Source organism: Mesoplodon bidens (assembly GCF_964165515.1).
Source record: "Mesoplodon bidens genome assembly, chromosome: 2".
In the NCBI taxonomy this organism is placed as follows: Eukaryota; Metazoa; Chordata; class Mammalia; order Artiodactyla; family Ziphiidae; genus Mesoplodon; species Mesoplodon bidens.
In genome coordinates, this window is record NC_138177.1 from 109896573 (window position 1) to 109968661 (window position 72089).

The window sequence follows — 72089 nt, forward strand, 5'->3', positions numbered from 1 at the left end:
CTGCCAGGTTTAAAAAAGAAAATGCACATAAACTGCTTAATAATGTTAGCAATTTTTTCCAAAGGGATGTAAAATCTCAATAATGCTTAAGACTATGAGTGCCACTGTTCATATTTGTTCATTAGAATCCTTCAGAGAGTCTGAACATAAGTGGATCCTTTCCCTCTGAGGTCTAGGTCAGTTAGGTCTGTCAGTCCAGGTAGAGGGATTTCTAAAGGAATCTCTCTCAAGTTTTCATCCAGTCTTTTCTAGAAAATTCAGAAGAGTTTTGTTCTCTAAAATTAAACAAACAACAAACTCATTGTCTACCTGCCAATAGATTGTGTGTGTCATTTAAGTTAACTAATAATTTGGGGTTTGTCATTAGTTACTATTAAAACACGAGCAACTTTGCCTTGTTTAGACCATCTTAGGATGCAAGAGCTTGAAGGACTTTGGAGATCAGTTGGTTTAATCCTTTCATTTTACAGATAAGGAATCTGTGGGCTTTCGAGGTTAAGTGAATAATTTGCCTGAGGACATAACCACAAATCTAATTTCTACTGGAATTGCTATCTAAACGCTCTCAGAAAGAATGGCTTATGATGAACTATTCTAAAACCACAATTGTTTTATTAGTCTCCTGCAACATGTAATTGGTTTATATCTAAACACCCTACTGGAAGGCAAATTCATTTAGTTTCCAAGGGTTAAATTATGAAACAAATTTCTCTTGAGGCACTAATCAGAAAGTTCCATGGAATTAAATTAGACATTTTATAAGTGCATGATTGAAACTGTTTCATAACCACAACATGCAATTGGTAGCAAATGCTTTGAAAACTTTCAGGTCAAAATGATCACGGAGTTTAAATGTCTCATTTCTCCAGATATAAGCATACACTGGATTGTTTTCTGAGGAAAATCTTGACCCTTTCTCCAAGTGCTCCTTTTTGCAGAGATGAGTCACTTTCTCTACAGATTTCAACTGGTTAATTTTTGGTAAAACTAATTTCAACTCATTTTTTATGTGATTGGTTAAAGTATAGGGATTTGTACTCCACATTCTCATCAGAGAACTTAACTTCTAACCTTCAGCTGCCAACCTCTTATGAAAAGCTTGATAATGAGAAATATATATGGAACTTTGCCTGAAGGGTATGTAGTTCATTCATTACTTTAGAAATACAGATAGTGGTGGTGATGATGATGATGATGATGATGATGGTGGTGGTGGTGACAATAATAACAATAATGATAGAAACTAGATGTGCATTTTCTGATCTTGCTGTCCAAAGGGGGCAATGTTTCTTAGGGCAAACACACGTAACAGCACCAAGTCTGAATCACTAAAGATCGTTTATAGAAATCAGAATGCTGTTAGCAGCTACGAGTGTTGCTGAAACTCAGCTTTAGGTGTGCTAAGAGTTAGGGGACACAAAGTCCCTGTCCTTGAGCTCAGCTAGGTTAGCAAGTAATTGCAATTCAAGGCAATAAATGCCACAGTTGAGTTACATTTATATATGTGAATAATTAATTCTGCCTGAGGGAATCCAGAATATCTTCGTACCAGAGGGAGCTTTTGAACTTACTCTTAATAAGTGAGGGTCTTCAGGTAGAGCTGAGTAAACTATATACCAAAGGCAAACAAGTATCAAAGCATATGGTTGCTGGGGTTATCTATCATACCTTGTTTCATACGATTTCACTAGAACATGGGACTAGGCAGAAACATGTACCCTCAACCCTAGGGCATCAGGCTTGCAGAAGAGTTGCTGAGAGTATTGGAGCCCATCTTCCTTCACCTCATAATTATTCATTTGTTTTGTTCTCACAAACCTAAAGATTCCTGTATAGCCTTCCTTCCTTACATCCCCTCTTTTAAGTTCTCTTACTACTCACTTTTTATTGGCTGAGTAGTTGAGTTATAATCAACAAACTAGATGCTAATTTCAGTGTATCTGGTTCATCCAAATTTGAAAATGGGTTGGTCCCTGGGGAGCTGTCTGCTATGATTACTGGAGATGTTACCTCTGGGACATCTATCTTTTGGAAATATTGCTGAGCAACTTTTAGAATTCAGATACTTCTCTAAATAAATATACTTCATTATCAGTGAATCAACTGTGTGTTCTCTCATCCTGGAGATGCTATTGAGACTTAACTGGTTATCATTACCTTTACTGAGCTGAGCCCTCCGTGTCAGGTTCTCACAAGTGGAAGCCAAGACATCCAAAGCACAAAGATCAGCTGTAGGTCAAAGGTGGGGTTTCAGTCAGAAGGGGAAGTTTGGCATGGCTGACATGTCCAGCTCACCATTTTAGAATAACATGATTACCATTTTAGAATAATATGATTACCACTTTGATACACTGCCATAAGAGCATAGCAGTTGAAATGTTCCATTAGCTACCTGTCTGGGAGTTTTATCTGGTTAGGTTACTTATGTGGAAAAAATGAGACACCCTTTAAAAACTAGATTTTGTAGGTAGGATGTTCAGGCAATGTCCATTTATTGTGACACCTTTCAAGGAAGATTCTATTTGGCAATGGCAGTGATATTTACTCCACTGAGGTAGATAATAGCAACTGCTCTAACATACTTAGGTGGAAATTCTATTAAGTTATTATCTACTAGGTGCCAGGAACTTTGCCCATAATATGATTAATTCTTTCAACACTACAAGGTAGGTTTATATTATTCTCATTTCTGCAGATGGGCAAACAGGCTCAAAGAGACTGACTGACACAAAACTAGGTAACCAAGTGGGAGAGCCAATGTTCTGCCTAATCTCCAAAGTTTCTACTTTCCCTATTATGTCCATGCTCCCTAAATGCAGCAATAAGCCTGCATCAAAATTATCACAAGATTCCAGTCTGTTTAGGATTGTTCTCCTACCATTTTGGTAAAAGTCAGAAAAGTCAGTGCTTCCAGGAGACTGAATAAAAGCAAGTGGAAAGCCAGTATGACAATCATTCCCAAAGTATCACAAAATACATAATAGAAGGTAAAACAGTAAATGATGTCATGTCAGAATAATTTAAGACTGATCTTGGTTTTAATTTTGCAGGGTCTTTTTATCTTCCTTTTACCCTTTATTTTTAAACTGAAGGTTCTAAGAACATTCAGTTGGAAGTCCTCCAAAAAGAAATAGTATACTTTCTTATACTGACGATAAAGTGTAAGCCGATAAGTTTTCTAAGGGGCAAAGTGGCAGTGACACAAGCTTTTATAAACTGGCATACTCTACACTAGCAATTCTACTTCCAAATATTCACCTTAAGGAAATATTAAGAACACATAAAAGATTTAACAACACAATGTTCTTTAAAGCAGTTTATTAGCGAAAAATTGGAAACAACCTGAAAACAGTAGTTTAATAAAATGTGGCACATAAGATGAAATACCATGCAGCCATTAAAAAAAGGTATAGAAACATATTTGACATGGCAGGATAGTCATGGTATTGTCAAGTGAAAAAGTTACAAAACAGTATGTACAACTTGATCCCATTTAAAAAAAATCTATAAAAGCACAGACGAATCTGGAAGTCTATGCACCTAAGTAACAGTAGCTCTCCCTGGATGGTGGAATTATAGGTGATTTTTATCTTTAAACTATATATTCTTTTTTTCCCTTTTTTTTTTACCAATGCATCTATGACTTGTAGTATTAAAAAAAGGCATTAACAATTCTTAAAAAGTCTCCTGGAAGTAGGGAGAGCGGAGTTAGCAACCTGAGCACCGGGGTGTACACGTTAGTCTGATATAACTTTAATGGTTTGTCAGGGCGCTTTGATGTCAAATTGTGACTGTGCTGAGTGGAAATGTGGGTGGTGGTAGTGCTTACCCTTCTTCAGACTAAGGGATCCATCCCTAGAAACCCTCCACAGCAACCAAGTACTGGCATTCCAAGCAATATTTCCCTTTTTTACACTAAGCATACCTTATACCTTCACACCCACTTGTAATACAGCCCAGCAAGGTTCCTCTACACTCGAGAGCAGTGTTGTTGGTATACAGAAGGCAGGGAGAATTTTCAAGCGATGTCAGATAGCACATCTGAAGGTAAAAGGGACGATTTCTTTATTCTATTGAAGTGGGTCTCAAACTTGAGAGTGTAACAATCACCTAAATGGCTTGTAAAAACAGAATGCTGGGCCCTACCCCCAGAGTCTGATTCAGTAGAGCTTGGATAAGACTTAAGAAATGCATTTTTTCTTTCTTTGACAAATACTGAGTACATACTATATGCTAGGTCTCCTGCTAAGAGGTGGGAATTTAACTGTGATCAAAGGAATTAATAGTCTCAGTCTCAGGGAGCCTACACTCTAGAGTGACAGATACATACTAAACAAATAAATTATTAAAAGTAACTACATACTTACGATTAGTGCTAGAACACAGTAAAGAAGATCAGAATTCAGTTTTTGTCTTGAAATATTTAAAAAAATGTTACATGGAAGAACTAAGACTAGTTTTATAGCCCCTTGAAGACAACAAATAAGTACAAAAAAAAAAAGGTACTTGGAGATACGAATTAACTTTTTTTTTTTTTTTTTTTGTGGTGTGTGGGCCTCTTACTGTTATGGCATCTCCCGTTGCGGAGCACAGGCTCCGGACGCCCAGGCTCAGCGGCCATGGCTCACGGGCCCAGCCGCTCTGCGGCATGTGGGATCTTCCTGGACCAGGGCACTAACCCGCGTCCCGTGCATCGGCAGGTGGACTCTCAACCACTGCGCCACCAGGGAAGCCCCGAATTAACATTTTTAACAAGTTCCTAGGTGATGCTGACATTGCCTGTCTTGGGGGTCCCACACTGAGAACCACTGCCCTGCTGAGCAGACTTTCTCGTTAGGATAATGTGGGAGAAAGGGCAGTTGTGCTGTGGACAACCACCAGACAGACCCCCATTTGAGTCTCACCATGAGGTAAGAGCCACTTAATCATCCGGAGAAGGGGTTGAGACAAAGCTGGCTGTACGTCAAATTGCAAAGTCCCCTATCTATTATTATGGCTTCTCACCCAGAATTGAAGTGCCACATACTAGGGCAACATATTTCAAACTTTCAGGTGTTTGGGAGCTAGGGAAGATATTTTTAAGGAATACTGTCAACAAAGCATGAAAGTAAGCCAGGCCTCTCTGGGTAGACAAAAATGCTGATTTTTGTCCTGTGATCCTTCATCTTCTGCATGTCCTCCCAACACCAACTCCTCCATTCTCATTCTGTTCCTTTGTTCTGGTGAGGATAACAGCAGACTATGAGGATGGACCCTAGCCCACTAGTGACCCTGGACTCAGGTTTCTTATTTCTTAAATTTCTCAGAGTGAGGCTCATTCCCATTTCTGGGACCTAGTCTCCTACAAGATGAATTTTTCTGATTAGCACCATAAAAAACAATTTAATGCAATGATCTTTTAGGTTAATTACCTTCAGGACAAATACAGAAACAATCCAATCACTTTTTTTCTGTTTGTAAAAGGAGCCTACAATTATTTCCAAGTTTACTATTTCATTCATAAATGCCTCCTTCACATTACTATCCCTTTAGATTAAGCTCAGGGGCACAGAGATTATTTAAATAATTCTGAATTGCACCATTAATTAATAGGCTTCCCAAGCTCTTCTTCCATGCCTAATAACCTATGGGCCTTTACCTGAGTAAAAATTAAACCTGTGACTTTATAAAATAAGCCCAAACCGAAATAAAACAAACCAAAAACCCCCAACCAACCAATCAAACAAAACCCCATTAAAATAAAAAATAATAAACCTAAGAATGAGCCCACATATTGTGGCAAATTTGTGGTGGACAAAGGCACAAAATAACCTTTGAACCCTCACATTACTGAAGGCTACTGTACATTATTGGGTTACTATAATCAACATTCATTTGATGGAAAGCAGAAAGTTCTGATAAAAATGTACACTGACTATGGTGAGATTAAACCTAGATCTGGGTCTGATTTAAAGAGGGTGGAGGATAGAACTGATAAGGAGTAGAACTGAGAATTGCAAAAGAAGATGTCTGTCTGGTACATAGTCATAAACAAGGCCAACTGTCTGGATAGGTCAGGAAGCTACAGGGGCTAACAAGGGGAAACATATTCACAGCATGTTTCTACTGTGCCAAGCCTTTCCCTAAAAATTATCTAACATACAAGATAGTTAGAAACCTATAGTTACAGATTTTATAGTTATTTTATAACTGCTTTTAAAACTATTTTTTGCTATAAAATCCTCACAATAACCTTAAGGTGGCATAATTATTATCCCCATTTTGCTAACAAGGAAATGGCAGTTTATATGACATCTGAGTCGAAGCTCAAAGAGCACAGTATGTGAGGAAGACTGGATTTGAATCCAGGACAATTTCACTCCAGTACCCATACTCTTTCCCTTTTACTACTCTACTTCTCATAAACCTAATTTATAGTTGCTATTAAAGTTGACCTGATTTTTTTGTATGATCTTTTAAAGCCTAAATCTTGATTTATATAACATAATAGATGGTACTCTAGGCTGGCCACAGAGCTTCATTTCTGGGGGAAAAAGCTTCACTCAAGTGGTTCTAAGCTAACTAACCAGCTTGAGAAGCTTTGGGGGTTAACAGTATGGCAATTCACAGTGTGAGAACCAAAGCATCTTGTATAACTATAAAACTGCAGAGGAATTTGTCTCACAGCACAGAAATGTAACAACTACTGTTAAAATTTGAACTGTAAATTAAATTATCAATATGTTTACCAAGCTCTTATTAGGAACTCTTAAACACCATTTAAAAATATCCTTTTGTGCTAAGTGTTCCTTTTTTAAAGTACCAGAATAATATCATTTTGACACATTAACACTTCTTGAAGAAATTAACTACACCTTTACACTTCATGCATAAGCCAGACTGAACTGCTTTTAGCTTTAAGAATGTGCTACATTCTTTTAGCTCCAGGCCCGTCACAACTTCTTCCTCTGCCTAGAACACTTCCTCTCCAAACCATCTCCCACTCCCCAAATCTGAATTAGGTGACTCCCAAAACTCTGAAACATACTAACCCTATATTTCTTCTATCATGACACCGATTCTGTTATATGACCATTGCTTAGTTATTTTTCTGTATCCTCCACCAGTCTTTAAGATCTGTAGGGGGAAGAACTGTGTGCATCTTGTTCAGGGTGGTATTCCCAGTTGATCAGCATAGTGCCTGGCCCCCAACAAATGTTTGACGAAAGAATGAATGAATGAAAATGATAGCAGAAGTCCTGACATGGAAATAATCTGCTGATTCATAGCAGTGGTCTAAACAGCAATTTTCTGATTCCAGGTATATCACTAATCATTTCATTAGTATGTGTTTCATAACTAGAGAGCCTGATCAAGATAACCTAAGTTCATTAGTAAATTTTCAACATTTGTAGGCTCAAAGTAACCAAAAGTGTATTCTGTTTGCATACAATTTACTCTATAATGAACACAGTTGTGCTAATCCATTTTTATAAGGATTTGTTGCTCAATAAGAACAAATTCTCTTTACTGCAGTATCTTCTTAACAGATCCAATTCTGATCATGGATTAAACAGTACCAATTGAACAATCTTAAAAACATTATTTAGTGAATTGAATTTGTCCTAGATGTTTTAGAACCTTAAATGCAAATGTACTAGAGAAATATGGTAATACTTCTCAAGGACTAGTTACTCTTAAAAGAAACCATTCAGTAGTGTTTAATAAAACAAAAAACCCTCAAAATAACTCACTGAACTAGAATATTGTAATCATTCCATGTCTGCTGGAAAACAAGGTAAACATGGTATAACTACATTTCTGTTTATGAAAACATTCAGAAACATTATATTTTTTACAAAAGAGGTTTACATCCTAGAGCTCTTTTTAAACCAACAGTTAAAAACAAATTTTAACTTTATTCTTTGGCTATTAATTATACCTAATAAATGAGTCAAGTATCAATTCACAATAAATTTATTTTATGTAAAAGAAAAAGCTTGCCATTAATGAAAAATTCAGTAGAAAACAGTTATGCTTTAAGTTGGGGCTCAAAAGTAGAAGCTACTTATTAGTGAAACCTCAGTAGAAAGAGAATTTTGTAAGAAAACATTCTTGGCATGAAAGCTTTAACATAAATTCTGTAATGAAATATTTACCATGCAATTTTATTGGCAGAAAGGCCAGTTTCTGATGGCTAGTATTTTCTTTTCAGTCTCTTAAGACATTAACATGAAAGATACTTAAACCTGCTTTATTAAGAGTTAATTGTATATAAATACGGTGTATCTTTTCATAGTCCACCTATTTAATTGAGCAGTTCTAAGTAGGTAATTGGCACCCTGCCCTTCTGGTTTCCCCTTTCCCCCATTAGCCAGTCTGAATCCATTCCAACGACACTGAAAACAGTGATTACCTACAAAATAAAACATTTCCAGTTGTTAACTATGTTAAGAAATAAACACACAGAAAACTAATCAGACTTAATTTGTTTAAAGTATAAATTATTCACTATCAAAGAATTTAAACATTATTATCAATTTGGTGAAAGACAAAGGATTTTATTAGAGACAGTTTTAGAAATCTAGTTATTTAGCAGTTAAAAGCTTTAAATATTTCTGTGATGTTCTATTTTGTTAAAAAATAGTAGTTAAAAAATTATAAAATGTTAATATAACCAGCTGCAATCTATGAAAGCATTCATAATAAACTATTTCCAAATAAGTAATGAGGAATTTGCATTTTGTTATACTGGAAGGTAAGTCAATCTATGATATAGTTTTCCTTTTATACCCACATTACTCACCTCATCTGCCAGAAGTGATAATTCAGTACTGTTTGCAGCATCATAATCATACAGAACCCTGGCCTTCCTGCTGCCACTGCACTCCTTAAGGTCAGTGAGGTTGGAAGGAGAGGTGATTACTAGGCCACTTGTTGAAGTCAAGGCAGAAGAACCAATCACATTTGATGAAGCAGATGGTACAGGTGCCACAGAAGTCTGGTTGTTGTTACAATGATAAATGGATGGAAAACTGTTGAAAAGAAAATGGCCAATTATCTATTTGCAAGTGACCAAAGTTCCTGTATACCACCACTTGGGGGCAGTGTTTACCTTCTATCAACCTTCACTTTGGCTAAAGATTTGAGGATGCTAATATTTTAATGACAAAGTACGCTATCCAGCTCACCCCTCTAGGGTCAATTACACTAGACAAAATGCAGGTTGTTTTTAAATATAAAATCCTTGAAAGCTTGTTTCAAAGCCATCTTTACAAGTATAAACTTTAAAAAGTTTTAAAAAAACACAATGGTTTTCTTTTTCCAGAAAAATGAGTTTGTTATTTCCAACAACCTTCTATAAGTATGTTCCATTAATCTTTTCCTCCCTTTATGAATTGTTAGATAAAAATACCAATGAAAGACTTACTTAAATGTTAGATACTACTACAAGAGTGAAGTTTTCTCAAGTTAATTCTTTGAGAAATATTTGAGTAATTGAACTCTTTTTCATAAAATTGATCCAATCACATTTTCCTGTTCATTCAAGTATTTATTGAGTATCTGCATGTCCAACATCATTACCACAAGCTGAGATATAAACAGGAAACAATGCCATTCCTTTATGGACATGTAGACAAGTGAGGGGATGGACATTCAAATAATATGTTATGATATGACTGATAATTAACATAATGAAGACTCAATGGGAGAATATGGCAAATGTCACAAGTTCATTTTGTCTTCTATTTTTTAGGGGAAAAATAAAAGTTTTATTAGGAATTAGTGAAATCCCTGTGATCAATGTGCTTATAAATAGTTTAAAGATAATTTTCAATTTATTGTAAGCCTACTGTTTCTCCAATAATACTCAATGGAAAACAGCGTAAGATGGCTGGCCTATAATCATTCTAATCCAACCACTTCTAAGGTTGAAAAAATTCCTATGAAAATTCATATTTAAGTTTAAATAAATCCATTAGTTAAAATATAAAATGCTTCATCTGGTAGGGTAGGTGAAATTAATCCCTTCATAAAACAGTTTTCTTCTTTATGACTCCTGTGCCATCTGGAAATCAGTCAGCCAGCAGCAAAATTCCCTTTATCCTTAACCTCTTCTCTAACCCTTCCATTCACCTCCTGATGCTTGTGTTTACTCCCGCACTCCCTTTATTACTGAACCTAGAGGTGGATGCTGAAGGAGTTGCACGTTCCTCATTACCATTCCTATACTCCTCTCCCTAACCAATCCTACCTAATCTTTGAATTTCATGTTATTCAACTATATACTACCTACCATCTCTTGTTGCAATCATCTACAGGCGTCTCATTCTTTTCCCTTTATTTCTGGATTTTAGCTCCTGGCTCACTAACAGTGGATCTTAATTCTCGGTGGTTCTAATATCCATGTAGACAATTATTTGAACACTTTGGCCTGTCAGATCTGTGAGCTCTTCTCTTCCAGTGATTCTGTGACTGACCCTAGTTCAGCCACTCACTCCCAATGCCTCATCTAGACCTTATCAATTCCAAAAACTATAACCTTTACAATAATCAATTTCCAACATCCCATTCTCTGACCATCATCTTGTTTCCCCTAGTACTCTCATTTCAACAAGCTATCCTGGACCTATAGTCCTCCACAGACCTACCACGTATCATCCTACCAACATGCTCTTCGTGTCCAAGGTAAATTATTATAATCACCTCCTTGCATATGCCTTCATATCCTATGCCCTTTACTTCATACTACTCGTTTGGTGAAACTCTAATTATCTACTCAGTATCCATGCATGTACTATGACAGTAAAAAACTACAAAACCATGTTGTCTGGTCTCACACTCAATGAATGAGTAGGAACCTAAAGTGGGTCCACAATGCTGCCTGGCAACTACATTACATTTCTTTAGTCTACCCACCTTTTTTTAAAAAATTAATTAATTTATTAATTAATTTAGGCTGCGTTGGGTCTTTGTTGCTGCGTGCGGGCTTTCTCTGGTTGTGGTGAGTGGGGGCTACTCTTCGTTGCGGTGTGCGGGCTTCTCGTTGCGGTGGCTTCTCTTGTTGCAGAGCACGGGCTCTAGGCGCACAGGCTTCAATAGTTGCAGCACGTGGGCTCAATAGTTGTGGCTCGCGGGCTCTAGAGCACAGGCTCAGTAGTTGTGGCGCACGGGCTTAGTTGCTCCGTGGCATGTGGGATCTTCCCGGACGAGGGCTTGAACCCGTGTCCCCTGCATTGGCAGGCGGATTCTTAACCACTGCGCCACCAGGGAAGCCCTAGTCTACCCACTTTTAACATTCTGCTGATGACTATTTCATACCCTTTCATCCATCCTCAAAATTCCAGCATTTCTCCCCTAACCTTTATAATCAGCTGATAAGTTGCTTCCTTTTTTAACTGAGAGGAGAAAAAAACAATCGGGAAACTTCCATGCTTTGATCATCTCTACTCCTACTACAGATGAGCTATCTATGCTCTTAAGCTTAATTTTTTTAAGGTTTATTTTTCCACCTGTGTACAAAATCTCCTCTCAAGGATATCACACTACCAATTCTTCCCTTTCTTTCTAATATTATATTTTCTCCATTTACTGTGTCATTCTTATCAGATTACAATCCTGCTCTTATTTCTCCTATCTTAAAAAAAAAAACCCAAAATGTGCTAGACTCCACTTTTTCCTCTGGTTAGTGCTTCATTTCTGTTTCTCTTTACACTAGAACTCCTTGAAAGACTTATCTCAACTTACTGTCACAGCTCCTCTCCTTCCATTCCCTTACATTAACAAACAAGCTTTTGCTCCTACTGTTCCACTAAAACTACTCATCAAGGTCAGCAATGTTCAAAATCCAATGGTCCACTAACAGTTCTCTCTCTTTTTTTTTTTTTGGTGGTACGCGGGCCTCTCACTGTTGTGGCCTCTCCCGTTGCGGAGCACAGGCTCCAGATGCGCAGGCTCAGTGGCCATGGCTCACGGGCCCAGCTGCTCCGCGGCATGTGGGATCTTCCCGGACCGGGGCAAGAACCCGTGTCCCCTGCATCGGCAGGCAGACTCTCAACCACTGCGCCACCAGGGAAGCCCCTCCCCTCACTTTTTACAGCTTATTCCAAGGCCACAATTTGTTTACATGTTACCTCAGTGCTCATTCCTTACCATCCTCCTTAGCTGGTTCCTCAACTCTTTGTTGGAGTACTTCAGGGCTCAGCCCTTGGTTCTCTGTTTTTCTCTACCTGTACTTAACTCCCTTGGTAATTTCATCTAGTCTCACAGATTTGAATATCCTTGATATTGCTGACAACTCTCTAATTTATACCTCTAATTCACCTTCCACCCCCAATTTCCAGACTTGTATATCCTAAAATTGGAATTTTCCACTCAGACGTTTCATATCTCAAACTTAACATGTCTAACTAAAACTGGGCTCCTGATACACCTCACATGCCTTCCCCACCCCAACCTGCTCCTCCTGGGGCATTCCCCATTTTAATAAACCAAAACTCCATTCTTTCAGTTGCTCAGGCCAAACATTTGCAGTAATTCTTGACACCTCTAAGCCTCATATACAGAAAGTTCGTCAGCAAACCCTGCTGGCTTTACCTTTAAAACACACCCAGGGTTTGAGCACTTCTACTACATCTATCACAATCACCCCGGTCCAAGCCACTGTCACCTCCTGACTGGATTATTGACCAAGTTACTGCAATAGGCTCCGAACAGGTCTGTCAGCTTATACTCATGACCTCTAACATCTATCCTCAACAGAGCAGCAGGAACGATCTTGTTAAAGGTTAAAATCAAACCATGTCATTCCTCAGATCAAAATCCTCCAGACTTCCTCATCTCTGAGTACAGCCCGAAGTCCAAAGAGTGGCTTCCAAAGCCCTACATATCTTAGCTCCCTGTTTCCTTGATTAATCTCCAGCTAAGCTCTCCTTGTTGCTGCCTGAACATACAGCTATGTTCCTGCTTTAGAGTTTTTGTACTTCCCCTCTGGAGCATCTCTAAGATGCCTGCATGCTTTGTTTCCTCACATCTTTCCAATCTGTCTTCCCTGACTACTGTAAACCTCTACTCTAACCAAGGTACTTCCCTGCTGTATTTTTCTCCATAGCATTTATCACCTTCTAATAGACTATGTAATTCATAGACATTGCTTTTCTATTTGCTTCTACCCCTAAATAGAATGCAGGATCCATGAAGGCAGGGATATGGTCTATTTTGTTTACATTGTATCCTTGATGCCTAGAATAGGGCATTTGTAAAAATTAAAAGCAAATGTTTCTCTGATGGGTAAAAGGGTTCTAATGATAAAAAGAAATAATTTCTAATTCAAGTTTCACTCTAAAGTTAAGAACACATTTCCTAGCATCCTTTCCTCAGTGAACTCGGCAGTGATTAAATATATACATTTCTGAAGAGAAAAAAAAAGATAAGCTCTCTCTCCCTACATATGTGTGTGTACACACATACGATTTTTAAAGTCTTTAACCATGGACTTTACTTTCAAATTTACTAGTATAATTAGCTTTTGTTTAGCCACTGAGGTCTACCTATGTCAACTTTGGGAAATTAATGGTAAAAAGGAAAACAACAAAACACCAGATGAAACAAAAAAACCCTGAAAGGCCATCTTCACCTTCTAAGAACTTTTACTGATAACTTTAAAAAACTCTAGACTTCCTGCCACTGTAGCTCAATATGTTAAACTTTCCAATTATTTAAAAATAAAACACATTTACTAATCTTATAACTAGCTCTTCTGTTTCCTTATCTGTATGTGGATAATAGTAATACCTACCTCAGCACATCAATGACTAGATTTTGTGTGAATGGTTGAGTTCCAAGCATTTGTATGGCCTTAAGCAGAATGCAAGAATGAATGGTTTCAACAGCAACCCCTCTGCTGCACTGTGAGAGTATCAGGACAAAGTGAACAGGAAGTACTAAGGCTTCCTGGGCTTAAAATACTTGTAATGATGTGGGGATAGAGTAGTGTTCTGATTTCAGATATTAATACCAGTAACAAAACTTCAAATATATAGAAGTGTAAATACTTCTGTAAATCCTATTAGAATAACCAGTGGTATTAGACTACAACTCATTTTTAAGATCTAAAATTGGTTTTGTGGATGTGCCTAATTTTGTTCTAGGTCTAGTTTTGAAGGATTAATATGCAGAAAGGAAGACCAAAGTGATGGGTTTTTTTTCTCCTTATTCCTTGAAATAACTTCTCTTGATATTCCTCCTTCATATATTATATATCACTCCCCTGCTTTAATGGTTCCTCACTATGTAAATTCCAAACTCCTTATCATTACTTATTTTAAAGGGCATTCATGACATGACCTGGCTTCATTATTCTAGCCACATCTACTATCCCATTTTAAATTTGAACACTATGATCCAACCAGAATGAACTACTGTCAGTTTCCTGAACTTGCCACACTCTTTTTCCTCTGGCCCTTTCATATACATATTCCTCCTCTGCCTGGAATATTTGTCCCTGCCCCTTTCTTCATCTAGATTATTCCTACTAAAATAATTTCATCTGTGAATCTTTGCTAGACTCACCTGAGTCACAGTTAGATGTCCCTTACAGTAATCTGAACTTCTCTTTCCACTTATCACATGGCCTGTCCACCTATGGCCTGTACTTCTACCTAGACTTTAAGTGTTCGTTGTGAGAGCAGAGACCATGTTTGTCCTGTACATCTTTTATTTTCAGTGTCACCTTACAACGTTAACTCCATAAAGGTAAGCAATTTTGCCTGTTCTGTTTGCTGATATAATCCCAGAGTATAGAACAGTGCTTGGATACGACAGGTATTCAATAAATTTTTGAGAACGAATGATTGAGCTGTGTTGCTTAACATATGTGCTGTAAAGTATATTACCACACTCAAAGTAATAACATCAAGGGGCTTGAGGTCTTACAGAATATTCTAAAATCTTTTTAACAGTGAACAAGTAATGAGTAAGTACAAATTAGTTTACCTCTAAGGGCAACTAAGTGTCAATATAACTATATCTTCCTCAACCACCTGCAAAGGTATTCAAGAGAAAAGTGAACTTCAAATGCTTTTAAGCTTTCTTTACACAGCACTAAAAAGGTATTCACTTAAATTATCTTCTCATCCCTCTTAACATTTTTCTGTGCCAGAAGAGCTCAAAATGTCTTTGTTACCGCAGAAGTGTGATAATCACTTTCCTTAAAAAAAAAAAATCTGATTCTAAGCAATCTAATAAAAGCCTTTAATTCTTCTACTTTTCACCTCTATTACTAGTTCAAATGAAAAAATCTGAATTTCTTCTCTTATCAGGAGTTTCATGTATGAAAAGGAAATTGCCACCTTCCCAGTTGCTTTTGGAGGTCTAACATGTACTGGTAACATTGTGCGTAGTAAGTCATCTGGGCTTCTACAAAGTCATTCAGACAGCGGAGGTGATGGGCCTGGAAAGGAAAGTTACAGTCACTTCTTAGCTCTATAATCTACTTAAAGTGGCACACGCTAAGGGAAGACAGAGCACGACACTGTACTCAGGGTAAATCATCAGTATCTATCATTTTACTACAATTTACAACAACAAACTGTTTAGCCAAATAAACCCAAAAAACGAAAAACATCAAATGGACTTGACGATGATGGGAGAACTACCTCATCAGGTGATGAGGTGTAAACAAAAATTTAAAATATTTCTTCATGTATCTTGAAAAGTGCTACAATTTAAATATCTTGAAAAATGACTGAAAAGAAAGTTCAGTTTTTCCTCCAAGAATTTCCCTAAGACTATCGAAGTCTTTTGTTCCAAATGAACTTCCAATGAATGAACACTCACATGTGTACTGCTGATTCCCTCTAGCAGAAGTCTGGTAATCTCTGCTTGACGATCAAATTCACTTTGAGTTATTCTTAATTCCTGTTCAGACTTAAATTGGAACACAGTTTTAGCATCTCATTAGAGGACTTAGTCCATTTTATGTACATTCATTTAGACAGTTAAAAAATCCCCCAAACAGAAGCAGCCACATAGCACAGGGAGATCAGCTCAGTGCTTTGTGACCACCTAAGGGGGTGGGATAGGGAGGGTGGGAGGGAGAAGCAAGAGGGAGGAGATATGGGGATATATGTATATGTATAGCTGACTCACTTTGTTATAAAGCAGAAATTAACACACCACTGTAAAGCAATTATACTCCAATAAAGATGTTAAAAAAAAAATCCCCCAAACAAACCCCAAATGATAATCTGGCAATTCCCTGATTCTGCTTTGTATCTAAAGTGGTCCCTGGTTTCCAGAACTTAGCTCTTCTATGTTACTTAATCTAGACAGAACTGACTCCTTACTGGTACTTAACTCAAAAGAATCTATTAAAGCCAAAGCTTAATGACATAATCATAAAAGCCTAGGAAAACTACTATGGGACAGTCAATCTATTTTCTTACATTTTCTAGTATCAATTTTGCTAATTTTTAACATTTTATGAAACCTTAAGATTACCAGTTTACTTGTATAAATTATTTCAAAAAATTCTCAATTATTACTGTAGCTACTTTACTTTGAAGTTATATAGGCTTCAATCTCAAATGAAAAGACTTCAGAGTGAAGCTAGGACTTTAACCTCATGGGTTTAGTTATCAAGCATATACTTGTTTCTCGGGACGTAGTTCTTAGGTTCCCTCAAAGGATTCTTTATCCTACATAAATGTCTTTTTTAGTTTTCTTTCCAAACTTTGCATAGAATATGTCTTAAGCAGAAATATTATCTATAAGATATGCTAGGGTTTTTCTGCAAGTTATGGGTGACCTTTAATCAATGGTGTGCTGGTAAACTGGCTCTCCAGGGGAAAAAAAGCTCTAATGTGCTGAGTTTCAATGGTATAAATACTCTTACCACAGCTGATTTCAAGCTACCAAGGTGAAGTTACTGACCTCAGAGCTAGAAAGAGATGTGAATAGCACACCACTACTAGCTTCAACTATCTGATATAGGTTTAGTGCTGGGACAAAGCAGTTCACAAAAAAAAAAAAAAATCTAAAAATAGTTAAGTACTGGCAAAAAAACATCCTCACAAACCTTTAGTCAGAGTTGCTTGGTAGTGAGGAGGAAAAAATACAATCTCACAGGTCACTCAAAATAGTTAGCTTATCCCCCACTGGGAATTAGTATTGGTGATAATATCACTATAATGCTATTTCCCACTACCTCTCCAGGATAAATTGCTCCCCCACCATCCAAATAATTACAGTATTTCCAAGACTGTAGTAAGTATATAAACAAGGTGTGAACTTTTTCCTTTCACACCCCATCTCCCTCTCCTTCATCCTTTGGTGGCAACAGCTAAACCAGTGAAATAGTCAACAATGAGGAAGCAGCAAAAGAGATAATCAGTTGCTATAATCATTCTCATACCATTGGCAAAAGATATGGCAGAGAGGACTAAGACTTGACCACTAGACTGGATTTATGGAAATAAGCTTGAATTATTCAATAAGTCAAGAGTTAAAATTAAATTTACTTGATCAAAATAAGAATACATGGTGTTTTGATAACAGGGCTGAAGTAATAAGCTTCATCTGGAAGCTAGTATGTAGCAGAAAAAAGTCACAGGGGAATAAAAGAATCAATGTTCTTCCTAAAAAAGTATTAAGGAAAACAAATCACTTCAGTGTTACATTTGCATTATTTACTGTTCTGCTTGGTTGAAAGGTTCTGATTGATAGAAGTAACCACAGCAAACCAAAAATAAACGCACTTCAGAAACAAATGAGGCTAATTCCATATAGGTTTGATTCTGAAAGTACAATTTGATTTAACAGCCTTCAGCAGAAATGGCAGGAAAGTCTACTAAATGGCAATATTTCTGTACAAGGTGTAAGTAAGCTAGGTAGCAGATTAAAAGTGCCTACGAAGCTTGAGACTGAAATGGAAATAATGTTTTAAAGCTAAAAACACTGAATAGCAACTAAGCCCATAAACCACAACTACTGAGCCTGAGCCTAGAGCTCGTGAGCCACAACTACTGAGCCCTCGTGCCACAACTACTGAAGCCCGCGCGTCTAGAGCCCGTGCTCTGCAACGAGAAGCCACCGCAATAAGCCCGTGCAACGCAACGGAGAGTAGCCCCAGCTCGCTGCAACTAGAGAAAGCCCGTGCGCAGCAACAAAGACACAACACAGCCAAAAATAAAAAATAAATAAATAAATTTGCTTCCATGTCCTGGCTATTATAAATAGAGCTGCAGGGGGCTTCCCTGGTGGCGCAGTGGTTGGGAGTCCGCCTGCCGGTGCAGGGGACGTGGGTTCGTGCCCTGGTCCGGGAAGATCCCACATGCCGTGGAGTGGCTGGGCCCGTGAGCCATGGCCGCTGAGCCTGCACGTCCGGAGCCTGTGCTCCACAATGGGAGAGGCCACAACAGTGAGAGGCCCGCGTACCTCAAAAAAAAAAAAAAAAAAAAAAAAAGGAGCTGCAATGAACACTGTGGTACATGACTCTTTGAATCACCAAAAAAATCTACAAACAATAAATGCTGGAGAGGGTGTGGAGAAAAGGGAACCCTCCCCTCTTGCACTGTTGGTGGGAATCTAAATTGATACAGCCACTATGGAGGTTTCTTAAAAAACTAAAAATAGAACTACCATACGACCTAGCAATCCGACTACTGGGCATATACCCATAATTCAAAAAGAGCCATGTACTACAATGTTCATTGTAGCACTATGTACAATATCCAGGACATGGAATCAACCTAAATGTCCATCAACAGGTGAATGGATAAAGATGTGGCACATATAAACAATGGAATATTACTCAGCCATAAAAAGAAACGAAATTGAGTTATTTGTAGTGAGGTGGATGGACCTAGAGACTGTCTTACAGAGTGAAGTAAGTCAGAAAGAGAAAAATACTGTATGCTAACACATATATATATATGGAATCTAAAAAAAAAAAAGGTTCTGAAGAACCTAGGGTCAGGACGGGAATAAAGACGGAGACGTAGAGAATGGACTTGAGGACACGGGTAGGGGAAAGGGTAAGCTGGGACAAAGTGAGAGAGTGGCATGGACATATACACACTACCAAATGTAAAACAGATAGCTAGTGGGAAGCAGCTGCATAGCACAGGGAGATCAGCTTGGTGCTTTGTGACCACCTAGAGGGGTGGGATAGGGAGGGTGGGAGGGAGATGCAAGATGGAGGAGACATGGTGATATATGTATATGTATAGTTGATTCACTTTGTTATAAAGCAGAAACTAACACACCATTGTAAAGCAATTATACTCCAATAAAGATATTAAAAAAATAAATTTATAAAAAAATAAAAACACTGAATAAAAAATATAAAATGATCTCATTAAGGACAAAGGATCAGTCTTCTATGTTTGAGCAAAACTTAATTATTTAACTGTGAAGAAAGCACCATAATACAAAGCCTAGGAAGTCATTCTTCTGTACAATCTAGACCTATATTTAGAAAAGGTAAATGACAGGAAGGAAACAAATCTTGTTTCTTGAACAAGTTTCAGTGTATGTTTGGGATGGCCGCAAACAGTCTAATGTCCCAAACCACCTCTACTTCTGACACATGTAACTGATCATAATAATTAACCTGAGAGGCTGAGGTAACTGAAATTAGGTTCAGCATAATCAATTTGCTCAGGAAGAAAATAATCCATTTTAGAAAGAGAGATAAAAAGGGTTTAAAGAAAGACAATGAATCTAAAGAGTTTTTATTCTGTCCTCCAGAAGATCTCATTCCCCAACATAATTTTACAATTAAGACAGAGTTCTAGGCAAAAGATCTTCTACTGCTTAGAACTACTGTTACTGGGCTAACTGATCTAGAGCATAGCTTGGGTTAGAGAAGCAAGAATAGTTCTTTTAGGATGTAAGCTGGAAAAAGGGCAAGAATGTGTTTTTTTTTTTTTTTTTTTTTTTTTGCGGTACGCGGGCCTCTCACTGTTGTGGCCTCTCCCATTGTGGAGCACAGGCTCCGCACGCGCAGGCTCAGCAGCCATGGCTCATGGGCCTAGCCGCTCCGCGGCATGTGGGATCTTCCCGGACCGGGGCACGAACCCGTGGTCCCCTGTATTGGTAGGCGGATTCTCAACCACTGCGCCACCAGGGAAGCCCCCTGTTGGTTTGTTTTATCAGGACTGGGCAACTTATTTTAAGCCAGAAATTTTGGTCAAGCTTCTGAGGCATTTGCTATGACAATCGTGGTCAGTGTTACCTACTTTTTCTAGGGGCTTAAATCTTAAAATATTCCAGGAATATGCAGTTTTTATTTATTTATTTATTTATTTATTTTTTTGCGGTACGCGGGCCTCTCACTGTTGTGGCCTCTCCCATTGCAGAGCACAGGCTCCGGACGCGCAGGCTCAGCGGCCATGGCTCACGGGCCTAGCCGCTCTGCGGCATGTGGGATCTTCCCGGACCGGGGCACGAACCCGTGGTCCCCTGCATCGGCAGGTGGACTCTCAACCACTGCGCCACCAGGGAAGCCCTGCAGTTTTTAAATTATACATTTCTAAATTATAAAAATGACAAAAGTGAGAATAGAAGAAAAATATATCCAGTAATCCATTTTGATACATTTTAAGCTTCTTTCACATATACAAACATAATAATGTTTCATGAGTTTCTTGCCATTATATCAACTATTTCCCAAATTTGTAGAGATTGCAGAATCAAATCAGAAATTTTTTGGTGTACCTGTATGCTATCCAAAGTGGAAGAGACCCTGGCTTTCTTGATCAACCTATTTTCTCTTCTACGTTACTCTGCCCCCTTTTCACGCTAGACATTCAGGAAGAAATCAGAGGCCAGGGTGTAACCATAACTAAGTTGATGAATGGATTCCACAAAGGGGGGTGAGAGCGTAAGTCAAGAATTTCGCATTGGATTTCCAAGTTATGCTCCACAACTTATGCATGAAACAAGACTGTATAGTCAGCAATCCTACAAAGTCAGAAAATAGGAAGTTGAAGTTTGTAAAACTACTTAATATTCAGGGGCCCAATTAACACCTGCTCTCAAGCCCCAGCACTGTCCTCAACTCAAGGTCAGATTCTGAACATGAGAAGTAAATGAAAAATGCTTCTGAAGACCTCAAATAGCACTTGAAACAAATCTGCACTAAAGTCATAATTTTATTCCTTATTCCTTGCTTTAGGTATTCTCCCAGCCAAGAACAGATTAGAAATGGTAGCACAGGCAGAGAGACTGGCAGTAGCAGTAATATGGACAGCTTCTAAAAGTGACAGTCTGACACTGAGGGAGGAGACAACATACTTCAAAAACAACGGATCCAACTGTTGCACAGTACAATAACGGATATTCATAATAATGACTCTAACTGTAATGAAGTTAAATATATGCTACCCTGTATTTAATTTTTTACAAATATTTTCAACTAAAATGACAGAAATATTAGCTTTGATGCTATAAAGAACAAGCTTCAGTTACCTTGAAAATTCATTTGTGTGACATGATATATATTCACTTCTCTGAAGATATAGGACATTGTGTTAACTATATTTTATATAATTATCATATGAATAAACCAAGTATTATTTAAAAACTGTCTTCTGACAAGGCGTTGTAAGGATTACCACTTAGTATAATAGCTATCTAGTATTTATTAGAGTGTGTGCAAACCACATCTCTGCAGCATTGTTCTGTGGAACTACTACTAGCCAAACAGATCTGAGCTTTCCATAATAACTTTCAGATTTTATAAGATACAGTAACAAAGACTGTGATTGGCCCCACAGTTGTTGCCCAATAAAGATTTACTGAATGAATGACAATTAAATTCTTGTTTCATAATTCTGTAGTTTAATGATTTACTTACTTTTGTCACTTCCTCTGCCCAAATCTAGCCAGCATTAAAAATTAGAGAAAAATATAGAGCATGAAAGTTGGAATTTAACATTTTCTACAACTTACTATAGAAAAATGTAAATATTTTAATTTACATGGCATACTCTCTTTTTCCAGAATCACATTAACAGATTAAACACAGTAATAATTAAATCAGTAGAGCTTAATATACTGTGAAAGTATGCCTTCATATGTATCAATACTATTGATGTTTGACTCTTATACTAATTCTATAACTTAATAACAGTTTTCTAAACTGGGAATATTTAATGCCTCAGTTCTAGTATTCTCATCAGTAAAATGAGAGGTTTAGAGTATATGATTTCTAATTTCTCATTTAGGTCCAAAATTCTGCAATTTTAGTAAGTTATAATAAAGCAAGGATAAATGGACACTAAATGTTGATTTAGCCATGGTGGGGGGCACAATGAACTTGAGATATAATGAACTTAAAATTATCAGAGTTAAATATATCGTACTATAAGTAGATGACCTAAGTAGTAAAACAAATGCCTAATGAATGAAACAAAGTCTTGTTAACTGTTTAGGGTATTTTTACCTAAGGTTAAAAAAAATATGATTTATATGCTAAATTACCAATGACTGAAATAGTTTCACAATTCTCATTTACCTACATACAGATAGGACAATGGAAATAAATGAATGCATTCTCTTGCTATCTAAGGAAAGCTCTAATTTAGCCAGGGCTTCAATAATTATAGCAGTTTAAAAAATGCATTCTACATATTCTGTACAATAATCTTTTCTATTACATGTTTTCTTCCCCTCCTTTCAGTTCAGTGCTAATGAAATAAAAGTAGTCGATTGACTTAACAAATAAAAACTGCCAATTATTTATTACTTATACGGCAGAGTCTATGTTACTTCTATGGCAGTAATACACCCAGGAGTATTATACCAAACACTGTATCTATAAATCTTTATTGGCTAACATTTATGAATTTTGGGACTATGTTCGGATTTCTATCTTGTTAAAAAATTAAAAACACTTAACATCTCAAAAATTTTCTCAAATCAAGCTCAATAATATACAAAGGATATTACAGAATAATTCTCATTCCCAATTCAAAGCTATCACTATTCTGCAATTCTCCTAAGTGAATTAACACTGGACAGGCTTCAATACTACAGAAATACCTAAACTACTGGGGTTTGTCTTGGCCTGGAATTGCAGAAGAAATTAATTCTATGCTGAATTTGGGTGAAAATTAAGGTAAACACTGAAGGTACTGTGAAGCAAAGTAAATCTGTATATCTTATACATTTCTTTAAGCTAAGTAAATTTTGTTAATTTTCTTTGCCAACAGTGAAAATATGAAGTGCCAGCTAAATTAACATCTTTTATTATGTATAAAAGGCACTATATATTTATGTGTAGTATAAATACATGTAAATATTTATGTATTTGTGTATAAATTCAGACTCTAAAATCTTAATTTGGCACAGCTGAATTTGGCAATTAGAACACAATTTCTTTTCTTCAAGTTTCAGTATTTCTTCATCTAGTATTCTCTGTATTTATTGTTAGACTAATGAATGCATGGCTTCAACTACTTTAGATTTTACATGTAGATAATAGCAAGAGAAGGCACTTTATTCAAGATGTAGAAAACACGGTAGGCCAACAAACCTTCAGCCATTTTACATGCAGGAAGTTGAGCATGTAAGAGAAATTTACCATAATGTTATCTCCTTCAAGGTGTGCTGAGTTTAGTTGCTTAAGTGCATAGGTAAGAGACAAAGAACACATTATACCAATGAACACAGTAAAACAAGTTACTTCTGCACACGAAAGAACACACAAACAAGTATTAAGAACCGATAAAATGGTCTTCTACTTAAAAAAAAAATCCAACTACGGAATTTCATATAATGGTACCTGTTCAATTTTTTCAAAAGATTCAATTTTCAAAGATAAAAAACATGGTTGATGCTTGATTTTAGATTAGAATTATTTATGGAAAATGCATCACTTTAAAAACTGCCACAATTTCCTGAATTTTTATTAAATTTTCACCTATGAAAGCCATTCTGCCTACCCACAACTTCCCTATTCAAAGATCATTTCTATTTTATTAATGTATGATGCCTTCAACCATGTTCTCTTTCAATCAGCCTCACAGGTCTTAGCATACCCTGAAGAAGTATATGGAAGGCATGTCAATCCTTGTATTTTTAATAAACTTTAAATTCTAATATATGTACATTTAAGTTAAGGTTATATGATGATGCTATAAATTCACTCAGTTTGCAGATTAAAGACACAGACTGCTGTGGAAATGCTTCAGTGGGCAGAGGGACATACTTGTTATGTTACTTGAAAATGTATTTTCCATCATGTTTGGATACCCAAAAGTAACAGACGTCTAAACCTCTCAATATCAGAGAGCTTTGAAACCAGATTTTTTTCTTCCCATTAACAACACTCTAAAATGATTTTTAAAAACGTTTATATAGACTAAGTTAGGTTAACAAATGTCAGTGCCTTATAACTTAAATGCATAAGTTATATTTGTTTTTGCTTCTCTGATGTAAGTTTTATACTTTTTTCAAAGCTGTACTTTGTTCATTGTAAAATATTCAGGGAGGTTTTCTCTTTTCTGCTCAATTGGTGTATTGTTGAGAAATGTCTTTGATGTTGCTTTACCATTCTTCAACACATTAACTAATAAAACAGATTAGTAAAGTAGCAATATTGAATATAGGCAGAAATATTTTACTGGTATGGCAAAATCACAAAAAAATTCAATCTACTATACCAGATTGTAAATTGAGGGCAGCAGAGATTTTGCACTATTTATATATGAACTCCTTCTCAGCAAAGCACCTTGTACAAAATTAGCATTCAGTAAATCTAGAATTTAAAAACAGGTCACAAGAAACTAGTAAACAAATTTTTTAAAAAGTGCTGACATGCACAGGTCCCAAATCTTACTTACAGAGGAACAACTAGTCACAAAACAATCCGAGGAAAATTACAAAGAAGTGAAATCAAAGAAAGTCTGAGGTTAGAGTAACCTCCTCAGCCACCAACTAGGAGCAGGAAATGTGTCAAAGAAGAAAAAAAAAGGAAAAACAAACTCCTAGTGGTTTCAATTTTTCTGTATTCTTCAAGTAAACGGAAGAGAAATACAGAGAAAGAAAAAAAAATCACAAAATATAGGCATGCCTCAAGTCTTTATGTGATAACAAACTAAGAGGACTTTTCCTTTCCAAAGTATTTCAGACTTACTGCTATAACGTTTGAAGAAAAACAAGTTGGTTATCTAGAGGGAAAGAACACAACTAAAATCAGGAAATGTGAATTTTTGTGTAGACTAATATTTTTAATATTTGGCCACAGTTAAATTTTGTTTTATGCAATATATAAATTCTAGAAAAGCTGTGTACAAACACAATTGCTGAAAAATTCATTTGTATAATCTTTTATTTTTAAATGTAAATTCTCATGGAAAAAATTTTGTCCTCAATAATACACAGCATAGAAAATCTGTCAACATCTTTTCTGGATATATCAAAAGGAAATATCTCTCAAAATATTTCTACTATTATATTTGGTTCCTACACATTTTAATAGCAGTGGTAAAATAATTTAGAATAATCATAGGACCTGGTATACTGTTAAATTTATGAACTCTCTGGCACTTTTCCAAGTAAAAAGTAGACTATCATTATTCTATAATAGTGCTTGTTAAAGAAAGTTTTGTATTCTTATTCCATAATCACTGGGCACATAATAGACATTTCAAATAAAGATATTCTGTTCTAACATTTATTTCCGAATGATCCTTATTTAACATTTTTTCTGATTATGAAATTTGTATCTTAAAAACCAATTCATATTTTACTATATAAGTTTATTGTTAGCAACTTAGAAATTAATATCCTAATTTAGAGTCTCTTGCCATCTATGGTATTCATCTGTAAAGTTCTAATTCTGCAAAAAGCTTGTTTAGGGAAGTTAGGCCATTCTTTATGATGATTTCCTCATAAATTCTGAGGTGAACTAGCCAGTGATTTTGAAATTAATGTCTTGTCAAAGATAGCTCTTCTCCAGCAGTTGCTAATACAGAATCTCCAAAAGGAGAACTGTCTAGAAGAAAATAATTTATTCTGCTCATATAAGGTGTTGGGTAATCTCACAAGACATCACTGTCCAACACCAAGTTACCAGTTTTAAATTTCACTCTAAACCAAGTCTCAACCTTTTCTTTCCCAAAACAAGAGAGCCACAATAGACTTCTACCAGCACTGTGGTAATATGCTCCTAAGGCAATGATCCTTGACGATAGTAGTGGTAGTGAGTTGGGAACAGAAGGCAGTGGGAATGTCACGTCTCTTAACAAAACATACCCCTTAGCTCAAGTTAAGAATGAACTTGTTAGCTTCATCTAATAAATTCAAACTTGTTTATATTGTACTATCTTAAAGGTGCTCCAATTCAAGTCTGATTAATCTCTTCAAACTTTGGAAAAGAGACATAAACTATATAAATATTAGATTAAATCAGAAGCTTATAAATAAAATCTTTAAAGTTATTAAAGTTATATATATATCCTCACATATACATATATATAAAATCATTGAACTACTATATTTAATATATACCCACTTAGTCTTAAAAGACTACTCTGAGATTGATTTTTATAAAAAATATACCAGAACTTATTTATCCAAACAGGTTTCCTCCCCTTCAAAACAGCCACCTGGGACTCCATGTTGCCACTACCTGAATAGTTTTGTAACTATTCTTGATGACAACTCCTTCGGTCAGTTTGAGTCCCATGTGGAAAGGGAGTCACATCTAATTTTTAAGCTACACATAAGCATTCTCAAAATTGATTCATTCTCATCTTAATTACTATCTGTTTTTCTATTTCAAATATAATAAATCTATTTCCAGAAGACTTAATTTCCATCACCACTGAGGTTATTCAAAAAACATGACACAGCTTTAGGAGCTCTTATAATTTTTGTTTTTTAGCAACAAGTGTATCACGAAAATAAGAATATTGCCTCTTGATATGCTACTTTTCACTGATTTGAATGTATTAAGTTCTGAAAAGTTTGTTTAAAAACACAAAAACAATACCCTAAAGTCATATTCTAGTCTTAATGATAGATTACAGCTTGCATGTTATATGAGTGAAACCTTTTACAAGTCTTAAAGTTGTTAACCTAAAATATTGTTCTATTAAAAAAAACACTACTTACTGATGCTCTAGTTTCTGCAGCTTTTGCCTTTTTTAGTCTGGTTTTTGCAGCATCCAAATCCAGTCTCTTATTTTGTAATAGTTTCCTTTCTTTCTATAAATATAGGAAAGAAAAAAAAAGCCTAATGATGCTAAAAATCCAGTAAGAGCATACACATTTAAGGTATTATTCTCCATTAAATACATGAATCATCTGATAAAGATCTATGATTACAAAATTGGCTATAAAGTGATGATTCAGGTATCTGACTCCATTTTCTCACTATTTCCAATTTTAAAATGATAGAGACATTCTAGATATCTGGGAAAGATGGCAGGTGATGGCAGAAACAAAAGAATATTAGTTTTAATATTCTGTGATTTTGCCCCTTCAGGGAACATTTGGCAATATCTTCTTGGTTGTCACAATTGGGGGAGGGATGTTACTAGCATCTACTGGGTAGAAGCCAGAGATGCTGCTACGCATCTTATAATGCAGTATAGCTCCCACAACAAAGAATTATTCAACAGATAACCTAGGAAGTGCCTATGGTGAAGAAGGTAGAGGGCCCAGGGCAAAGCTCCTTGAAACCCTGTGCCACAGCACCAAAAGCAACTCTATTACTCCGAATACAGAATTTCAAGTTTATAGAATGAATAATGAACAAACATTAGTATGATATCTTAGAATTAGTACGATATCTTAGAATTCCTCATGGGAACATCAAGCTTCTTTATAACAGGTAAGTTTATAAGAATTCACTGTTTGCTTTATTAGTTCTTAGAATTCATATATCAAATAACATCCTATTGATAATCTAATATCTTTTCAATCGTATTTCATCTTTGTGGCTTTTCCTTTGTCTCAGGCCAAACACTTTTTATTCACAAATTCATTGTAAACATATTGGGTTTCAATAATATTGTGTAATAAGAAATCTTCAAATTAAGTTTGAAGTAGTATTTACAATAAAGAGCAGTCTTGCAAAAACCTTAGGAAAAAGATATCCACCTAAAACTCCACTCTCCATCACTTAAAAAACAAATTAAACCAAAAAAATAATAGATTAACAGATTAGGTTTGGGAAAGTGATATTTTTTTCTTTATTTCAGCAATAAAACACAGCTGTGTGAAAAGAAGATAATAGACTTCTAGGGATACAAAAAGACAGAAAGGCTAATAGCCAGAAATATAGCTTCCAGTAATTGGGATTCTCTCTCCCAGTTTAAATGAACAGCTATATGGCTATACTGTGGTGATAACTGTGCCGTATTTTAATAATCATTCCAGGAACTTCTCTATAGATTTTAGTGCTGGTAACGAACAAGAATGGATGTAAAGACACCTCAATAACACTACAGGGACACAAAAGTGGAGTCCGTATCATTAATAGTCCTTTATTTTGGTTAGTTTTGTGTTCTGTTGGAATATGCATCTAACTAGATTATTTAATTTTTCTAACTGCTACATCTACAAAGTCATTAAGAGGGCAAATTATTCATTAAAAACTGTAAGTATATACCTAAATTATTTTACTAAAAAAAATGAACATTTTCCAACTCACAGCAATTGTTTTGTAATCTCCTTCTATAAAGTTTCTTAAAGGAGTGAGAAAATTTAAGGCTGATGTTTGAATCAGCTCTCTGTCTGCTGTTCCAATTCGTTTTTGTGTTTCTCCACATTTAATAAGGGCATTACCTGCAAAGGAAAAAAGTTTGGTTTTTTTTTTTTTTTTTTTTACCATTGTCTGGTAATGTCAGAAAATCATGTTAAGATAAATCAGCAATTTGATCTGCCTTAAAGTCAGTTGTTACTTGTTTACTTAAGTAAAAATCAAATAAAATTAACTGTAGTTAAGGTAGTTTTATTTTGAAAGTAAATTTAAGATTATAAATATCAAAATGAAAATGACAAAGATGAACTCCTTATCATATCATAGTTAATTGTACCAACTCTACCAATGGGACAAAAGAGGACAGATACACTAAAAAATACTTATGGTCACAGCTCAAATAGTGTAGATATATTTATAAAAGTATAATTCTTAAAATATTTTAATAAGTAGATCAAGTCAAAATTCTTCTGTCTCTGTATTTATGCACTTACCTCGTGTTTATAAATAAGAGTATATATTTGTATCTTAAGTTAAAAAAAAAAACCTATGCTTTGCAGCACATATACCCTAATATTTAAATAGGACAAATTCAGTAGAAGATAGAGAAAAAAAAGAGAACCACAAGATTGGTTCTACTTCCAGTTCTACCTCTAACAAACTTCAGTTCTGTGGATCTTAATTCCTTCATGCTCAGATAAAATTAGATCTGATTGATAAGGAAGGTAATAATATAATGTAGTTAAGAGCTCAATTTCTGGATACAAATCTATATTTGAATTACTAGCTGTGGATGAACTATGTAACATCTCTAAGACTCAGTTTCCCTGTCTTTACACAGAGATAATAGAATTTACAAGTAGAATATAAGTGAGGATTTACCAATACATATATTGTACAGTGCTTAGCCCAATTCCTGAAATATTCAATTACTAATACTAATTAGTAATTACTAATACTAATCATCTATTACTAATACTATTATCAATTATTAATAAATAGATTCACAAAGCCCAATTCCAATAATCAGGGTACATTCAATGGAATTATTAGAAGTGCAAACAGATTAAGCAGGTTAAAAAGGAAAAAATTTAGAAGCTTTTTGAATGTTCATGCTCCACTAGGTCTTCAGCTTGGTGAAGGAAAGGGCTGGGTTTTCATGTACCTTTATGACCCCAGCATCTGAGTCTGGCACAAGAAGGCAATAACAAATCTGATCGATATATAAAGTTTTTATAAAATTTATATTTAAAATTTGAAGTAAAACTATAGGAATTTTAAGTATTTTCAGACTTCTGAAAGAATTATATTTTGAAGAACACAATGTGATAGTTTCAAAGTTGTACAGCTATAAGCCAGTTAATGGATTAATAGCATTCATGACACAGTACTTAGGTTATTTCCATCTGACATAAGTACTACTAAAACTAAGTTAATTTAGTCCCAGAATTCATGTGGTTTCATTAATCAGGACTATATACGTAGAAAATCACTTAATTTACCTATCATTTCATACCCAAGTAAGGACAAATTTCTTGCAGAAGTCTTAATAAAAAGAATTATTAGCCATGAATAACAGGAAAAAAGCTACAGAAATCTGAAATAGTCTTATGTTCTGAGAAAATTAGATTTGAGGGGTAATGATATATAACTGAGCTTCAGAGTTATACATTAAAAGTCACTACAGCAACTAAAAAAAGCTGGCATAACTGTGAAATGTAATAGAAAATTTAAAGTATATGAGGAAAATAGAAATAAAATGTCATCCATACATCGAGAGATAACCATTGTTAACATTTTTGTGGTACTGACATTACTTGGGTAACGAAAGCACTAGTTCAAATATTTAGTATGTGCCAGGTACTTTATTATAGAAATAAATCCTCAAGAAAGCTTAAAAAAGAAAAATCAACTAGAGGAGACATATATAAACAGAGACTGCAATATATCACAAGAAGTACAACAGAGGTGCTGCAAGATTCAATGGGAATACCTATTTAGACCTAAAAAGATGTGAATTCTCAGAATATATGCTTAAATATATTAAATACTAAGTTACACTGTATATATTTAGTGGTCACTTACATTTGTCACTTCATCCAAAATTTTAAGACAAAAAATTTGAAGTTAAAATTGATTCTACTAATATTAGGTAAATGTTAATGATGTCTCTAAGTAGTAAAAATCTAAGAGTAAAGATATCTCTTAGCGGACCTTTTGCCTTTCACTTACCATAAGCTGTTCCAGGGCCAAACTCAGTCCCTGCATCAATCATATATTGTCCCAAAAGTTCTGGGTTGTTTATACGACTTGGAGCTTTTCTATCCAGTTTCTCATAAACAAATTCTTCTATCCTGGCATCTAGGAAAAAGGTTTAAAATTACCAATGATTTCAAAAAGCTAAGCTATTTGAAAGACTGTTTTGTTCCCCTACTAGACATTTATCACCTTGTAAAATAAACATGAAATTAATATGCTTTCAAGTACATATCTTAATATATAATTTTTCATTTGCATGTTAAGAGTATTACATAACTCTAAGAAACTTATATTTTAAAAATCTGATAAAATATTTTGGAACAAAAGTATTTAACATAAAGGAAAACTATTATGAGTATTTTATAGGATTTTAAGTTCCAGAAAGGGTTGGTATTCCTTTAATATCTAGTGAAGTTGCCTTTGCCCCATTCATATACTGTCTAACTTTTAACTTTGAATTTATGTATACAATTTTAAAATCAGGGATTTCCAACTATAAAAATACAGATATAAGGTACCTAGAAAAACCAAAGAGTCACATACTTCTGTCACTATTATTTTGCTTTAGTTTGCTCATATGCTCAATCTCCCTCTTAGAGGCTAAATATTGGGAGTTTAAGGAATGGAACAATCGGATTTGGAATAGTCTACAGAGATCAGCAATATGATTCCTTGGCTTAATTTTATTTAATTATGTTTAAAGAATATAAATATCTGAGCACTCAAAAGATTTCATCATTAAAAATAAAAATGTCATGAAGAACCTAGGGGTAAGACAGGAATAAAGACACAGACCTACTAGAGAATGGACTTTAGGATATGGGGAGGGGAAAGGGTAAGCTCTGACAAAGTGAGAGAGTGGCATGGACATATATACACTACCAAACATAAAATAGATAGCTAGTGGGAAGCAGCCGCTTAGCACAGGGAGATCAGCTGGGTGCTTTGTGACCACCTAGAGGGGTGGGATAGGGAGGGTGGGAGGGAGGGAGACACAAGGGGGAAGAGATATGGGAACATATGTATATGTATAACTGATTCACTTTGTTATAAAGCAGAAACTAACACACCACTGTAAAGCAATTATACTCCAATAAAGATGTAAAAAAAAAGATTTCATCATTAAAAATAAGTTTAAAATACAAATTAGGAATTAGCATAAATGAAAAGGAAAAAACATCTGTAAGATCTGAATAAACACTTGGTTATCATAATATTTAAGAAATTCACATTTACACTGCTGCCCAACAGTGAGATATTTCAGAGACAAATAAGAAAAAAGTCAAAGTTTCAGACTTCTCAGAAACAATGATTAAACATAAAATTACAATCCAAAAAGAATCTCAGTTAAATAGGTTCCTTCTAAGCACCTCACATAAGTCCTCCACAAGTGGAAGTGTCACGCAGTACACTGGAAATTTCAAAAATAAGCTGAACCAGTAATAGAAACACTTCAGGAGTTGGCAAAAGTGTTAATTTTCATACATAAAACAGGCTGTTGGAACAATACTCGCTTTTGTGGTAGACTCTGGTGCAGCATCAGAAGAGTTTTTAAGCAGGAATTTAAAAACCTTTAAATTAGTTAAAATCAAAATGAGTCAGTTCAAAACATAACCACTGAGAAGATATTAACTAAATTGCAGAACTTCATTTTCTGATGTGAGAGTGATTTTTATCTTTGCCATCTATCTATTTGGTCAAAAGTTTAAAGCTGAATCCCATGTTGATTTCATTCAGTTAAAAAAAAATTGGTATATTTTAAATAAATGTTTCATTTCAATAGGGCATTAAAAGGTCATCATAAAATCTTATCAAAAAATGCAGGCAGGGGCTTCCCTGGTGGCGCAGTGGTTGAGAGTCTGCCTGCCGATGCAGGGGACACGGGTTCGTGCCCCGGTCCGGGAGGATCCCACGTGCTGCGGAGCGGCTGGGCCCGTGGGCCATGGCTGCTGGGCCTGCGCTCCGCGGCGGGAGAGGCCACAGCAGTGAGAGGCCCGCGTACCGCAAAAAAAAAAAAAAAAAAATGCAGGCAATTCTGCTATAATACAATGTATATTTCTGAAAAATCCTAGGTTCTGAAAAATCATGCACTAAAAGTAACATGGCTTACAGGAAAAAGAAGGTTGGGTCTGACTACTCAAAATCTGTGTAACTTTATAATGAGAGCATAAATAAAACACACAAAAAATTCTGTTACTACTTTAGACTTAAAACACTAATGTAAAACTGTATTATATGAGCCATTTTAACTCCCTTCTACCGACATCATTCCCATTTACCAGATGAGTGTGAACTTATTTGCCAATCACAAAAACATGCTGTAGAACAGACTATATTATTTGAGGAACTATGGATAGAGCAAGGAACAAGAGGAAAAACGTCTACTACTTTCTTTTCTCTTTCTTTCTTTTTCTTTTTAGGTACCATGGTATATTATTTAAGTAGCCTTAAATGAATAAGAAATAACACATGGTGTCCAAAGACAACAGGCCTCACTCAAAGTGTAAAAGGACTATTTCAAAAAGTCACCACAATTTAACTAAAATGGCACAGTATTACTAATATTTTGTATAGTGCTTGAGGTTTACGTAATAGCAACGAAGTTTAAAGCTTGGAACTTTAAGTTAGTAACTTAAAGTAGGTTTATGGCATTTCACAACATGGTCACAATAACACTGGGGAAAAGGGGAAGGAAAGCAGGAATTGTTATTGTTGCTTTTGTCCTTCAGTTTTGATCTGTAAAACTCAGGGTGTCAATAGTTCAAGTTCCACTTCTAATTAGCTATGCTACACTGAACAAAATGCTAACTTGTGAGTTTCAATTAAAACAATTATTATGCACCTTATTTGCGATGTTATTGACTTAGGTGATCTGAAAAGCTTTATGGTGTTGTCTGAAAATCAAACGGAATAATTTATGTAAAAATGTAAAACTAAACATAAATAGTTGGTAACTACTTAAGTTTCTATATAATTTTTCCTTAATTACTAGGGACAACTCTCCCCTGGATGAGAAAGGAAGATTAATTTATCTACACAGGCTTTCATAACTCTTAAAATTCAAACTCGCTGCCTGAAATTGAGTTTTCAAGAGGATTCTACAGAGGCCTGAAAAATGTTACTTGTCAATTTGTTAGAGGGTATACAATGAAGTGTTTATCACCCTCTTCTTCACCAAAAGCACACACACAAAATAATTATAGACCCCAAAGCCATAACCAAAAAATGTTTTCCAAGAGCCATTAAAACTTTTTTTAAAAAACATTAAAAAAACTTATTAACAGTACCTTTTAATAAAATTAGTCAATAATGGAGACAAAAGGTAAAAAATTTCTTACTTGGATTTGGCTGCAATAACACTTCAGTTTGTTTCATTATTTTTTCTGTCCATATTTTGGTACATTCAGCTTTGCTAAGGAGGTTCTCTAAGTGAGCATCCAATTCTGTCTTCTCTGCCTGGCCAAGCTTTTCTTCTGTGAACTGTTATTGATTATACAGTTAAAAAAAAAGTTAAATATACCCCAAATACATTTTAGGAATCTGTATTAAAAAGAAAACTCAAATCCAAACAATCCCGGGCATACAAATAATTGTCTGTAAACTGCTGTATATGAATGCTCCTTTTTGCCCCTCTGGTAATTTATCCATACCTCTTTTGTGGCACTTAGGATAATCCTATTCCATAGTTAATACATATACTTAGTTCTGCTGAAATGTATGGTGTGAATGCTATAGAAAATCTAGCATACTGTCCTGTATATAAAGTATATAAATATTTCTTACATTATAAAGGTAGGATAACATAGTGGTAAGGAATAAAAGTTTTGAGCCAGCTGGATCTGAATTCAAATCCTGACTGCACTGCTAACTGTGTGACCTGAGCAAGCTTTTGAATATTTTTTCCTTAGGTATCTTCCATCGCAAAAGAGAGACAATACATATATTACGGTGTTTTAAGAATTAAGTAAGGGTATGTATGTAAATCACTTTGTTCAGTGCCTGATAATTATTAGTTTGAATTTAAAAAGGGCTATTTATGTTTAATGTGGCTTTGTATCATTGGCACTTAAATCACACCTAGTTAGATAGGCTTTTATGGGATGTTCTGGGAAACTATCATTTAAGTTGTTTCTTCAAAATATGTTCCAGTAATTGATTTATGGACTAACTTTTGGAACATATCCTATTCATACTACTGAGGCATCTTTTAAACATCATAAAATGTAGTTAAATATACTCACAACATATCAGTTTTTATTATCCTTAGTGGTTTTTGAGGAAAGGCAGCATTGCCCATACAATAACAAAGAGGTAAAAGTATTTCTGTGTAGATTTTATAGAGACTTCTGGACACTTTTAATTAAATACTAGAAGCAATGACTCAGGCTGTTTATCATGCATAATTTTCCTCTAGAATATGTGGTTTCCCATCATAACACAGGTATGTCACTAGCACTAATTCTATACTCATTAGTCATGACTCATTTCTGGATAACAAAATAGAATGTTCACCTTTAAAATATCTTCTGCAGGGGCTTCCCTGGTGGCGCAGTGGTTAAGAGTCCGCCTGCCGATGCAGGGGACACGGGTTCGTGCCCCGATCCCGGAAGATCCCACATGCCGCGGAGCGGCTGGGCCCGCGAGCCATGGCCGCGGAGCCTGTGTGTCCGGAGCCTGTGCTCCGCAACGGGAGAGGCCACAGCAGTGAGAGGCCCGCGTACAGCAAAAAAAAAAAAAAAAAAAAAAAAAAAATATCTTCTGCAGCTCCATTTTTCTGAATTTTATTATCTGTTTCTTTCAGCATCCTTCTTGGTCTAATACTTTCAATTGATTATCAGTTAGCACTTTTAGCTTTTAGAATGTTTTTCTTAGACTTCTGGTACACCCCCACTAAAGGTTTTATTCAAGGCCTAGAAATAGCTTCAATAGCTTTTGTAAAGCTTTAGGTCTTTTAAAGACTGGCCTGTAGCCAAACCCTGACCCAATGGGTGGAACTGAGAATAGTAGTTCCAAAGCTATTGCCTAAGCCTGTAAACTTGCAGTGTACTGTAACCAAGGATAGGAGAGGCATTGGGAAAAAGATCAAAACTCTGACCCCAAGGTCAGCTGGGTAACTATGCAATCTAATTCTTAAGAGAGAATGCTGATATTCTTTACAGATCCCTGAAGATTCTAAGCTGTAGACCTGCCAAAGGTATACATTAGAATTTTACAGGTTCCAAGTCTACCTCCCTTGGTTAAATAGATTATTTCCCAGATAATGCAACGAGTAGTTCACCCAAGTGAACATCATCTATAAAGGATTATCTACCAGTAGAGAAAAATTCTCCCCTTAGCTCCGTAGTAAGCAAGTATATCTATTTTGTTTGTTCATTCCATTCATTCCTTCAACAAATATTTATTAAGCACCTACATATGTGCTAGGCATTATTCTAAGCACATGGATTTCAGAAGCCAAAAAACAGACGAGGTTTTTGCTCTAAGGAAGCTTACATATTAATGGAGAAGACAGACAAAAAACAAGTAATTTGACAATAAGAATACAAAGATAAAAAGATGGTGGACAGAGGACCAACACAGATGGTCCTATTGTTTCTTGAACCAGTGACTGAATGATTAACTGAGTGAATTTATGGAACCCTTAAGTATGAATGAGATAGTTTGATTATAGAAAGCCTGTTCAGAAAATAGCAGTTCTGTAGGAAGAACCACATGAGCAATTTACTTAAGTACCAGTAATAAATTCTGATATTTACTTGCACTTTCTGAGAGTGAAAAACAGTTGCTGTGCATTTTGTATCATGTACTCAAAAACATCTTGTTACACAGGTAAGAATCATAAATTTAGTGATGAAGAAATTGAGGCTCAGGATGGTTTAAAGTTTTGCCCTAAGATGTCAGTGTTGGGATTCAATCTTGTATCTGTTTGAATCATAGTCTTATTATATACTCTCTTATCCTTCCAGTAAAATACTTGCTGATTTCAAGCAATTAATATTTTCTATCACCATTACCTAAACACACCTTGTGCTTCTCTGTCCCTCTTTCTTTGTTCATAGCACTCTGGTGAGCTGTATCCTATGGCCCACCTCTGCTTCCTACCTGATATTCAATCATCATCAAATTAAGGATAATAACTTCAATCCTATCTAAAATAAACAATAAAAGGGTGGGAGGGGACATAAGAACATTGCTAATGTTATCATATATTTTAGTTGAAATCATAAATTTAAAATTTATTATTTCAATGTGTAATTGTAAAAGATATATTTCCCATGATTTTATCACTATGGGGATTTAAGGATTTTTTCCATTGTTAATCACAAGGTATGATATATTAAGATAATGAACTAGTACAACACTTAATACATAAATTTTCCTCTAAAACATTTTTAAGAATACATCAACTACAGAAAATGATGAGTTATATCAACTAAATTAAGGAGAATTATTAATCAAAGATATTTGTGGAGAATACATACTTTTTCTTCAACTGTATGTGAGATATATATTTAGCATATGACATGGTTCTTGCCCTCAAGGATTTTATGATCTTAACAATATTGCTTACACACAAACATAAAATTATGATATCTTTGTCAGAAGGACAAAAGACTTATTCTTTCTTTAAAAAAAAAAGACCCCTTTCCTGATTGCCAAAAATTTTACCCTAAAAATTTTAGTTTTCAACATCTTTAAGTCCAAAATCATTACTGACTTTGTAGTCAATTAGTGCTGATAGTTGTTCATTATAAACTACATTGATTTTAAGCATTTTTTTTTTTGCGGTACGCGGGCCTCTCACTGTTGTGGCCTCTCCTATTGCGGAGCACAGGCTCCGGATGCGCAGGCTCAGCGGCCATGGCTCACGGGCCCAGCCACTCCGCGGCATGTGGGATCTTCCCGGACCGGGGCACGAACCCGTGTCCCCTGCATCGGCAGGCGGACTCTCAACCACTGCGCCACCAGGGAAGCCCTTAAGCATGTATTTTAATGCATGTATAGCACTACCATTTAATAATTAAAAACTTCTGTGAAAACAAGCTACAATGAATGTCAGAATGCAAAAAAGTCATAGAAATCCAAACCCAATGTTCTCTAAAGTGTCATTTGATGTACTGTTCTTTCATAATATTTCATTAGTAACCCAGTAAAATGACCTGAGAAAAGAAAGGTTAATCCACTCTTTATATATTTTGTCTAAACATTGCTTTAAGAAAAAGATTGTCTTTCAGCCTCTTCAATAAGTGGTGCTGGGAAAACTGGACAGGGACATGTAAAAGTTTGAGATTAGATCATTCCCTAGCACCATACACAAAAATAAGCTCAAAATGGATTAAAGACTTAAATGTAAGGCCAGAAACTATCAAACTCTTAGAGGAAAACATAGGTAGAACACTCTATGACATAAATCACAGCAAGATCCTTTTGGACCCACCTCCTAGAGAAATGGAAATAAAAACAAAGATAAACAAATGGGACCTAATGAAACTTCAAAGCTTTTGCACAGCAAAGGAAACCATAAAGAAGACCAAAAGACAACCCTCAGAATGGGAGAAAATATTTGCAAATGAAGCAACTGACAAAGGATTAATCTCCAAAATTTATAAACAGCTCATGCAGCTCAATAGCAAAAAAACAGACAACCCAATCCAAAAATGGGCAGAAGACTTAAATAGGCATTTCTCCAAAGAAGATATACAGACTGCCAACAAACACATGAAAGAATGCTCAACATCATTAATCATTAGAGAAATGCAAATCAAAACTACAATGAGATATCATCTCACACCAGTCAGAATGGCCATCATCAAGAAATCTAGAAACAATAAATGCTGGAGAGGGTGTGGAGAAAAGGGAACCCTCTTGCACTGCTGGTGGGAATGTGAATTGGTACAGCCACTATGGAGAACGGTATGGAGGTTCCTTAAAAAACTACAAATAGAACTACCATATGACCCAGCAATCCCACTACTGGGCATATACCCTGAGAAAACCATAATTCAAAAAGAGACATGTACCAAAATGTTCATTGCAGCTCTATTCACAATAGCCCGGAGCTGGAAACAACCTAAGTGTCCATCATCGGATGAATGGATAAAGAAGATGTGGCACTATATATACAATGGAATATTACTCAGCCATAAAAAGAAACGAAACTGAGCTATTTGTAATGAGGTGGATAGACCTAGAGTCTGTCATACAGAGTGAAGTTAGTCAGAAAGAGAAAGACAAATACCGTATGCTAACACATATATACGGAATTTAAAAAAAAAATGTCATGAAGAACCTAGGGGCAAAACGGGAATGAAGACGCAGACCTACTTGAGAATGGACTTGAGGATATGGGGAGGGGGAAGGGTGGGCTGTGACAAGGCGAAAGAGAGGCATGGACGTGTATACACTACCAAACGTAAGGTAGATAGATAGTGGGAAGCAGCCGCAGAGCACAGGGAGATCAGCTCGGTGCTTTGTGACCGCCTGGAGGGGTGGGATGGGGAGGGTGGGAGGGAGGGAGATGCATGAGGGAAGGGATGTGGGAACAGATGTATATGTATGACTGATTCACTTTGTTATAAAGCAGAAACTAATTAAAAAAATAAATAAATAAACTTAAAAAAAAAAAAACAGACAAAACAATGACTTATAGTAAGGATGAATATTATATTTCACATTCTTAGAAACAATGTTTCCCTAAAGCTATGAGATTATACTGTTCCGCTGAATAAAATATTGACAGCTTTAAAAAAAAAAAAAAAAGAAAAAGATTGTCTTTGAGTCAGCCACATTATGCCAGGCACTGCAATCCTTCCTTTACTACAGGATAGACATGTAGGCTACAGTAGGAAATAAGCCTGGATTCCATGCCCTGATTTACTAGAGAGAATAAAGGACTACAAGTAAAAAGTCTGTGTGATCAAAGACATCTATTTAATATAAACTCTAACCAACAATTCTTTGATTGGGTAAAGTAATAGTTTAAAAGTATTCTAAACTTCTTGGGGGCAAATGTGTAACACAAACTGAATATATTCGTAAACTGTGAAGTAGATTCTCCTCAACTGGTTCTCAATTTTGGCTGCTCTTTGGAATTGGGGGAGCTTTCAAAAATACTGATGCTGAATCCAATTCCAAGGATTCTAATTTAACTGGACTGAGGTGCAGGCTGTAAAGATTCCTTCGGTAATTTTAAGTGTAGCTAAGACTGAGAACTACTGTTCTAAGCTCATACAGAATTATTTTAATATCAGGTTAACAAAACATGCTCTATCTAGTTGTTTACTAAATTAATGCCAACAGCACCAAAGGATGTGAACACAGTTTTGGGTAACACTAAAAGCGAAGAGTTTTTACAGAATGAGAAAATGTATGGCCTTTGAATGGGATATATTTATTAGAATTTCAGAGACGTGGTGAACTTACTGCAATTTAAATTCTATAAAAGAAATGGAATTTCAGGAGGACCTGAGAGAGTGGAATTGCATCCACACAGGATCCGACAGGAGCTGGTGGAGGCCAGCATCATAATTCATCTTTACATCCCCAGCTTAGATACACTATTGTGCTTGCTAAATTAAATGGGAAATAAAGGCCAAACCTACAACTAAAGTTTAAAAACCTCTTCCCCCTCAGAAAATAGCTGGTGTTCATGAAGTTCATAGTGTAACTCTAGTAGTCAGTTCAAAGAAAATGTTAGAAAATTAAAATGAACCCCCTTCCCTCAGTAATTTAGTTTGAAAATATTTTTTTAGAGAGTATATATCATTTTAACAACGGTGAGCAAAGTTTTGCTTCAATAACAATTCTGAATTAAAAATGAGCCTACTTGAAAGATTTATCAAATGAAGAACAGTAATTCACAAAATGGATATTTACTACAAAGAATATTTAATTATGATAAATTGAGAGTAGATGATGAAGTCCTTGAGGGCAGCAACTGGCTCTCATTCATTTTTGTATCCTTCAATACCAAGCACCTAGGAGGTACTCAATAAATATAGGTTCAATTAATGAGTCTGTTTCAGACTAGCATTAATCAACTTCAAGGTCAGCAGATATAATGTTAGAAAAATACTAATAAAAATAATTATTTAACATGCTAGATTCAAAGAGTAAACTTTGCATACAGATACTACTTTCTTGGCTAAAATGACATAAAAATTAAAACAAAAACCAAACAGAAAACCATATTGGATATTGTGAGAGGGGAATAAGAAAGAGAGCTGAGGACTTCCCTGGTGGCACAGTGGTAGAGAATCCGCCTGCCAATGCAGGGGACATGGGTTCGAGACCTGGTCCGGGAAGATCTCACATGCCTTGCAGCAACTAAGCTGTGCGCCACAACTTCTGAGCCTGCGCTCTAGAGCCCACAGGCCACAACTACTGAAGTCCGCGTGCCTAGAGCCTGTGCTCTACAACAAGAGAAGCCACCGCAGTGAGAAGCACGCGCACCGCAAGGAAGAGTAGCTCCCACTTGCCGCAACTAGAGCAAGCCCGCGTGCAGCGAGGAAGACCCAAACGCAGCCAAAAATAAATAAATAAATAATGAATTTATTTTAAAAAAGAGTTGATTCCTTTAGACATACAATCTTATTAATGATGCGAAAGCCACAGAGTGACAGAATTTCAGAGTTCTAAGAGACCTTACAAAATAATTCATTACAAGAAAAATGCCACATGATCAAACAAAATTGAAAAATGACACAGGAATTGACATAGGAATTCATATCAAGATTCTGTGGTCTGAGATGGACTTGAAGTTATATCTTGAGGTAAGGAAAGGCCACAGAAAGGGAGCAGAGAGCATTCAAGATGAGTTTAACTGTATGAACAAAAATCTAGAGTTAGAAAAGTACAAGATATTTTTGAAATTAAAAAAATAATTTGATAGGAATACAGTATTTATATATGAGTGAGAGAAAAGACAAGGCTGGAAGGGAGTATTTAATTCTCAATTAAGGAATCTGGACTGAAAAGGTAGGATTTGAATGGTTTTTAAGACATTAATAAAGTCAACAATTTATCAAGGATATATTACCTGATCCTTTTGTGTTCTACTGAAGGCATCACGAACAACAAAAAGACCTAAATGGATTGTTAGGGAAGGAATACTCCTATTCATTTATACATTTTACCTTAATATTCTTTTTAAAGTACCGAGGTATATAAACACATTTTAGAAGACTGAGAGTGGAGTAATGGGACCCATTTATATGATTTAGTAGTTTGATTTTACTTTTTTTTAAAACAGGGAACATGTTTAATTTTTAAGTAAAATGAAAACATGTATAGCAGCTGTCTAACCAGAGAATGAATGGCCTATTCCTTAAGGTATAATTTGATTTGAATAGAATTATTTAGAAATATCAAAGCTAAATTCCATTCCTACTGTTTTTATTGCTTATAATGAGTAATTGGCATAGCTCTTACACTATTCTTAGCATGAAACTTGGCACTTTGGCACTACACTGATGTCAACTCAATTTAGAGTAGGAACTCAGTTATCGACTAAATACAGAAATGAGAAAGTGGTGTTCTGTTGAAAATTACCACACAGCATTCCAAATTTCACATTACATTTTGGAACCATCCTTTTTCTCCTTACATATTTTATTTTAAAGAATTGTGGAGACTTCCCTGGTGCCACAGTGGTTAAGAATCCGCCTGCCAATGCAGGGGACATGGGTTCGAGCCCTGGTCTGGGAAGATCCCACATGCCGCGGAGCAACTAAGCCTGTGCACCACAACTACTGCCTGTGAGCCACAACTACGGAGCCCACGTGCCACAACTACTGAAGCCTGCTCACCTAGAGTCCGTGCTCTGCAACAAGAGAAGCCACTGCAATGAGAAGCCCCTGCTCGCCGCAACTAGAGAAAGCCCGCGCGCAGCAACGAAGACCCAATGCAGCCAAAAATAAAAAACAAATAAACTTATTTAAAAAAATTGTGGAAAATGTCAAACATAAACAAAAGTATAATAGTATAATAAAACCTCATGAACCCATAACCCAGCATCAGCAAGTATCAACCTTCTGCCAATGTTGTTTCAACTACCCATCTTTATTTCTTCTAAAATATTTTAAAGCAATTCTCAGACATGATATAGTTTATACGTAAATATTTCAAAATGTACCTCTAACAGATACAGACGTAATATAAAAAGTCACATTAAAGAGCCTGTTCATCCTGAAATTTTTCCCTTCTTAGTAAATGGCTCAAGCCAAAACCTCAGAGTCATCCTTGACTCATCTTTCTCTCATACTCCAGAGCCAATATGACATGCAATACTGGTTAGATTCTGAACCTCCCCTGCTATGCTATCATTATTTAAGTCATAACACCTTTTGCCTGTCCTATGGCCACAGCTCCCTAACTGGTCTCCCTAGCACTCCTGCCACCTCAGATTCTGCACTTGTTGCCTCTGCCTGAAATGCTTTTCCTCCAAAAAAAACTGGGAACTATCACTTCCTTGAGGTCTTTTCGAATTTGATCCTATTAGAAAGGCGTGCCCTTACCATCATGTCTATACAACATGGCAACAACCATCACCCCTGCCCTTAACCTATCCCTTTTGCCTGTCTTCTCCATCACAACCTGATGTATTTACTAGTTTGTCTTATCCTGTTAGATTGTAAGCTTCAGGAGGGCATTGTGTTGATTTTATTCACTTTTATATCACTTTGTATCACTAGTGTCCAAAACTGTAGTGACACACAGACATGGAGTAGGCACTTAAGTATGGAAGACTGAAAATTATTTGATAACTAACAGATTATAATTTTAAAACTTTTTCCTAGAGAATTTGAAACAATGAGTAATTGAAATTCATTTTGGAAGTACATCTTGAGAGCTTTGTCTCAAGATTTTTTAAATCAAATCTATCAATTATTTAAATCAATTTGTAATATATGTGTCCTATTTAAGCAGTGCGGATTATGCACCTTGCAAACATACCTAGATGTTTGTACGTATGTATGTATTTATTTTTATTTATTTACTTATGGCCCTGCCGCGTGGCAGGCGGGATCTTAGTTCCCCCACCAGGGATCTAACCCCTGAAGTGGAAGCCAGGAGTCTTAACCACTGGACCACCAGGTAAGTCCCTCTAGCTGTATTTAAAAGAGTGGCATTACTTAGTGTCAAATCTGCATTCAGCATCTAGAATCACATGGAATCAGCACTAAAACAACACCAAAGCTCACAATATAGGCAGCCATTATCTTGCTCTAGTTCTATGATTCTTTGCCAAAAATAGTGCAATGTAAGATCAACTATGCCAATAAAACCGGGGTAAAGGAAATAAGGAAAGCAGTGATGCAATACAAATGATTTATTTCAGTATCAATTTGGTATGTTATATTAGAAAACTATTTTTCTCTTCTCTTTACAAAAGAGAATGTTGTTGCTACTATGTCATCAACTTAAACACCAGACTGTTTACAACCCATGTTGTGATGAAATTTACATCTGTTCGTAGATTTAACTGAGTTGGCATAACGTGGGTGATGACTGTAGAAAACTGTCCAAAGTTCCCTAGTACTGACACTTCCTTGATTTCTGAATACCGCGAGACGGTCAACTTTTCCCCTTAAAGTGTATTTGAAAAATGTCCCTGTGACTATAAGCACAACATGAATCTTCCCTTTCTCTCGCACTGCCCTACTGTCAGTGCTTCCCATTTCGAAAATGAGTGGGAACCCCCCTAACTCAGTGGCCCTGGCAAAGTCTGGACGCCAACTGGGGATCTCCATTTCTCCCGCGGACTGCCAAGCCCAGGGACCGTCCTCTCGGGGTGAGAGAGGGCTGCAGGGAACTGTGCTGGCAGCTCTCTGGGTTGAGGGGCAAGGAAAGGAAACTTCCTTCTTGGACTCGGCGAGGAGAGTGAGAAAGACGAAATGAAAGGGTGGGGGTGGTTCAAGAACGGTCTCTGTGCGGACTCGCAAGGCCTCCGCCAGCCCCGGGAGGGAGGTCACACGAGCACCGGCGTCGTGAGGTCAGAAAGGCGGGTGGTGCTGTGCCTCGGCCCGAAGCCAAAATCAAGGCGACCTCCAGAGGAGGGAGGAAGCTCCGGGCCCCGTCCCCACTCCGCCTCGCTTCCCCGGGAGCGGCGGTAGGGCAGGAGAGGGGAGGAAAACGGCCGCCGGGCCCGAGGGGCACCAGGCCGCGCCCTTCACCCGGGCCTCCGGCCGCAGCAGGCCCGCCGGGCGGTCGGCGAAGCCGGGTGCGGAGGGCGCGGCCGCCTCGGGTGAACCCTCCCTGGCCCCTTCGGGAGTCGCCACCCCTTCTTCCCGCCGCGGTACCTGCACTGCACGACTGAGGAAGGTGCCCGCGTCGGCCGCCAGCTTCTTCACGTTGAAGTCCATGATGTTCATCCTGGGAGGCAGCCGGCGGCTGACCTAGTGGGGAGGCTGAAGCGCCGCGGCCGGGCTGGGGCGCCGGGCGAGTGGCGGGGGCAGACGTGGTAGGTGGAGGGAGGCGGCGCCAGTCCCGCCGCCGCAGCTGTCGTTTCCGTGAAGGGGGAGAGAGAGGGTGGGGCGAGGGGAGAGAACTAGCGCCTCGGAGCCGGCCGCGCGCCCAGGCAGCGGCGGCCGAGACACAGGGCCTGTCCCGCCGGGAGTGCTGCCACTAACGTCGGTAGGGGCCGCGGTGGGCCTGCAGAGGACGACCGGGTAACCCGGCCGTGAAAGTCAGGGTCCCCAAGGGAGGAAAAGAGCGCGGGCCGCGGGGCGGAGCCTTTGTAGAGGTTATCGCGGGAACAGCGACCCCTTCAGGATCGCCGCGGGGTGCGCCGGGAGCTTGGCCAGTTCCGCCTAGGGGAGGGTCGTGTTCGTTGTCAGGTGCGCGCCGCTGGGCGGCTGAGGCGCTGCGTGTTTGCAATTAAGCCCCTGAGAGCCAAGAGCAGAGACAACCCAAATCCCCCCTTTTTGTTTTAAGTGAAAATGTGGAAGTTGTAGCATAAAATTACAGTATCTGTGAAATTAGAACCACCAGCTCTCTGTCATCTTGTAGCACCCGCGCCCCGCTGGTCCCTGACGCTGGATGGCACTTGGCGAACGTTTGCAGTATAGGGTCGAATTTAATGTCCCCACCGAGCCTGTTGTTCATTCATTCAGCATTATTGAGTATCTGCCGTGTACCAGGATTGAATCATGTGCTGGAGATACCATGCTGAACAAGACTGTCCCTGCCCTCAGGAAGCTCTCAGTTCGGTTACTTGACAACCTTCAGAGACACCCCCCTCCCGCTGCTCCAGTTCTGTTTCTATTTGCTGCCACAAGGATTTTGTGACTGCCTAACGTGCTGGATTACAAGATCAACACTAGGTTCATACTTGGTGCGAAATACGGTGCCCAGGACACCAAGTGCCGGGTGGAGAACGTATAAGATGGTGAGTGAGATAGAATAACCCTTAACTATTCAGCAAGGCGAATTTTAATAACTAATGAAGATATGATGTGAATTTTAATAACTAATGAGAATATGATGTGAAATCTGTTCAAAACCCGGTAATTCCGAATGGCTTCTAAAGCAGTCTTCAGGATACAGCCTATGCTTGAACTAATTTAAAACAGGTGCAAGAACGGAGGGAGAGACGTTAGTATTTCAAGAATAAAAAAAAGCTCTATGTATTTTTTGTGTCTCTGTGCCTTTGTGTTACCATAGGACTGGAAAAATGCAGGCCCGGCAGGCAATGAAATGAGCTCACATTCCTGCTTCAGTGTTGTACTGAAACGGCGGTCACAGCAGTAGGAGCTATGTTAAAGGCACAAAGATTAGTTCCTAATGGTATTATAAGGAACAGCAGATAACATAAATATTTGTGTTCTTTGTGGTGGTAACAGAAGCAACCATTTCTTTCTAAGGTAACTACGAAAGGAAGAGTCGAGTCCATCTATCTTTCTTCTTATTTTTCCAGAAATAGGAAAAGGAAATATGTAATCAGGAATTTGTTCTTTACTGTCCATTTTAGATTTTTATGTGGAAAACATTTTATCTCCAGATGTCTGTCTTCACAAGTATATTTGTCATAATCTATGTCTGTTTCTACAAAAGGAACACAACACCGCCTTCACCATTAGAGGAAAAAACTCTGGATCCTCTTCCTCAAACTTGTAGATCTCCTGATTTGAAAAAAAATCTTCACTTGTTCCTGTTGAGCCCTCTATAGCTATAATACTGATTCTTTTGTTTCACTGACGAATTCATAAGACTAGTGTGTTGTCTCTATTTCCTTACCATCCTTACCATCTTAGAATTTCCTGCCTAGTTCCATGCAGTTGATTTCCACTTCTGTAACTATACCTAAACAGCATTCCTGAGGTTGCCAGTTATCTTCGTGATAAATCAAACGGCCTTTTCTCAGACTTCCACAGTGACTCTACCCAGCTCCTTCCCACAACACACCTCTTTCCAGGGCCTTATTGTTTCCTGGTTTCCCTGCTACCTCCTGGACTTTCTCATTCTATTTTGCTGGTACTTCTGATGACTTTACTGTAAGTATTCCTTAAAGCTCAATGTTTAGTACTTATTTATTGTTGTTGTTTTCTTTGATTAGTTTCTTAATTGAAACTTCAGTTATACTACTTCATTCTTTCATTCATTCATTTAGTAAATATTTTGTGAACATCTGTGTGCCACATGGCATTGTTCTTATAACTGGGAATATAGCAGGCAACAAGACAGACAGCTCTTGCTCTCATGGGAGTTTATAACTAATCCCGTAAAACAGAAATTGAATAAGTAGTCATAAGTATGATAAAATGCCTAGGGGAGTCCAGAGTGCTCTTAAATGTTCACCTCCAGCCTGTACCTAGTAACCTGAATTTTAATTTGGAGGCTTGGTCTTTCTGTAAGTGTTCCAGATCACCTTTTAATGCTTTCTTTTTCTGTCCACCATACTAACTTCTTATTCCAATAGTTCAAGGTATTAGGAAAGCAGTCTTTTAAAGTTCATATAAAGTGCTGAATATCTGAAATTATTATTTAAACAAATTATTATTTGTTTAAAAATAAACAAAATTTTTATAAAAATGGCATTTTAGGTAGTATATATTTTAATGGTTTTTTTTTGTAGTGGCTGACAAAGTGTTCATTACCTTATGTTTAGACCAATGACATCGAAAGTGGAGGTATGTATACTTCATGGGTGTGCAAGATGATACACTGGGGCACATAAAGATATATTAGATGTTTGGCTTGCATTTACTTTTATCTAATAAATAGAAAAATTTGTTTCATTAATTTTTTTAAAATACGGATTGACACTGGTGTCCTCACCTTGTGTTTATCAGATAGACACACATCACAAACAAACAGTAAATGAAGTATCCTAAGGGAAGAGTTGGAATTCCACAACTTGGAAGAGTTGAAATTAATACTTTACTTTGATTATGTGCTTCAGCATATGGTTACATAATACATTGTGACTGGTTCCATGTCTTTGTAGATTATATTATCTATCTAGTTTTAACTGAATAAAACTTCACAGTAATGGACAGGTAGCCTAAAGAGTTTTCCCCAAATAAATCATCATTAAAAATGTTGATACAAGCATAAGCAAACAAGAAATACCAGAATCAATACTTCTACTTGCTGCATTTATCAGGAAGATTGTTGAAATATGGATTAAAAGATGATAATACTTGGTTCCAGCTTTCAGGGAACTCAGAATCTAGTAGGGGAAACAAACTTGTAAAGCAGTGTGTGAACGGTACCTGTAAAAGCTTGTTTAAGATTGGGCAAGGGTGAGAAAGTGTAGAGGAGGTGGGTATTAAGTTATTAGAATAGGGGAGGTGATAATTAGGACTGCTTGAGCTGGCTTTTTTTTTTTTAACATCTTTATTGGAGTATAATTGCTTTACAATGGTATGTTAGTTTCTGCTTTATAACAAAGTGAATCAATTATACATATACGCATGTCCCCATATCTCTTGTCTCTTGCGTCTCCCTCCCTCCCACTCTCCCTAACCCACCCCTCTAGGTGGTCACAAAGCACCGATCTGATCTCCCTATCTTGAGCTGGCTTTTGATGGAGTTCATCTGGCAGATTGACACATGAGGATGGGGAGAGATGATCACACTTTCAACTTAGAAATATCAGGTTTTGGGCAGTGTGGATAATGGGTTGGAGAGGGGCAAAGACAGGTAGCAAGAGTGATTAGGTATCTATTGCCATATTCACCCTGTACTCTGCTATCTTGAAATCTTGGATTTGGAAACTTCGTTTTGACCAAAATTCCCCCTCCTTTGATCTCTGACTTCTTTACTCATTTGAGTGTGTTCTCATCATCATCAAGGCCTGCAATCCCATGCCTTGTTTTTATTTGTCCTATTTTTAACTTTCACCAGCACTCTCAGTTCCCTTTATCCTTCTGACCTATCAATCTACCTTCCTGGTTGAATGTTTTCTCTGTGCGTGCTCTCAAACTGCCAAGCATCATTAGGGAGAATTGTACAACCTTGTAGATGGATGCTCATACCAATGCATGGTTGCTAACTTCCACTGAACCTCTATAACTACCTAAAATGCTTCTGCTTCTTCCTAATTAACTCTTTTTCACACACTCTGCAGAGCCTACTGCAAAATTTTGCCACTCTCCTAAGATGCCTGCCTTATTCTCATATACTCTTATTTTTAGCCTTCAATACTTTTTCTCTGCAGAGAAACTATGAATCATCAAGCTATATGGAGGGAGCTCCTTCAATAAAATTCTCTTATTTCTACCTCTTATCCTTCTCCACACTCCTCCCCCAAATACTGCCAAATATTTCAAAGGAAGTGTCCTAGGTGTTCTCTTCTGATTTGAGCTACTGCTTTCTTAATCTTGGCTGCATATTGGCATCACCTGGAGAGTTTAAACATTCACTGATGCCTAGATCACAACCCCAGAGCGTGGACTGGGCATTGCGGTGATCAGAAGTTCCCACAGGTGATTCTAATGTGTGGCCAAGGTTGAGAATGTACGTATCATCCTCTGAAAACTTGGTCTGCCAGTCTCTACCCTCTGCCTACAGATACATTACGTTTCTCATCTTCTGGGCGGCAACCATTTCTTGTTCATTTTTATATTTTTATGGTCTACGTTCCTGGCAACATAGTGGATTCTCAAATACTCTTGTTAAATGAATAAAGTAATCAAATAAAGCTGCATACAGTTCTTTTGTGACTCCTCCTCCCCAACCTAAATTTCCAGCTACAGATTCAGTATTTCCAGTGCTGAGCTTGTTGTAGTTTACTCTTTCTGAAAGTTACTTTTCTTTTTGGGTTTCCTATAACTTTAAGTTGAATTATATGCACCAAGTCACCTAAGCTAGAAATCTGATCCCCTTTGATTATTTCCTCTTATTTCCCATGTCTGATTGATCGAGTCCTGCCAGTTTTTTTCCTCTGAACTGTTTCTTGTCTTTATCCTCTTTTTAAAAAAATTGAGGTATAATTGACATTTAACATATTAATTTTAAGTGTACAATGTAAAGATTTGCTATTTGTATACATTGTGAAATGATCACCACGATTATTCTAGTTAACATTAGTCACCTTACATAGTTAAAAAATTTTTTTTCTTGTGATGAGAACTTCTAAGATCTACTCTCTTAGCAACTTTCAAATATTGAATACAGCATTAGTAACTATAGTCACCAGACTGTATATTACATCCCCAGGACACATTTATTTTATCACTGAAGGTTTATATATTTTGACTCCCGTCACCTATTTCTTCTTGTCCCCTTCCCCCTCTGGCAACCACCTATCAGTTCTTTGTATCTATGTGCTAGTTTCTTTTTTTTAATTTCTGTTTAGATTCCACATATAAGTGAGATCATATACTATTTGTATTTGTCTGACTTACTTCACTTAGCATAATACCCTCAAGATCCACCCATGTTGTTGCAAATGGCAAGATTTCATTCTTTTTATGGCTACATAATAGTCCATTGTGTATATATACCACATTTTCTTTATCCTTTCGTCCGTTGATGGACACTTAGGTTGTTTCTATATCTTGGCTATGGTAAATAATGCTGTAATGAACATGGGGGTGCAGATATCTTTTTGAGTTAGTGTTTTTGTTTTCTTCGGATAAATACTGAGAGGTGGAATTGCTAGGTCATATGGTAATTCTATTTTTAATTTTTTGAGGAATCTCCTTACTGCTTTCCATAGTGACTGCACCAATTTACATTCCCACAAACAGTGCATGTCCCTTTTTTCCACATCCTCACCAATACCTGTTATTTGTTGTCTTTTTGATAATAGCCATTCTGACATGTGTGAGGTAATATTTCACTGTGATTTTGATTTGAATTTCCCTGATGATTAGTGATGTTGAGCATCTTTTCATGTACCTGATGGCCATCTGTATGTCTTCTTTGGAAAAATGTCTATTCAGATCTTCAGCCCATTTAAAAAATTGGATTTTCTTTTTTTTTTTGCTATTGAGTAGTATGAATTCTTTATATATTTTAGATATTAATCCCTCATCAGATATATTACTTGAAAATATTTTCTCCCACTCAGTAGGTTGCCTTTTCATGTTGTTGGTGTGGTGGTTTCCTTTGCTGTGCAAAAGATTTTTAGTTTTATGTAGTTCTGCTTGTTTATTTTTGCTTCTGTCGCTTTTGCTTTGGTGTCAGATTAACAAAAAATCTCTGGGTCTATGCCCAGTAGTGGGATTGCTGGGTCGTATGGTAGTTCTATGTTAGCTGTGGGCTTCTCATATATGGCCTTTGTTGTGTTGAGGTTTTTTTATTTTTTATTTTTATTTTTTTTGCGGTATGCGGGCCTCTCACTGTTGTGGCCTCTCCCGTTGCGGAGCACAGGCTCCGGATGCGCAGGCCCAGAGGCCATGGCTCACGGGCCCAGCCGCTCCGCGGCATATGGGATCCTCCCAGACCGGGGCACGAACCCGTATCCCCTGCATCGGCAGGCGGACTCTCAACCACTGCGCCACCAGGGAGTCCCAAGGTTTTTTTAAATCAGAAATGGGTGTTGGATATTGTCAAATGCTTTCTCTGCATCTATTGAGATGATCATATGATTTTTATCCTTCATTTTGTTAATGTGGTATATCACGTTGATTGATTTGTGGATATTGAACCATCCTTGCATCCCTGAATAAATCCCACTTGATCATGGTATATGATCTTTTTAATATATTGTTGAACTCAGTTTGCTAAGATTATATTGAGGATTTTTGCATCTATGTTCACTAGGTATATTGGCTTCTAATTTTCTTTTCTTGTGGTATCCTTGTTGTGAGGTTTTTGATTACTGATTCAATCTCCTTCTAGTAATTAGTCAGTTCAGATTTTCTGTTTCTTCCTGATTCAGTATTGGTAGGTTGCATGTTTCTAGGAATGTGTCCATTTCTTCTAGGTTGTCAAATTTGTTGGCTTATAATTGTTCATAGTGCTCTTTTATGATCCTGTGTATTTCTGTGATATCAGTTGTAATAGCTCTTCTTTCATTTCTGATTTTTTTATTGAGTCCTCTCTTTTGCTTGGTGAGTCTAGCTAAAGGTTTGTGAATTTTATCTTTTCAAAGAACCAACTCTTAGGTTCATTGATCTTTTCTATTGTCTTTTTAGTCTCTATTTTATTTATTTCTGCTCTAATGTTTGTTATTTCTTTCTTTTTACTAACTTTGTGCTTCATTTGTTCTTCTTTTTCTGGTTCCTTTAAGTGTAAAGATGGAGTGTTTATTTGAGATTTTTCTTGTTCTTGAGATAGGCCTGTATCACTATGAACTTACTTCTTAGAACTGCTTTTGCTGCATCCCATAGATTTTGGAATGCTATATTTCTATTTTCATTTGTCTCAAGGTATTTTTAATTTTCCCTTTGATTTCTTTGTTGACCCATTTGTTGTTCAGTAGCATGTTGTTTAATCTCCACATATTTATGATTTTCTAGTTTTCTTCTTGCAATTAATTTCTAGTATATTATTGTGGTTGGAAAAGATGCTTGGTATGATTTTAATCTTAAGTTTAAGATTTGTTTTGTGATCTATCATGGAGAATCTTCCATGTGCACTTGAGAAGAATGTGTATTGTTTCAGGGTGGAACGTTCTGTATGTCTGTTATGTTCATCTAGTCTAACATGTTATTTAAGGCTGATGTTATTTAATTTTCAGTCTGGATGATCTATCCATTCATGTAAATGGGGTATTAAAGTCCCCTACCATTGTACTGCAGTCTATTTCTTTCTTTAGGTCTATTAATATTTGTTTTATATATTTAGGTGCTCCTATCTTGGGTGCATAAATGTTTACAAATGTTATATCTTCTTTTTGAATTGACTTCTTTATCATTATGTAATGCTCTTCTTTGTCTCTTATTATAGTCTTTGTTTTAAAGTCTATTTTGTCTGATATAAGTATGCTAATCTTTCTTTGGTTTTAATTTTCATAGAATATCTTTTTTCATCTTTTCACTTTCAGGCTGTGTGTCCTGACATCTGAAGTGAGTCTCTTGTAGGCAGCATGTATGGGTCTTGTTTTTTTTTTTTAACCCATTTATCCACTTTATGTCTTTTGATTGGAGAATTAAGTAATTTACATTTAAATAAATTATTGAAAGGTATGTACTTATTGCCATTTTGTTAATTGTTTTCTGGTTGTTTTGTACTTCCTCTCTGTTCCTTTCTTCTTCTTTTGCTCTCTTCTTTTGTGGTTTGATGAGTTTTTAGTGGTATACTTATATTTCTTTCTCTATCTCTTTTGTGTATCTACTATATGATTTTGCTTTGTGGTTATTGTGAGGCTTACATATAACAACTTATACCTATAACAGTCTTTCTTAAGTCAGTAACTTAAATTTGATTGCATCTAAAGTTCTCCATTTTTACTCTACTGTTTCCCCATTTTGTTTTTTTTAATTTTAAACATTTTATTATGAAAATTTCAATCATAGACATACTTAGTGAGAACAGTATAGTAAATTCCCATATTCCATCACCCAGTGTCAATAATTATCATTTTAACAATCTTTCAACTTTTTTCAAAAATAAGAACTACTTGAGTCATATCTTACAGATATCCTATTCAGTTTCTTGCCTAGTCATTTCTATGCCTTATGGACTTTAAGACACCTCGTGTTAATTTCAATAGATTTTCTTATCTCTTACTTCCCTGAGAAGATAGGCTATTCAGTTTGAGATCTGCCATTTTCCCTTCTCTACACTTCAAAATATCTCAGAATTCTGTTCTTTTATTCTCTATCATTTTTTAAATTTTATTTATTTCTTTATGCAGCAGGTTCTTATTAGTCATCAATTTTACACACATCAGTGTATACATGTCAATCCCAATCGCCCAATTCATCACAACACCCTCCTCACCCCCCCTCCGCCTTCCCCCCTTGGTGTCCTTATGTTTGTTCTCTACATCTGTGTCTCAATTTCTGCCCTGCAGACCGGTTCATCTGTACCATTTTTCTAGGTTCCACATACATGTGTTAAGATACGATATTTGTTTTTCTCTTTCTGACTTACTTCACTCTGTATGACAGTCGCTAGATCCATCCACATCTCTGCAGATGACCCAATTTCGTTCCTTCTTATGGCTGAGTAATATTCCATTGTATATAGGTACCACATCTTCTTTATCCATTCGTCTGTCGATGGGCATTCAGGTTGATTCCATGACTTGGCTATTGTAAATAGTGCTGCAATGAACACTGGGGTGCATGTGTCTTTTTGAACTATGGTTTTCTCAGGGTATATGCCCAGTAGTGGGATTGCTGGATCATATGGTAATTCTATTTTTAGTTTTTTAAGGAACCTCCATACTGTGCTCCATAGTGGCTGTATCAATTTACATTCCCACCAACACTGCAAGAGGGTTCCCTTTTCTCCACACCCTCTCCAGCATTTGTTGTTTGTAGATATTCTCATGATGGCCATTCTGACCGGTGTGAAGTGTTACCTCATTGTAGTTTTGATTTGCATTTCTCTAATAATTAGTGATATTGAGCAGCTTTTCATGTGCTTCTTGGCCATCTGTATGTCTTCTTTGGAGAAATGTCTATTTAGGTCTTCTGCCCATTTTTGGATTGGGTTGTTTTTTTTTTTTAATATTGAGCTGCATGAGCTGTTTATATATTTTGGAGATTAATCCTTTGTCCGTGGATTTGTTTGCAAATACTTTCTCCCATTCTGAGGGTAGTCTTTTCGTCTTGTTTATAGTTTCCTTTGCTGTGCAAAAGCTTTGAAGTTTCATTAGGTCCCATTTGTTTATTTTTGTTTTTATTTCCATTACTCTAGGAGGTAGGTCAAAAAAGATCTTGCTGTGATTTATGTCAAAGAGTGTTCTTTCTATGTTTTCCTCTAAGAGTTTTATAGTGTCTGGTCTTACATTCAGGTCTCTAATCCATTTTGAGTTTATTTTTGTGTATGGTGTTAGGGAGTGTTCTAATTTCATTCTTTTACATGTAGCTGTCCAGTTTTCCCAGCACCACTTATTGAAGAGACTGTCTTTTCTCCATTGTATATCCGTGCATCCTTTGTCATAGATTAGGTGACTGTAGGTGTGTGGGTTTATCTCTGGGCTTTCTATCGTGTTCCATTGATGTATAGTTCTGTTTTTGTGCCAGTACCATATTGTCTTAATTACTGTAGCTTTGTAGTATAGTCTGAAGTCAGGGAGTTTGAGTCCTCCAGCTCTGCTTTTTTCCCTCAAGACTGCTTTGGCTATATGGGGTCTTTTTTGTCTCCATACAAATTTTAAGATTTGTTGTTCTACTTCTGTAAAAAATTCCAATGGTAATTGGATAGGGATTGCATTGAATCTGTAGATTGCATTGGGTAGTATAGTCATTTTCACAGTATTGATTCTTCCAATCCAAGAACATGGTATGTCTCTCCATCTGTTGGTATCATCCTTCATTTCTTTCATCAGTGTCTTATAGTTTTCTGCATACAGGTCTATTGTCTCCCTAGGTACGTTTATTCCTAGGTATTTTATTCTTTTTGTTGCAACTGTAAATGGGAGTGTTTCCTTAATTTCTCTTTCAGATTTTTCATCATTAGTGTATAGGAATGCAAGACATTTCTGTGCATTAATTTTATATCCTGCAACTTTACCAAATTCGTTGATTAGCTCTAGTAGGTTTCTGGTGGTATCTTTAGGATTCTCTATGTATAGTATCATGTCATCTGCAAACAGTGAAAGTTTTACTTCTTCTTTTCCAATTTGTATTCCTTTTATTTATTTTTATTCTCTGATTGCCATGTCTAGGACTTTCAAAACTATGTTGAATAATAGTGGTGAGAGTGGACATCCTTGTCTTGTTCCTGATCTTAGAGGAAATGCTTTCAGTTTTTCACCATTGAGAATGATGTTTGCTGTGGGTTTGTCGTATATGACCTTCATTATGTTGAGGTAGGTTCCCTCTATGCCCACTTTCTGGAGAGTTTTTATCATAAATAGATGTTGAATTTTGTCAAAAGCTTTTTCTGCATCTATTGAGATGATCATATGGTTTTTATTCTTCAATTTGTTAATATGGTGTATCACATTGATTGATTTGCACATATTGAAGAATCCTTGCATCGCTGGGATAAATCCCACTTGATCATGGTGTATGATCCTTTTAATGTATTGTTGGATTCTGTTTGCTAGTATTTTGTTGAGGATTTTTGCATCTATATTCATCAGCGATATTGCTCTGTAATTTTCTAATTTTGTAGTATCTTTGTGTGGTTTTGGTATCAGGGTGATGGTGGCCTCATAGAATGAGTTTGAGAGTGTTCCTTCCTCTGCAATTTTTGGGAAGACTTTGAGAAAATGGGTTTTAGCTCTTCTCTAAATATTTGATAGAATTCACTTGTGAAGCCATCTGGTCCTGGACTTTTGTTTGTTGGAAGATTTTTAATCATAGTTTCAATTTCATTACTTGTGTTTGGTCTGTTCATATTTTCTGTTTCTTCCCGGTTCAGTCTTGGAAGGTTATACCTTTCTAAGAATTTGTCCATTTCTTCCAGGTTGTCCGTTTAATTGGCATAGAGTTGCTGGTAGTAGTCTCTTAGGATGCTTTGTATTTCTGTGGTGTCTGTTGTAACTTCTTTTTCTTTTCTAATTTTATTGATTTGAGTCCTCTCCCTCTTTTTCTTGATGAGTCTGGCTAATGGTTTATCAATTTTGTTTATCTTCTCAAAGAGCCAGCTTTTAGCTTTATTAATCTTTAGTATTGTTTTATTTGTTTCTATTTCATTTATTTCTGCTCTGATCTTTATGATTTCTTTCCTTCTACTAACTTTGGGTTTTGTTTGTGCTTCTTCCTCTAGTTCCTTTAGGTGTAACGTTAGATTTTTTATTTGAGATTTCTCTTCTTTCTTGAGGTAGGCTGCTATAGCTATAAACTTCCCTCTTAGAAGTGCTTTTGCTGCATCCCATAGGTTTTTGATCACCGTGTTTTTATTGTCATTTGTCTCTAGGTATTTTTTGATTTCCTCATTGAATTCTTCAGTAATCTCTTGGTTATTTAGTAACATATTGTTTAGCCTCCATGTGTTTGTGTATTTTACGTTTTTTTCCCCATAATTCATTTCTAATCTCATAGCGTTGTGGTCAGAAAAGATGCTTGATATGATTTCAATTTTCTTAAATTTACTGAGGCTTGATTTATGACCCACGTTGTGATCTATCCTGGAGGATGTTCCATGCACACTTGAGAAGAAAGTATAAACTGCTGTTTTTGGATGGGATGTCCTATAAATATCAATTAAATGTATCTGGTCTATTGTATCATTTAAAGCTTCTGTTTCCTTGTTTATTTTCACTTTGGATGATCTGTCCATTGGTGTAAGTGAGGTGTTAAAGTCCCCCACTATTATTGTGTTACTGTCGATTTCCTCTTTTAGAGCTGTTAGCAGTTGCCTTATGTATTGAGGTGCTCCTATGTTATATCTTCTTCTTGAATTGATCCCTTGATCATTATGTCATCTCCTTTCTTGTCTCTTGTAACATTCTTTATTTTAAAGTCTATTTTATCTGATATAACTATTGCTACTCCAGCTTCCTTTTGATTTCCATTTGCATGGAGTATCTTTTTCCATCCCCTCACTTTCAGTCTGTATGTGTCCCTAGGTCTGAAGTGGGTCTCTTGTAGACAGCATATATATGAGTCTTGTTTTTGTATGCATTCAGCAAGCCTGTGTCTTTTGGTTGGAGCATTTAATCCATTCACATTTAAGGTAATTATTGATATATATGTTCCTATGAACATTTTCTTAATTGTTTTGCATTTGTTTTTGTAGGTCCTTTTCTTCTCTGTGTTTCCCATTTAGAGAAGTTCCTTTGCATTTGTTGTAGAGCTGGTTTGGTGGTGCTGAATTTTCTTAGCTTTTGCTTGTCTGTAACGCTTTTTATTTCTCCATCAAATCTGAATGAGATCCTTGCCAGGTAGATTAATCTTGGTTGTAGGATCTTCCTTTTCATCACTTTAAGTATATCATGCCACTCCCTTCTGGCTTGTAAGTTTCTGCTGAGAAATCAGCTGTTAACCTTATGGGAGTTCCCTTGTATGTTATTTGTCATTTTTCCCTTGGTGCTTTCAATAATTTTTCTTTGTCTTTAATTTTTGCCAATTTGATTACTATGTGTCTCGGCGTGTTTCTCCTTGGGTTTAACCTGCCTGGGACTCTCTGCGCTTCCTGGAGTTGGGTGGCTATTTCCTTTCCCATGTTAAGGAATTTTTCTAGTATAATCTGTGGAAATATTTTCTTGGGTCCTTTCTCTGTCTCTTCTCCTTCTGGGACCCCTATAATGCGAATGTTGTTGTGTTTCATGTTGTCCCAGAGGTCTCTTAGTCTGTCTTCATTTCTTTTAGTTCTTTTTTCTTTGTTCTGTTCCACAGCAGTGAATTCCACCATTCTGTCTTCCAGGTCACTTATCCGTTCTTTTGCCTCAGTTATTCTGCTATTGATTCCTTCTAGTTTAGTTTTCATTTCAGTTATTGTATTGTTCATCTCTGTTTGTTTGTTCTTTAATTCTTCTAGGTCTTTGTTAAACATTTTTTGCATCTTCTCGATCTTTGCCTCCATTCTTTTTCCAAGGTCCTGGATCATCTTCACTGTCATTATTCTGAATTCTTTTTCTGGAAGCTTGCCTATCTCCACTTCATTTAGTTGTTTTTCTGGGGTTTTATCTTGTTCCTTCATCTGATACATAGCCCTCTGCCTTTTCATCTTGTCTGACTTTCTGTGTATGTGGTTTTTGTTCCACAGGCTGCAGGATTGTAGTTCTTCTTGCTTCTGCTGTCTGCCCTCTGGTGGATCTCAGAGGCTTGTGCAAGATTCATGATGGGAGGGGCTGGTGGTGGGTAGAGCTGGCTGTTTCTCTAGTGGGCAGAGCTTAGTAAAACTTTAATCCACTTGACTGCTGATGGGTGGGGCTGGGTTCCCTCCCTGTTGGTTGTTTGGCCTGAGGCAACCCAACACTGCAGCCTACCGAGACTCTTTGGTGGGGCTAATCATGGACTCTGGGAGGCCTCATGCCAAGGAGTACTTCCTAGAACTTCTGCTGCCAGTGTCCTTGTCCTCACGGTGAGACTCAGCCACCCCCCACCTCTGCAGGAGACCCTGCAACACTAGCAGGTAGGTCTGGTTCAGTCTCCTGTGGGGTCACTGCTCCTTCCCCTGGGTCCTGAAGTGCACACTACTTTGTGTGTGCCCTCCAAGAGTGGAGTCTCTGTTTCCCGGAGTTCTGTCAGAGTCCTGCAATCAAATCCCCCTAGCCTTCGAAGTCTGATTCTCTAAGAATTCCTCCTCCCGCTGTCAGACCCGAGGTTCGGAAGCCTGACGTGGGGCTCAGAACCTTCACTCCACTGGGTAGACTTCTGTGGTATAAGTGTTCTCCAGTTTGTGAGTCTCACACCCAGCAGTTATGGGATTTGACTTTACTGTGATTGCACCCCTCCTCCCATCTCATTGTGGCTTCTCCTTTGTCTTTGGCTGTGGGGTATCTTTTTTGGTGAGTTCCAGTGTCTTCCTTTCGATGAATGGTCAGCAGTTAGTTGTGATTCTGGTGTTCTCGCAAGAGTGAGTGAGAGCACGTCCTTCCCCATTTTATGTTTTGGATGTCAAATTTCCATCTTTTTATTTTGTGTCTCCCTTAACTAATTATTTTAGTTATAGTTATTTTTCGTTTACTACTTTTGTCTTTTAATCTTCATACTAGCTTTATAAATCATTAAGCCACTACTGTACTGTGTATTTACCTTTCTATTGAGATTTATTGTTTCATGTTTTCATGTTACTAATTAGTACCCTTTCCCTTCATCTTAAAAAGATCCCTTTAACATTTCATCTGAATTGGATATAGTGATGATAGACTTTTTTAGCTTTCCCTTGTCTGAAAAACTCTTTCTCTCTCCTTATCAATTATCATTCTGAATGATAATTTTGCTGGGTAGAGTATTCTTTGCTTTTTTTGTTTTTTTTTTTTAACGGTACGTGGGCCTCTCACTGTTGTGGCCTCTCCTGTTGCGGAGCACAGGCTCCGGATGCACAGGCTCAGTGGCCATGGCTCACGGACCCAGCCGCTCCGCGGCATCTGGGATCTTCCCAGACTGGATCTTGAACCCGTGTCCCCTGCATCGGCAGGCGGACTCTCAACCACTGCACCACCAGGGAAGCCCTGGGTAGAGTATTCTTGGTTGTTAGTTTTTTTCTTTCAGCACTTTGAATGTATTATGCCACCCCATTTGGCCTGCAAAGTTTATACTGAAAAGTTTAACACTGCTCACAGTCTTATGGGGGTTACCTTGTGGGTAACAAGTTATTTTCGTACTGCTGTTTTTAAGATTCTCTCCTTGTCTTTAACTTTTAACATTTTAATTATAATGCCCCTTTGTGTGGGTCTCTTTGGGTTCATCTTGTTTGGAACTCTCTGGGTTTCCTAGTCTGGATATCTGGTTCTTTCCCCAGCTTAGGGAAGTTTTCAGTTATTATTTTTTCCAACAATTTTTCTGCCCTTTTCTCTCTTCTTCTTCTTTTGGGACCTCTGTATGAGTGTTTATCTGCTTGATGTTGTCCCATAAGTTTCTTATGCTATCTTCACCTTTATTCATTCTTTTTTTCTTTCTTTTTATATTTTAACATTTTTATTGGAGTATAATTGCTTTACAATGTTGTGTTAGTTTCTGCTGTATAACAAAGTAAATCAGTTATATGTATACATATATCCCCATATCCCCTCCCTCTCACCCTCCCTATCCCTCCCCTCTAGGTGGTCACAAAGCACCAAGCTGATCTTCCTGTGCTATGCAGCTGCTTCCTACTCGCTATCTATTTTACATTTTGTAGTGTATATACATCAATGCCACTCTCTCACTTCATCCCAGCTTACCCTTCCCCCTCCCTATTCTCCCTACTCCCCCTCCATTCTCTATGTCTTCATCTTTATTCCTGTCCTACCCCTAAGTTCATCAGAACCATTTTTTTTTAGATTCCATACATATATGTGTCAGCATATGGTATTTGTTTTTGTCTTTCTGATTTACTTCACTGTGTATGACAGACTGTAGGTCCATCCACTTCACTACAAATAACTCAATTTCATTTCTTTTTATCACCAAGTAATATTCCATTGTATATATGTGCCACATGTTTATCCATTCATCTGTTGACAGACACTTAGGTTGCTTCCATGACCTGGCTATTGTAAATAGAGCTGCAGTGAACATTGTGGTATATGACTCTTTTTGAACTATGGTTTTCTCAGGGTATATGCCCAGTAGTGGGATTACTGGGTTGTATGGTAGTTATATTTTTAGTTTTTTAAGGAACCTCCATACTGTTCTCCATAGTGGCAGTATCAATTTACATTCCCACCAACAGTGCAAGAGGGTTCCCTTTTCTCCACACCCGCTCCAGCATTTACTGTTTGTAGATTTTTTAATGATGGCCATTCTGACCAGTGTGAGGTGATACCTCATTGTAGTTTTGATTTTCATTTCTTTAATGATTAGTGATGTTGAGCATCCTTTCACGTGTTTGTTGGCAATCTGTATATCTTCTTTGGAGAAATGTCTGTTTAGGCCTTCTGCCCATTTTTGGGTTGCATAGTTTGCTTTTTTGATACTGTGCTTTATAAGCTGCTTTTATATTTTGGAGATTAATCCTTTGTCAGTTGCTTCGTTTGCAAATATTTTCGCCCATTCTGTGGGTTGTCTTTTTGTCTTTTTTGTTTTCCTTTGCTGTGCAAAAGCTTTTAAGTTTCATTAGGTCCCATTTGTTTATTTTTGTTTTTATTTCCATTACTCTAGGAGGTCAATGAAAAAAGATCTTGCTGTGATTTATGTTGAAGAGTGTTCTGCCTATGTTTTCCTCTAAGAGTTTCATAGTGTCTAACCTTACATTTAGGTCTCTAATCCATTTTGAGTTTATTTTTGTGTATGGTGTTAGGGAGTGTTCTAATTTCATTCTTTTACATGTAGCTGTCCAGTTTTCCCAGCACCACTTATTGAAGAGACTGTCTTTTCTCCATTGTACATTCTTGCCTCCTTTATCAAAAATAAGGTGACCATATGTGCGTTGGTTTATCTCTGGACTTTCTATCCTGTTCCATTGATGTATTTCTGTTTTTGTGCCAGTACCATACTGTCTTGATTACTGTAGCTTTGTAGTATAGTCTGAACTCTGGGAGCCTGCTTCCTCGAGCTCCATTTTTCTTTCTCAAGATTGCTTTGGCTATTCAGGGTATTTTGTGTTTCCATATACATTGTGAAATTTTTTGTTCTAGTTCTGTGAAAAATGCTAGGGTAATTTGATAGCGATTGCTTTGAACTGTAGATTGCTTTGGGTAGTATAGTCATTTTCACAATGTTGGTTCTTCAAATCCAGGAGCATGGTATATCTCTCCATCTGTTTGTCTCGTCTTTAATTTCTTTCATCAGTGTCTTATAGTTTTCTGCATACAGGTCTTTTGTCTCCTTAGTTAGGTTTACTCCTAGGTTTTTCTTTTTCTTTTTTTTTTTTTTTTTTTTTTTTTGTGGTATGCAGGCCTGTTACTCTTGTGGCCTCTCCCGTTGTGGGGCACAGGCTCTGGATGCGCAGGCTCAGTGGCCATGGCTCATGGGCCCAGGTGCTCCACGGCATGTGGGTTCCTCCCAGACCGGGGCACGAACCTGTGTCCCCTGCATCAGCAGGTGGACTCTCAACCACTGCGCCACCAGGGAAGCCCTCTCCTAGGTATTTTATTCTTCCTGTTGCAATGGTAAATGGGAGTGTTTCCTTAATTTCTCTTACTGATTTTTCATTGTTAGTGTCTAGGAATGCAAGAGATTTCTGTGCATTACTTTTGTATCCTGCTACTTTACCAAATTCATTGATTAGCTCTAGTAGTTTTCTGGTAGCATCTTTTGGATTCTCTATGTATAGTATCATGTCATCTGCAAACAGTGACACTTTTACTTCTTCTTTTCAGATGTGGATGCCTTTTATTTCTTTTTCTTCTCTGATTGCTGTGGCTAAAACTTCCAAAACTATGTTGAATAATAGTCGTGAGAGTGGCCAACCTTGTCTTTTTCCTTATCTTAGAGGAAATGGTTTCAGTTTTTCACCACTGAGAACAGTGTTGGCTGTGGTTTGTCATATATGGCCTTTATTATGTCTCCACTTTCTGGAGAGTTTTTATCATAAATCGTTGTTGAATTTTGTCACAAGCTTTTTCTGCATCTATTGATATGATCATATGGTTTTTATTCTTCAGTTTGTTAATATGGTGTATCACATTGATTGATTTTCGTATATTGAAGAATCCCTTGCATTCCTGGGATAAACACCACTTGATCATGGTGTATGATCCTTTTAATGTGCTGCTGGATTCTGTTTGCTAGTATTCTGTTGAGGATTTTTGTATCTATGTTCATCAGTGATATTGGCCTGTAGTTTTCTGTTTTTGTGACATCTTTGTCTGGCTTTGGTATCATGGTGCTGGTACCCTTGTAGAATGAGTTTGGGAGTGTTTCTCCCTCTGCTATACTTCGGAAGAGTTTGAGAGGATAGGTGTTAACTTTTTACTAAATGTTTGATAGAATTCACCTGTAGAGCCATCTGGTCCTGGGCTTTTGTTTGTTGGAAGATTTTTAATCACAGTTTCAATTTCAGTGCTTGTGATTGGTTTGTTCATATTTTCTGTTTCTTCCTGGTTCAGTCTTGGAAGTTTATATGTTTCTAAGAATTTGTCCATGTCTTGTAGGTTGTCCATTTTACTGACATATAGTTGCTTGTAGTGATCTCTCATGATCCTTTGTATTTCTGCAGTGTCCGTTTTACTTCTCCTTTTTCATTTGTAACTCTGTTTTTTGAGTCTTCTTTTTTTTCTTGATGAGTCTGGCTAATGGTTTATGAATTTTGTTTATCTTCTCAAAGAACGAGCTTTTAGTTTTATTGGTCTTTGGTATTTTTCTGTTCATTTCTTTTTCATTTGTTTCTGATCTGGTCTTTATGATTTCTTCTGTTAACTTTGGGGTTTTTTTTTTTTTCTTTCTCTACTTGCTTTAGGTGTAAGGTTAAGTTGTTTATTTGAGATGTTTCTTGTTTCTTGACGTAGGAGTGTATTGCTATAAACTTCCCTCTTAGAAATGTTTTTGCTGCAGCCCATAGGTTTTGGGTCATCATGTTTTCATTGTCCTTTGTTTCTAGGAACTTTTTCATTTCCTCTTTGATTTCCTCAGTGATCTCTTGGTTCTTCAGTAACATATTGTTTAGCCTCCATGTGTTTGTGTATTTTACATTTTTTTACGTGTAATTCATTTCTAGTCTCATAGCGTTGTGGCCAGAAAAGATGCTTGATATGATTTCAATTTTCTTAAATTTACTGAGGCTTGATTTGTGACCCACGATATGATCTATCATGGAGAATGTTCCCTGCACACTTGAGAAGAAAGTATAAAATGCTGTTTTTGGATGGAATGTCCTATAAATATCAGTTAAATGTATCTGGCCTATTGTGTCATTTAAAGCTTCTGTTTCCTTATTTATTTTCATTTTGGATGGTCTGTCCATTGGTGTAAGTGAGGTGTTAAAGTCCCCCACTATTATTGTGTTACTGTCGATTTCCTCTTTTAGAGCTGTTAGCAGTTGCCTTATGTATTGAGGTGCTCCTATGTTGGGTGCATATATATTTATAATTGTTATATCTTCTTCTTGGATTGATCCCTTGATCATTATGTAGTGTCCCTTTTTGTTTCTTGTAACTATCTTTATTTTAAAGTCTATTTTACCTGATATGAGTATTGCTACTCCAGCTTTCTTTTGATTTCCATTTGCATGGAATATCTTTTTCCATCCCCTCACTTTCAGTCTGTATGTGTCCCTAGGTCTGAAGTGGGTCTCTTGTAGACAGCATATATACAGGTCTTGTTTTTGTATCCATTCAGCCAGTCTGTGCCTTTTGTTTGGAGCATTTAATCCATTTACTTTCAGGTAGTTATCCATATGTATGTTCCTATGAACATTTTCTTAATTGTTTTGGGTTTTTTATGGTAGGTCTTTTCCTTCTCTTGTGTGTCCTGCCTAGAGAAGTTCCTTTAGCATTTGTTGTAAAGCTGGTTTGGTGGTGCCGAATTCTCTTAGCTTTTGCTTGTCTGTAAAGGTTTTAATTTTTCTGTCGAATCTGAATGAGATCCTTTCTGGGTAGAATAATCTTGGTTGTAGGATTTTCCCTTTCATCACTTTAAATATGTCGGGCCACTCCCTTCTGGCTTGCAGAGTTTTTGCTGAAATATCAGCTGTTAACCTTATGGGGAGTCCCTTGTATGTTATTTGTTTTTTTTCTCTTGGTACTTTTAATACTTTTTCTTTGTATTTAATTTTTGTTAGTTTGATTAATATGTGTGTTGGTGTGTTTCTCCTTGGATTTATCCTGTATGGGACTGTCTGTGCTTCCTGGACTTGATTGACTATTTCCTTTCCCATATTAGGAAAGTTTTCAAGTATAATCTCTTCAAATATTTTCTCAGTCCCTTTCTGTTTCTCTTCTTCTTCTGGGACCCCTATAATTCGTTGTTGGTGCGTTTAGTGTTCTCCCAGAAGTCTCTGAGACTTTCCTCAGTTCTTTTTATTCTTTTTTCTTTATTCTGCTCTGCAGCAGTTATTTCCACTATTCTATCTTCCAGGTCACTTATCTGTTCTTATGCCTCAGTTATTCTGCTATTGATTCCTTCTAGAGTTTTTTTTTTTTTTTTTTTTTTTGCGGTACGCAGACCTCCCACTCTTGTGGCCTCTCCCGTTGCAGAGCACAGACTCTGGACACGCAGGCTCAGCGGCCATGGCTCACTGGCCCAGTTGCTCCACGGCATGTGGGATCTTCCCAGACTGGGGCACAAACCCATGTCCCCTGCATTGGCAGGCAGACTCTCAACCACTGCACCACCAGGGAAGCCCTAGAGTATTTTTAATTTCATTTATTGTGTTGTTCATCATTGTTTGTTTCATCCTTAGTTCTTCTAGGTCCTTGTTAAACTTTTCTTGAATGTTCTCCATACTATTTCTGAGATTTTACATCATCTTTACTATCATTACTCTGAATTGTTTTTCAGGTAGACTGCCTATTTCCTCTTCATTTGTTTGGTGTGGTGGGTTTTTACCTTGCGCCTTCATCTGCTGCATACTTCTTTGTCTTCTCGTTTTGTTTAGCTTACTGTTTTTGGAGTCTCCTTTTTGCAGGCTGCAAGTTCATAGTTCCTGTTATTTTTGGTGTCTGCCCCCAGTGGGTGAGGTTCGTTCAGTGGCTTGTGTGGGCTTCCTTGTGCAGGGGATTGGTGCCTAGTGTTCTGGTGGTTCGGCCTAGATCTTGTCGTTCTGGCAGGCAGGGCTGTGTCCAGTGTTATGTTTTGGTCTGTCTGTGAATTTAGGATGACTTTAGGTAGCTTCTCTGCTAATGGGTGGGTTTGTGTTCCTGTCTTGCTAGTTGTTTGGCATGTGGCGTCTAGCACTGTAGCTTGCTGGCTGTTGTGTGGAGCTCAGTCTTAGTGTTGAGACGGAGATATCTGGGGGAGCTTATGCTCATTAATATTACGTGGGGCCAGGAGGTCTCTGGTGGTCCAATGTCCTGGACTTGCCTCTAGCACCTCGGAGGCTCAGCTCCGACACCTGGCCAGACCCTGCCAACCACACGAGCCACATGGCTCAGAAGAAAAGGAAGAAAAACAAGCAAACAAATGAATAGATAGAACCCCAAAACAAATGGTAAAAGCAAAACTAAACTGACAACATCACACAAAGAAACATACACATACACAGTTATAAAAAGAAACAAAAAACAAACAAAACAAAACAAGAAAAACCAAACAGACAGAATCCTAGGTCAAATAGTAAAAGCAAACCTAAACAGACAAAATCACACAAAGAAACATACGCATGCAAGCTCACAAAAAGAGAAAAAAGTAAAAAAAAAAAAAAAAAGGAAGAGAGCAACCGAACCAATAAACAAATCCACCAGTGATAATAAGCACTAAAAACTAAACTAAGATGAGCATAAAACCAAAAACAAATCGGATGCAGAAAGCAAGCCCCAAGTCTACAGTTGCTCCCAATGTCCAGTGCCTCGATTTTGGGAACATTCATTGTCTGTTCCGGTATTCCACAGATGCACGGTTTATCAAGTTGATTGTGGGGGTTTAATCCACTGCTCCTGAGGCTGCATGGAAAAATTTCCCTTTCTCTTCTTTGTTTGCACAGCTCCTGGGATTCAGCTTTGGTTTTGACCCCACCTCTGCATATAGGCCACCTTCAGGTGTCTGTTTCCCACCCAGACAGGAGGGGGTTAACTCAGCAGCTGATTAGGACTCTCTTGCTCACTCAGGCTGGGGAGAGGGAGGGGTACGGTAGTCATAATTGGAATACAGGGCGAGCCTGCTGCAGCAGAGGCCAGCATGACATTGTAACAGCCTGCGGCACGCCGTGTGTTCTCCCGGGGAAGTTGTCCCTGGATCACAGGACCCTGGCAGTAATGTGCTGCACAGGCTTCTGGGGGGCTGTGGGTCGTTACCTGCGCTTGCACACAGGATTCTTGGTGGAAGCAGCAGCAGCATTAGTGGTCCATGCCCATCTCTGCAGTCAGAGATGAGAGCTGTGACTCATGCCCTTCTCTGGAGCTCACTTAGGCGGTTCTGTGCTGTCTGTGGGCACATGGAGCAGGAATCCCCTCTCCTCATGCACCCCCAAAACAATGGTTTCTTGCCTCTCCAGCAAGTCCAGACTTTTTCCCAGGCTCCCTCCCAGCTAGTTGTGGTGCACTAGCCCCCTTTAAGCTGTCTTCATGCAGCCAGCCTCAGTCCTCTCCCTGGGGTCTGACCTCCAAAGCCTGAGCCTCAGCTCCCACCCCCCACCTGCCCTGGTGGGTGAGCAGACAAGCCTCTCAGGCTGGTGAGTGCTGGTCGGCACTGATCCTCTGTGTGGGAGTCTCTCCACTTTGCCCTCTGCACCCCTGTTGCTGCACTCTCCTCTGTGGCTCTGAAGCTTCCCCCCCGCCCCCGTCTCCCCTGTCCCCACTAGTGGAGCGGCTTCCTAGTGTGTGGATACTTTTCCTCCACAGGTCCCTCCCAGAGGTGCGGGTCCCATCCCTATTCATTTGTCTCTGTTTTTTCTTTTTTCTTTTGCCCTACCCAGGTACATGGGGAGTTTCTTGCGTTTTGGGAAGTCTGAGGTCTTCTGCCAGCATTCAGTAGGTGTTCTGTAGGAGTTGTTCCACATGTAGAGGTATTTTTGATGTATTTGTGGGAAGGAAGGTGATATCCACATCTTACTTCTCTGCCATCTTGAAGGTCTCCTCTCATCTTTTTCTTTCTGATGCTCTGATGGGGTGAGTTCTTCTTATTGGGTGCCTTGTCTTCGAGTTGACTGGTCTTTCCTTCTGTTTCATCTAGCCTGCTGTTTAACCACTGTAGTGTATTTTTCAGTTCAGTTATTGTATTCTTCAACTCTGTGACTTATGCTTGGTTCTTTCTTGTATTTTCTAATAGTTTTTGAAATCCTCACTGTGTTCATCCATTCTTCTCCTGAGTTTTGTGAGCATCTTTATGATCATCCTTTGAATGCTTTATCAGACAAATTACTTATCTCTGTTTCATTAAAGTTTTTTTCTGAGGTTTTATTTTGTTGTTTGGTATGGAACATATTCCTGTTTCTTCATTGTACTTAACTCTGTCTGTTGGTTTCTATGCATTTGACGAAATAACCACCTCTCCCATTCTAGAAATAGTGGCTTCATGTAAGAGATGAGCTTTGTCATTCAACCCTGCCCTAGGTGTTGGTTGTCTGTCAAACCTTTGTGATTATCCAAGGAGCCTATTATATTTTAAATAGTTCTCAGTAGTCAAGGGTGTGCCAACACTTGTCAATGTCCCAGAGGGGAGGATCTCAGTCAGCATGTAGGTTCATGCTGATTGGAAGCCAGACCCTCAGACAACAGCTTTTAAAATATGCAAATATACACAGTCCTGTGGGACCACAAGTGTATGCCCCACTGGTCACCAGAACCAGGTAATCTGGAGGTTTCCCCTGGTGGCAGTCATAGAAATCAGGGCTCTAGACAAGTGTAAAAGCTCTTTTCTGAGATACTGGTGAGACATAGCGAGGCAGAGGGGGACAACAAAGATGGCATCCTTTGGGCTGTGTTCTCTGAGAGTAGCTGCATAGGCCCTTAGGTTTGTGCCAGACCTGAAGCTTGCCCATCTGGCCAAAGCTCCAGGACAAGAAAATAGGCCTCTTTCACAAAAAGCCTGGGGATGTCTTTCTGTCTGTTGTCTGTGTAGTACCTTGGGGGTAGTAACCTGTCAAGAGTCGTGTCTCTGATTGGTACATACAAGTCCCCTGCCACAAGAAGCAAGCAGTCAAGGGGTGTCACCTGGACAGTATCCTCAAAAACTGGGGTACTAGACATAAAAACCAAGGGACCAGATATGTGTAAGAGTTCCCCTCTAGGAGATACTAGCGCTCTGGTGCATGGCAGAGAGAGAGTGCAAAGATAGCAGTTGTCCTCTGAGGTCTGTGGCAGGGATTATAGTCAGCCCTTACATGTGTGTTTAACTAGAAGCCTGCTTCTAGGCTGCATGTATGATGATTAGCTAATAGGCCTCTTTCACAGAGACTGAACTTTGTTGCCTCTTCCTGTGCTCTGGGGGTGGTATCTGTTTAAGAACTCTTTTTCTGTTGATTACAGTCTTGTGCAACTTGCAAACAGAAGCGCCACTGGCCACCAGAGCCAGGCCATGTAGAGGTATCCTGTGTAGAAGCTGCAAAAATTGGGGTATATGACAAAGGTATATGTTCCTTTCTGGGAGATACTGGTGATTTGGAGTAAGGCAGAGGGACTGTGCAAAGATTCCATCCACTGGCCTGTATTCCCTGTGAGCACTTCCTTAGGCCACTAGATATGTGTCAAGGCAGAGGCGTGCACCTCAGGCTAAAGCTCCTGGACTAGCAAATAGACTCCTTTCACACACTGGGGGTGTGTTTCAGTCTGCTGTCTGGACAATGCACCAGGGTGGTAGCCTTCCTAGAACTGTCTCTCTGATTGTTACAGTCCCTTCAGGCCCAGGAACACAAACTCCCCTGGCCTCCAGAGTCAGCAATCAAGGGGCATCCCCTAGGCAGTAGCTGTACAAATCAGGCTTGCAGACATGTGTAAAAACTCCCTTCTGGGAGATACTGGTACTCTGGAGCACTGTAGGGGGACAGCGTGAAGATGGTGCCCACTGACTGTAGAGAGGCAGAGGGGGGAGAATAAAGATGGTACCCACTGGAAAAAGAAAAAAAGAGAGATTGTGGTGGCCCCTAGGGGGCTAGAGCAAGGCAGAGGGAGAGTACAAAGATGGCATCACCAGTCTCTGTCCCCAGGAAAGGTTTCAGCAGTCTCCTACATGTGTGAGTTAAATTAGATGCCTGCCCGTCAGGCTAATGCTTTAACATAAGTAGAGTGAGCCTCTTTCACCTTGTTATTGTCTATCTCTGTGCTGGGCCCTGGGGAGGATAAGTCCTAGCACTCAAGCCTTTAAAAGCCATTTCTGAGTCTTGTGGGTTCAGTGAATGCAAGCCTCATTGCTTTCTAAAGCTAGATATTTTGGGGGCTCATCTCTCAAGTGCAGGTCTTAAAAGCTGGGGTGCTGGATGTGGGGTTCCAACTCTGTGCTCCTCAGCTCTGGGTTTGAATTCCCTCCTGATTCTGGATTGCATGCCGGGGGTGGAGTTTATGGTGAGATTGTGTCCCAGCCTCTTCTACCCATTTCAATGTGTTTTTCTTCTCATTTTCCTGATGTGTAGTCATTGTTCAGCCAGCCTTTAGGGTTTTTTTTTTTTTTTAAAGAGGAAATTGTTCCATATGTAGCTGTAGACTGTATGTCCATGGGAGGAGGTGAGTTCATGATCTTCTTATATTGCTGTGTTGAACTGTAACCCATCCTCTTTTTAAAAACATTTTTTAAAAATATTGAAACAATTTCAAACTTACAAAAATTGTTGCAGTGACCAATTTTTATATGAATTTCTTTCTGGACTTAGAAGTTCCAAGATCATTCAGATATGGTAAATTTGAAACCCTATCAGTAGGAACACAAATCATGATTATAAATTCTCTTGGGAGACCTTTCCCTCCGCCCTTTTCAGAGCTTATTCCATGACAGAAAATCTTCCTTGTCATCTTGCTGTGCCAGGGATTGACTTTTTTGCTGAGGGTACAGAACTTCCCAGATCTTTTTATGGGGGGAGGCATGAGAAGGGGCTCATAGTTTCTAATTTCTGCTTGCACCAAGGACCCAAATTCTTATCTCCAGCTACCATATGAGTTTAAAGCTACCTTCCTCATCCAACCCCCTTCCCACTTAAGATAGGATCACACTGTGTGCTCAGAGTTCCAGTGTCCAGTTCTTTCTTTATTTCTGACACCTAAGTATTTCTCTGTCTTTTTTTTGTAAACTCAAATATGTATTAAGATATTTTTTTTCACTCTACATGGCATTACTAGGTGTTTGTAATGGAAGAGCTTTCATGTTATCTAGTCTGCCTGTATTAGTTAGGAATTGATTGTGTTCAGCTTGAGTTATAGAAACCTGGGTACAGTGACTTACCAAAATAGGGATTCATTTTTTCACCTGCTAACAAGTTCAGAGGTTGGTAGCTTTCTATGTTTCTATTT

General features: G+C 37.6%; 1 protein-coding gene across 1 annotated transcript; it reads right to left on the reverse strand.

Moving 5' to 3' along the window:
* Positions 1 to 7940: 7940 nt before the first annotated feature.
* SH3GLB1 (SH3 domain containing GRB2 like, endophilin B1) lies at positions 7941 to 45651 on the reverse strand. The gene is made up of 9 exons (XM_081222808.1): positions 45253 to 45651; positions 34291 to 34432; positions 30926 to 31054; positions 28646 to 28779; positions 27103 to 27195; positions 15817 to 15906; positions 15330 to 15430; positions 8786 to 9014; positions 7941 to 8395 (listed from the first exon to the last, which is right to left on the reverse strand). Exons 1-9 carry the CDS (start codon positions 45322 to 45324, stop codon positions 8288 to 8290), a joined length of 1098 nt encoding a protein of 365 aa, XP_081078934.1. The 5' UTR covers positions 45325 to 45651; the 3' UTR covers positions 7941 to 8287.
* Between the last annotated feature and the right edge of the window lie 26438 nt (positions 45652 to 72089).

Excerpts from the sequence above, each read along its gene's own strand:
- SH3GLB1 (XM_081222808.1), bottom strand. The coding sequence starts at position 45,324 with ATGAACATCATGGACTTCAACGTGAAGAAGCTGGCGGCCGACGCGGGC. Across the intron at positions 15,907-27,102 it reads CTGCAGAAACTAGAGCATCA|TCTGAACAGGAATTAAGAAT; the intron begins GTAAGTAGTGTT and ends TTCCAATTTAAG. Across the intron at positions 15,431-15,816 it reads AGGGAATCAGCAGTACACAT|GCCCATCACCTCCGCTGTCT; the intron begins GTGAGTGTTCAT and ends TTTCCTTTCCAG.